This window comes from Ixodes scapularis, unplaced genomic scaffold, assembly GCF_016920785.2.
Source record: "Ixodes scapularis isolate PalLabHiFi unplaced genomic scaffold, ASM1692078v2 PGA_scaffold2__306_contigs__length_199485367, whole genome shotgun sequence".
Taxonomy (NCBI): Eukaryota; Metazoa; Arthropoda; class Arachnida; order Ixodida; family Ixodidae; genus Ixodes; species Ixodes scapularis.
The window spans coordinates 117101798-117173886 of record NW_024609857.1 but is presented as its reverse complement, the minus strand read 5'-3'; the positions used below and the strand labels follow the sequence as shown (position 1 = coordinate 117173886).

General features: G+C 46.8%; 1 protein-coding gene across 1 annotated transcript; it reads right to left on the bottom strand.

Moving 5' to 3' along the window:
• Positions 1 to 20595: 20595 nt before the first annotated feature.
• Positions 20596 to 71265, bottom strand: LOC8025869 (chloride intracellular channel exc-4). Its single transcript, XM_002399671.4, has 5 exons — positions 70919 to 71265; positions 57551 to 57652; positions 49320 to 49523; positions 26499 to 26673; positions 20596 to 22123 (listed from the first exon to the last, which is right to left on the bottom strand). Exons 1-5 carry the CDS (start codon positions 70991 to 70993, stop codon positions 21888 to 21890), a joined length of 792 nt encoding a protein of 263 aa, XP_002399714.3. The 5' UTR covers positions 70994 to 71265; the 3' UTR covers positions 20596 to 21887.
• Between the last annotated feature and the right edge of the window lie 824 nt (positions 71266 to 72089).

The window sequence follows — 72089 nt, the reverse complement described above, 5'->3', positions numbered from 1 at the left end:
AACTTCAGTTCGTCATAGGCGAACCGACACTTTGACGGCTTCAGGGTGAGTCCGGCGGTCCGTATGGCTTGGAGAACTGCTCGGAGTCGTCGTAAGTGCTCGTCGAAGTCGCTGGAAAACACTACGACATCATCGAGGTAGACGAGACAGCTTTGCCACTTCAGTCCTGCCAGTACGGTGTCCATGACACGCTGGAAAGTTGCTGGAGCCGTGCATAGTCCGAAGGGCATCACCTTGAACTCGTACAGCCCATCTGGCGTGACGAAAGCTGTCTTCTCTCGGTCCCGTTCGTCGACTTCGATCTGCCAGTAGCCGCTCTTCAGGTCCATGGATGAAAAGTATCGGGAGTGGCGCAGCCGGTCTAACGTGTCGTCGATGCGGGGGAGTGGGTAGACGTCTTTCTTCGTCACTGCGTTCAGCTGCCGGTAGTCCACGCAGAACCTAAGCGTTCCGTCCTTCTTCTTAACCAGTACAACTGGAGAGGCCCACGGACTGCTTGAGGGTTGGATTATGTCGTCATTCAGCATCTCTTGCACTTGCTCCTGGATCACCTCCCTTTCTTTAACGGAGACTCTGTACGGCGATCGATGCACAGGGCGCGCGTCGTCCTCGGTAACGATGCGGTGTTTCGCAATGGTGGTTTGGCGCACCCTCGACGACGTCGCGAAGCAGTCACTGTATTCGGCGAGAAGGTCACTTAGCTGCCGTCGTTTCGGGCCTGGAAGCTTGCGGTCAATGTCGAGCTGCGCTGGCGCCGTAATGTGTTGCTGAGGTGGGAATGATTCTTCAGCAATCGCGGTGATTTCGGCGGAGTTCCGAATTTCCTCGACGTGGCCTACAGCGGCACCTTTCGTGAGGTGTTGCGCTTCTTGTCGAAAGTTTGACACGAAGACCACGGTGCGCCCATCCTGAAGTTCAACCACTCCTCTTGCGACGCCTATTCCTCTTTCTAGGAGTAATTGAAGGTTGCCTTCAAGAACAACTTCGCCGCAGGTAGCTACATCGGCCACTACGGGTACGACAACACTTGATCGCGGCGGCAGGTTCACGTGGTCGGCAGCGACTCGGACGGCGGCTGACGCTGTTTGAGGTTTTTCTGAAGACGGAACGGGCTTGCGCAGCGTCAATCTGTTCTCACCAAGGTCGATGACGGCGCCGTATTCACACAGAAAGTCCATGCCGAGAATAACGTCTCTGGAACAGTCTTGTAGAACGATGAACTTCACAGGGCACGTTTCACCGCGGATCTCGACGCGAGCAGTGCATCTCCCGATGGGTGTGATGAGGTGCCCACCGGCGGTTCGTATTTGAGGCCCATCCCACGGCGTCGTGACTTTTCGAAGGCGGCGGGAGAGCCTCCCACTCAAGACTGAGTAGTCTGCTCCGGTGTCCACGAGTGCAGATGCGTCGTGGCCGTCAATGATGAGGTTTAGGCTATTGGACACCACTGCAGCGGCGTCGTTTTGGTCTCTGGTAGCGTTCGAGTGGGGGCCCCCCGACGTTCGTGGAGGATCTTGGCGTCGGTCGTCTTCGGCAACTCCACCTCCAGGGGTTGCCGCGCCTAGTTTCCCCGGCGAGGAGCGAGGGGGGACAGGCTTTCACGTCGTGGTCGGTGCATCGGCGAAGCTGGACGTCGCGGTGACGGCGACCGGAACTCTCGGCGGGACGCAGGCTCGGGGGACTGAGGTCGTCGCAGGTACTCGTCGATCTCGATAGGGCGTTCGCCATGACGGGGGCGCGGGTCGTTCGGGTGGAATCCGCGTAGCCCGAGTCGTCGGTATGGGCATCGGCGGTAGGTGTGGTCCGCTTCCCCGCAATGGAAGCACAGAGGGCGTCGGTCGGGCGTTCGCCACACGTCGGTCTTGCGGGGTGCGCGAGGCCCCAGGCAGGCGTACTGGACCTGGTTGTCGTGGCGTCGGTCGTGCTGCGGCGCAGGAGACTGACGTCGGGGCGGCGTGACATAGGTGCGACGAGGAGGCGGCGGCCGTCGGGCCACTGCGGCGTAACTCAACGTCGGTGGTTCCGGAGCGGTGCTGACGAGAACGCGGGCTGCAGCGCTTGCTGGACTTCTTCCCTGACAATCTCGGCGATTGAGGGCGAAGCTGGGCTTGCGGCGGCAGGTAGAAGTTTCTTGATCTCTTCCCGGACGACGTCTCGGATCATCTCGCGGATGTCCGTGGTGTTGCAGCCGGAAGGCGAAAAGGAACCGACGCCGGGAACTCGGTGATAGTGAGTGGCTCGTGCTTGAAGGGCACGTTCGATGTTGGTGGCCTCCGTCATGAAGCCTTCGACGGTGGTAGGCGGGCTCCGCACAAGACCACCGAAAATGTTTTCCTTGACGCCACGCATCAAGACTCTGAGCTTCTTTGCTTCGGATGCTTCGGGATCGGCGCGGTTGCTCAGTCGCAGGACATCTTCCACGAAGCTAACGACGCTCTCGTTAGGGCCTTGAATCCTCGCTTGAAGAAGCTCTTCCGCGCGTTCTCTTCGTTGTTGGTTCGTGAACGTTCTTCGCAACTCGGCCTTGAGTTGCGCCCAGGAAGTGATCGAAGCTTCGTGGTTCTCGAACCAGTTCCGGGCGGTGGCTTCCAAGGCGAAATAAGCGTTTTGCAGACACTGTTCCGGTGTCCACCCGTTATGACGGGACACTCGTTCGTACTGTTGGACCCAGTCGTCAATGTCTTCGTGGCTTTCGCCGTGGAAGGGAGCCGGTGTCCGAGGAGCGACGGGTAGGTAGACGACGGCAGGAGCGGCGGGGGCCTGCGACTGGTTGTCCATCGTCGTCTTCTTCGGCTTGGGTTTGTCCAGGAGCAAACCGTACTCCGGATCCTCTCCCTTGGTGCGGCGGCTGGTGCGAGTTTCAGGTTCCGCGCTGAGTGGTCTTCTCAGCGAGCTTGGTGTCGGGCTTGCACTGCGGGTCCTGGGAGGGGAACGCTGCACGGGCATGCGGTACCCCGCACCTCCACCAAAATGTCACGGGTGGTGACCAATAAACAATAAATAAACAGAAAGAAATAAACGTTTAATGTGGCGAACTTCTGCCAAAAATAAAATTGTACAAAAGATAATAACGGAGCGTCGCGGGCGTCGAAGTCGGCGTAGCAGCAGAGTCGAACGCTGGGCGAAAACTGACTGCAGATCAGCACGCGGAGTCCCTTATGTACGCGCTTTGGGTTCTGGAACAATCAGCCTAGATTGTTCGGCGACTGGAACATTCAGAACTCGATCTGGCGAGAATGTTCTCGAACTCACGAGAACGCAATGAAAGAACAAATAAAAGAGCATTCCACTGACTGGAATCGAACCCAGACTTTCTGCACGACAGTCAAGCACGGTAACCACTCGGCCACGCGCGCGGTCGCTCGCTGACGAGCGTGGCAATATGGTCCATATCGACTTTTAGATAAAATCTGCGAAATAAAAGACACTGTCGAATCGATCTAAGTATACATGTTCAAACAAACGAAGCAATCAATAAGCCGTTGATCAGTGAATGAGCAAATTTTGTGGCATTGCTGGCAATCCAGGCGCGCGCAAGACAAAAGCTGGTGTGCACTAGGGTCCCTTCATGTGCGCTTCGCGTAGGGTGATGCCAACTGCCTGTTTCCCTTTCCCCCGCCGCCATTTTGTTCCTCATTGTTTCCCCGTGCGTTTCCCGTGCGCCGGAAAGTGGCCTTTGTGTCCATCGGTCCCCCCATCCGAGGGGGCAATCGGCTCTCGCGTCGCGATCGTTGATTCAGAGCTCTGCCTACCCCTATGACATGTACGCGTGTGTTCATAAACGGCTCCTCTCGACTGCACGGCGGTCAAATGAACCAAAATGAACAGCTAACAGCCATTTCCACCCTATTGAAAATTCTCATTTGTATGAGAAATTTCTGTGTCCAATAAACACATATGAATCATACAAGATGTATAAGAACATATAAGAACCGTATAAGAACCATATAAGAGCTATATAAGAACTATATAAGATATATGAGAACATAGAAGCACCATATAAGAAACTAGTGGGAAGTTTCTTATAAGTTTCTTATATGGTTCTTATATATCTTATATAATTCTTATATGGTTCTCATATATTTCTTATATGGTTCTTATATGTTCTTATATGTTCTTATATATCTTGTATGATTCATATGTGTTTATTGGACACAAGAAATTTCTCATACAAATGATTTTTTTTACTAGGGCACACCATTTCGAGCAGCAGCTCAGCGGTAAATCCAAATCTCTGTATGCCCGTTGTTCAAGAGCCGTAAACATCGTACAACGCGCCCGTCGTCCCACTCCTTCCCGACAACAGTTTCGTGGCTTCGTTGTCATCGTGCCCGTGGCCACCCAACTTTTGAGAACCCGCCAGATTGGGCGAAAGTTGTCTTTTTTGAAATTGGACACCCCTCGATGGGGCGGGGCGCCGGGGACACTGTCACTCGGCTCATTTTGGACAGCGGAGCGCGTTGCTTCTATACATACTGCGCAACCTAAAGGCGACCGGGAACTCATAGAACTGCAGAGTGGTACGCGCAGCCGCCTTCCCTCTCCGTAGTTTTATCACGTCCTATTTGCCTCTAGGTGGCGCAGCATGTATCGCAGACCTAGAGTTCCTGTTGTCGTGAGTGGCATTGCGAGCGACCGCCGACTGCAGCGCCGCGACGCGCCTACGCACGGAGTACTCTCGCCCCGGGGGGCCAGCGGACGGAAGAACGGCGCAACCATGCGAAGACACGGCTGTATGTCGCTGACCACACGTATTGCCTTTAACCCGTAATAAACCGTTCTTGTTATACCCGAACAACGGCTACGACATGGTGGCAGCAGCGGGATCCGTCCACAACACGGAGTCAGCGAGCAACCGCTCCAGGTAGGCAGTACGAGCCGCACGAAGCGTCCAAGCAGTTGCGCGGGAAAAAACGTTAGGCCTCGTTGTCAAAGCACGTCCTCGGACAAAGGACCACGCCAACCGGCACGAGCATGACAACGTCCCAGCAAACAACGCCTCTCAACCCGTTCGTGGTCGAGTTACCGGAAAAACTTGACTTCCGACGACCGGAAGATTGGAAACGATGGTCCACAAGGTGGGAACGATATCGAGTGATCTCGGGCTTGAAAAAAAAAAAAAGTGAAAGCCGTTTACAACTCCCTCTAACGCCGAATTGGAGCGCAGCTCTTGAGGAGGAGGAGCGAAGGGTACTGAGGGGAGGGTAGACCCCTCCTCCTCCTCCTCATTCTCCTCCTCCTCCCCTCATTCTTTAATATGCTCCGGGGGCGTCACCTGACCTCGGGGGGGAGGGGGAGGGGGGTCACGTGACCTCGGGGGGTCACGTGACCTTGGGAGGGACACGTGACCTTGGGGGTCACGAGACCTTGGGGTTCACGTGACCTGGTGGGTCGCGTGACCTCGGGGGTCACGTGTCCTTGGGGGGTCACGTGACCTTGGTTACGCCGACGCCGCTCAAGCCGGAAACGGGCGCCTAAGAGCTGCGCTCTAAAAACAAGACAACGAGACACAAGTGAACACACTGGTGTACGCCATGGGCCGGGAGGCCGAGGACATCTTGGCCTCGCTGAAACTAACAGACGCCGAGGAGCAAGACTACGGAGCGGTGACAGAAGCGTTTGGAAAACACTTCGTGCCAAGGACGAACGTGATATACGAGCGGGCGAAATTTAAGAGCCGTAAGCAAGAGCCACACGAAACTGTTGACGCCTTTGTTACGGATCTTTACAAGGCGGCCGAAACCTGCGAATACGGGAACCTGAAAGAAGAATTGATCAGATATCGTCTCGTCGTCGGACTGATCGACGTTAAGCTGAGTGAAAGACTTCAGCTGGACTCGGAACTGACATTGGAGACCGCCATCACGAAGGCGTGCAATTCCGAGGTGGTCAAGCAGCAACAGAGAGAGATTCGCGGAGGTGAACAAGCGACCCCGGCCGTCGACGAGGTCAGAAAGAATCGCCGCAAGGAAACAAGAAAACCGCCCATCCAAGCTTCCTATCAGCACAAGAACAAGACAGAAGCAGGACACTGCAGGTGGTGCGGTGGCGCACGCGACCACACGAAAGTGCATTGCCCGGCTTCAAACAAGACATGCAACCACTGTGGAAAAAAGGGCCACTACGCATCAGTGTGCCTGTCACGAAAGGACAAGCATGAAACACTGACACGTGTCTCGGAGCGCAGCAGGGGCGTCGACGAAGTTTACCTCGATGAGGTCGAAACCCAGTCAATCTCGGAACCATGGAAAGTTACTGTCAAGGTCAACGGCTCGCCTCTCACGTTCAAAGTCTACACGGGTGCAGATGTAACAGCTATATCACTCAACGACTACAACAAGAAGACCATGGGACCCCTGAAGACCTCAGCGCAGACACTGACTGGCCCAGGTCAAACGCCTATAGCGACAGCGGGGTACTTCGAAGCCACAATTAACCGGCGTGACACAAGCACACAAGACAAGGTCTTTGTCATCAAAGGACTCAAAGAGGCATTGCTAAGCCGACCAGCTTGGGGAGACATGTACGAAACCAAGCGATATCTCCGATCTTCTGGCACACTATCCCAAGTTGACGTCTGGACTCGGACTAATGAAGACCGAATACCACATCAAAGTGAAGGATGATGCCAAGCCCTATGCCGTTACATACCCAAGGCGAGTTCCTCTTCCACTGCTCTCACAAGTAAAGAACGAATTGGAAAGGATGAAAGAAGTGGGAGTCATCAAGAAGGTGGAAAAAGCAACGGAGTGGTGCTAAACGATGGTTGTTGCCAAGAAAAAGAACAGTGAACTGAGAATTTGCGTGGACTACGGTCAACTGAACCAACAGATAGACCGCGAGCGCATGTTGATGCCGACAGTTGATGAGTGTCTCGCAAGGCTAGCCGGTGCAACAGTGTTCAGCCGCCTACACTCTTAGAAAAAAGGGTATGGATAGTCCTCCCTTAGGGGAGGAACGGTCTTGTAACCTATGTTCCTTTAGAAAGGGAGAAACTTTCGTCCCTGAAGCAGGGGAGCAAAGTTCCTCCGTCGCCTGCATCTCAATATGGCGGCCCCGAATCGAGCAAATCGAGCCCAATAAGGCTTGGCGAGGACGCTACGTCTCTTGTACGGGACGAGAGCAGCAGCAGCAAATGAAAGCGTAACACCAGCTTACCGCAAACTGTGTTTATTTTCGAAGCCAGATTCCCCCCACAGGTACAGAAACTTGCGTTTCGAAAGCAGTTACTCAGTCTCCTCGTCGACAGCACTGCGATGTTAAACGAAGACAACCGACACCCAGTTACTTCGTGCACTTTGCGTCTTACCTTTGGTGTTCCTCGAGTCACAATTCCTTCGTCAACCGCGCATCACGGAGAAGGGCAAACTCAACCCGCGAAACCAAAAGCCGCTCTCGAAAGAACAAACTCGAAGCCGCTGTTTATCGCGTAGCGTGAAAGAAGGTTAAATCGCTAGCCACCAGATGGCGGGGTCAAGCAGAGTAATTGCAAGTAGCTAGGCTAGGTGGCGCTAGGTACCGCCAAATTCCTGGTGTACAAAAAAATAATTTGCTTTTCTCAGCTACTACTACGCTTGGAGATCCTCTACAGTACACGCATTACGCTTATTACAACCTCATGTGAACATACATTGAGCACATACACGGCACACACAAATATCAATACAACCTGAACACCACACTAACCCGAACACTACACCTGTGCTCTGCGTTTCCGTCTTTTATACTGGTCGTTTTGAACGTACGGAACTTTTCGGTGACTCCCTAAGCAATAAAAAATATTCCTAGCACGTTGATATTTTCCCAGCAATGTCATACCTTATTTTGAATGGCTGGGATGAATCTCTTATTAAAAAGTAAACGCTCGATCATGCCGTAGTTATTTGAAAGCCAATAAATCAAGCCGCTCCAATGCAGTTCGAAGCCATGAGTTTGTTTCCCCACACGGCACGTCGTAGCCTGTATTTCTATTGGTTTTTCTATTTGTGCTGTTCGCGCAAAGCTGCAATTGCCGTGTTGAATTAATCTCTGTAGAGCGGATATTCACTCAGCTGGAAGTGATGCTTCACAGACTGAGAAATCGTTTTTCGATCAACTTGAATGCAGTCAAAGTCGCGACTTGCGGCAGGTGTTAAGTGTACGGAGCTACGCCGCGGCGAGCTCCCAGCGCGCCACGGAGGGCAGTTTCTCCAGGAACCGTAGTATATTTAAACAGGAAAATAAAGGGTAGCTTTTTTTTTTCGGGTTTACCTGCTATTGTTTTTTAATGCCGAAATTCCAGGCTGTAAATATACGTACTTTCCGTCACGATTTCGTACCGTTCAGTCCTTGCCCCAGAGCGCAATCGCTCTCGGGGACGAGACAATTCCGACAGTCACGTTGGCCACTGTACGATAGGAGCTTCTATAGAAGCTACTGTTCAGACCAGCGTTCCAACATAGCTATCCGCACGTTGATCGATTGCACGTAATCCTTCAAGTGTCATTAAACCTTTTAATGTAAAGCGGAATGTCAATCTGCGACACCCCGCCCCCTCCGATCACGGCCCGTCCAGCGGCATCAATGCCCAACAGTTTACGATCTCATTTTGTTGTTACACCACTGATACGCGAACACACGGTCACATCGGCGATAATTCCAGTGTTCTGTTCACAACACACAACACTGCCATCACGATGCTGCAGCTATGTTGCTGATACGCATAAACACAGAACCACGTTGAACGCCGGTTGCACTCGGAATCGGAAAACAGAACCGAGCTCAGGGGGGAAGGCACCCAGGCAGCCGGCAGCAAAACCTGCCTGTCTTGGACGCAGTTCCTGCGGTTTCCATAACGTCGAAAACGTCGACACAGTTCCGCGTGGTTTCGCTACTGTAGTGACTGTAGTGCTCACTGATCTCTATGACAATTGCTGGATCGCGCTTCCCCGCTTGTTCGCTGCAGCGCAAGTGAAGCCACCGGACTTCACTCGCTTGGGATACGATTTTCCGTTTCCGCTAGCCTTTGCTGCGGTTTTCCAGCGTGCTGTGGACCCGTTTTCTACTCGTTCGTCGTCATTCGCCGAAGAAGTTTTTTGAAGACTCTGTGTATTGTTGAGACTTGCCGTTGTGAACACGTGGAAAATTTTACGAAAGTGCAGTGTCGCAGGAAAAAGGCACAACGCGTTGAAAGGAAGGGCTGGCGGCGTGTTCAAAGCTTCCTTGGCACGCCGAAGTGCCGTGTCTCTGTGCCTTCGCACGCTTGGATACCGACCAAGAACCGACGCCGTGTGTATGTGTCTAGCGAGTGCAATGTGCGTGAAGCTGTTCGTCCCTCTGGATCAGCCTCTTTTCCCCTCGCGGTTTAGGAACGAGCTTAATCCAGCGTCCACTAGCGACGGAAGATGGGGGGAAGGCACGTCTTTTTTTCGTCCTTAGACGATTTACACAATACCGTGCACAACAGCTCCTCATCACTGATCAGTGCTGGCTTATTATCAACCTACTTAATTGCACTTGACGTTTGAGCGCGGCTCGCCTAATTGTAATTGGTCAGCAGATTGCACACGACCATATCGGCCGCGCTTCAAATATTTTCATTCTCGCCGTCTTGTACTTTTGCTTTCGAAAACCCCCCTGGCTCCACAACGTTGCCCTATTCGTGCTCCCACGGAATCTATTAGAGTAGATTTGGGACATAGCCATGGTTAATATATAGTACATAAGAACACGAACAGATCTCTCCCTTTTATTGATAGCAACTCACCGGAACAGCTGGACGATCCAGAACTCCGTGGCCGATATATATATAAATGATCTAAAGGCTTCTACGCGCGACACACGTTCAGAACTTTGGCGCGGCGTCAATTCTTGACCGGTATCCAAGCGAGCGAAGGCACAAAGATGCATCACTCGGCGTGCCAAGGAAGCTTTGATCACGCCGCGACACCGGCGCCACTTGTTTTCGACGAGTTGTACCTTTTGATACGGCTTCACGCACATTGCACTCGCAAAACACATCCACACGGCGTCGATTCTTGGTCGGTATCCAAGCGTGCGAAGGCACAGAGACACGGCACTTCGGCGTGCCAAGGAAGCTTTGAACACGCCGCCAGCCCTTCCTTTCGACGCGTTGTGCCTTTTTCCTGCGACACTGCACTTTCGTAAAATTTTCCACGTGTTCACGACGGCAAGTCTCAACAATACACAGAGTCTTCAAAAAACTTCTTCGGCGAATGACGACGAACGAGTAGAAAACGTGTCCACAGCACGCTGGAAAACCGCAGCAAAGGCTAGCAAAAACGGCAAATCGTATCCCAAGCGAGTGAAGTCCGGTGGCTTCACTTGCGGGAGCGGCAAGCGCGATCCAGCAATTGTCATTGAGATCAGTGGTAGTGCTGTAGTTCCGTGCCGCGCGAGTCCCGCAATCCGGAGACGGCTATTCCCCAGTGTACGTGGCACTGCTGGCACTGCTCCGGAACTTCGCTGTTTCTAGCGGCTTCGTTCTTTATTCTTTATTCTTTATTCAATGATTACCCCGCAGTGCCCGAGGGCGTTACAGCAGGGGGGGGTTACAAGGATGAAAAGAACACGTCTTCATTGAAACAGCACACTTGCTCTTCAGACAGCCGAGTCCACTGTGCAATTGTTCGTACAAAAAAGGAGTTTGCAAACATGCATGTCCTAGCGCGGTACTCTCTAATTTTAAGACTATGATCATTACGACTAGAAACATAATAGGGTTCTTTTAAGTAAGTCTCGCTATTTATTCCCGTTTTATTTTTAACTATTGAGTATAAAAATTTTAGTCGCAGTTTTTCCCGACGTACGGAAAGTGGTTCCCAGTTTAACATTTTTTTCATTTCTGTACAACTTTCTTTCCTCCCGTATCGTCCAAGAACAAACCTAGCCGCCCTGTTTTGTATTTTCTCCAGCTTATCTATCAACGTTTTTTGGGCTGGATCCCAGACAGCACATGCATACTCTAAAATGGGTCTAACACATGTTAAATAAGCAGTTGTCTTTAAGTTAGGTTGTGAGCATTTTAAGTTACGTTGGATAAAATTCATTGCCCTGCCAGCTTTTAAGACTACTTCCTCTATGTGGGCATTCCATGAACAGTCAGATGACAATATGACACCCAAGTATTTGTAAGTAAGTTCCTTGGTTATAGGGTTATTATTTATAAAATACTGAGATTCACTTTGTTTCCTTTTCTTTGTAAAACAAAGGTTAACACACTTTTTGTGATTTAAATTCATTTTCCACGTAGAGCACCAACTTTGAATACGATCAAGGTCTGCTTGCAACTGGGCGACATCATCTGAACTCTTAATCTTTCTATACACTACACAATCATCAGCAAAAAGTCGAATACAAGAGGAAATTCCAACAGAAATATCATTAATATAAATTAAAAACAAAAGTGGACCCAGGACAGAGCCCTGTGGAACTCCTGATGTTACATCAACGTAATCAGATTTCTTGCCATTCAGTACTACACATTGACGACGCTGGAACAAGTAATTTTCTATCCATCTAAGCACAGCCGAGTCTAGATTTAACATTCTTACGCTCGTGTGCTCGTGTGATAAAATTAGTGATAAAAACGTCAATGCAACCGAAATGTTCTGCACGTTTACACTAGAAGACGGAATTACAGACGGCCTTCGCTGCCGCTGAAGCTCAATGAACTCAGCAGCTATTTATTAAACAACGTGCGCGACCTGCTGGAAAAACGAAACCGAAAGACGATGAGTCGGGAGGGCGAAAGCTTTCTCCCGTCTGCCTGGAGAAGGAGAAAAACGTTTCGTTCCTCCCCTTTTCTCGTGTCCGCTTGGGGGCGCGTCGGTTGAAGGGAGGAAGACGCGCCGTTGCTACTTTTTTCCTCCATTTTTTCTCAGAGTGTAGATGCTCGAGCCGGGTACTGGCAGGTGCCTCTCGCAGAAGACTCACGCGAGTACACAACTTTCATCACACCTGTTGGACGGTTCCAGTTCCTCAGACTGCCTTTCGGAATATTGACAGCACCTGAGTTCTACCAACGAGAGATGCTCCGCGTGCTGGAGGGGCTGGACGGTCTGGCGTGCTTGCAGGACGACATCATAGTTTCCGAACGGACAATGGAGGAACACGACAAGAATCTACACAAGGTGTTGAGCCGACTGCAACAATCAGGAGTGACCCTCAACGTCAACAAATGCACCTTTCGACAAAGCAAGGTCAAGTTCCTAGGACACGTGGTATCTGCAGAAGGAGTAAGTGCTGATCCAAGCAAGCTGGAAGCCATCACTCAACTTGAACCACCGTCAGACGTGTCCGAAGTGAGGTCCTTCCTGGGTTCGACAAATCACTTGGCGAAGTTCCTTCCCGGTCTGGCAAAGATGACAAAGCCACTTAGGGACCTGATGCACCAAAATGCAGAGTGGCTTTGGGGTCCGGTTCAACAACAGAGCTTCGACCGGATCAAACAGGCACTCTGCGCAACACCAGTTCTCGTCCACTACGACTCCCAGCAGCCGCATACACTCTCAGTCGATGCTTCATCTCAGGGCGGTACCCAGAAAAAAATTTCGGGGGGGGGGGGGGACAACGGCGGCCATTTTGAAAGTGTCTATTGTCTTATTTTCGCCTATGAATCATGTGCATCGGTGGCATATAATGGAGAGTTACAGCAAACCGGAGAACCGGTCCCGGTTTGGTACCCGGTAGCCGACCGGCGCCACTGCGCGTGCGCAGAGGTGGAGATTAAAATCGGCTGGCTGCCAGTGCACCGACCAGGGCCGTACCCAGAAAAAAATTTCGGGGGGGGGGGGTCAGAACCCCCTAACCCCCCCCCCCCCCCCCCTGGTTACGGCCCTGCTTCATCTTACGGGCTGGGAGCCGTTCTTCTGCAGCAGGCAGGTGACAGGCTGTCACCAGTGGCGTATGCATCACGCTCACTTTTTGAAACAAAGCAACGATACGCCCAAATTGAAAAGGAGGCGTTAGCCATCACATGGGCATGTGAACACTTCCGCAAGTACCTCCTGGGATTCACATTTCATGTAGAAACGGATCACAAGCCTCTTGTGCCGCTGCTCACAACCAAACGACTAGACAAGCTCAGTCCTCGTCTCCAACGCTTTCGAATGCGCTTGCTAGAGTACGACTATACGGTGTCGCACACTCCTGGAAACAAGTTGTACACTGCTGATTTACTGTCCCGAAAGCCGCAACCAGAGCCAGCCAAGGACGAAGAAAGAGACCTTGAGAGCGCAGTGCAAGAGTACGAGGAGTTGACACTTGAACAGCTGCCGGCGTCAAACCAAATGTTGGACAGAATCAAGGCAGGCATCCAAGCAGACCCTACGCTCGCCAGAGTGGCTACTATGTGTACCTCGTCATGGCCGACCGTACCTGGACTTGCACCGGAACTAAAGCGCTATGCAGAGGTGGCGAGTGAACTTTCTATTGTCAACGGTCTATTTAAGGGTGACAGACTCGTCATCCCACCAAACCTGAGGCTTGAGGTGCTGGAAAGACTTCATGCCGGCCACATGGGCACGAGCAGATGTCGCGCAAGAGCAAGGCAGTCGGTGTGGTGGCCTAGCATCGGAACGCAGGTACAACTTACAAGACTTTGTTGAAAGATGCTCTGTCTGCCTACAACATCGAAAGCCACCAACTGAGCCACTGCTGCTGACTCCTTTGCCTGAAAACCCATGGCACACTATCGGCATTGACCTCTTCAAACTGGAAGGGAGAGACTACATTGTGGTTGTGGACTACTACTCCAGGTTCCTGGAGGTGGAGCAACTAAAGGGCACTACAACAAGAGACATCGCTCGAGTCTTGGAACCAATCTTCGCACGATTTGGAGCGCCAAGAACTGTGCGGACAGACAATGGCCCACAGTTTGCTTCAGCCGAATTCAGGAACCAGGGGGGCTATGTTCGACAAATGTTTCGTTTCTCCTAAAAAGAAACGGAAGTGACGGAACTGACAGTATCGCGTCTGATTGGCTAGAGGCTCAAATGACGATAGAGGAAACTTTCGTCATTTGAGCCTCAAACCAATCAGAAGCGATATCGTCGCTTCAGTCACTTCCGTTTCTTTTTAGGAGAAACGAAACATTTGTCGAACATAGCCCCCTTGGTGGAACGTTGGGGGGCAGACCATGTAACCTCAAGTCCATACTACGCCCAGAGCAACGGCGTGGCAGGGCGTGCGGTCCAAACAGCGAAACAACTCCTGAAGAAGTCGAAGGACATAAACCTGGCTCTCCTATCGCGCAGAGCTACGCCTGGAGTCGAAGGTTTTTCACCCAGCGAACTGCTAATGGGTCGCCGCCTGAATACGCCTGTGCCAACCACAACCAAGATGCTCGCACCTAAGTGGGACGACGGCGACTTCAGGCGGAGGAATGAAGCGTACAGGGCACGAGTGAAGCAGACCTACAACGTGCGCCACAGAGTGAGAAGTCGTGAACGCCTGCCGCCAAAGACAGTGGTGCACATACTGAGTGGTCCGGCATCCTGCGGTACAGTGACACGGCCAGCAGCCCAACCAAGGTCCTACATCGTAAGCACATCGACAGGACTAACACGACGCACCGGGAGTCACATGCAGCCAACGGCGGTCACTAGGAGCGGACGACCAAGCAGACCACCGGACAGGTTGGACTTGTAGCTCGGCTCCCTACTCCTAAGAAAGGGGGGTGTCGTGAGTGGCATTGCGAGCGACCGCCGACTGCAGCGCCGCGACGCGCCTACGCACGGAGTACTCTCGCCCCGGGGGGCCAGCGGACGGAAGAACGGCGCAACCATACGAAGACACGGCTGTATGTCGCTGACCACACGTATTGCCTTTAACCCGTAATAAACCGTTCTTGTTATACCCGAGCAACGGCTACGACACTATTTGCCTCTAGGTGGCGCTGCATGTATCGTAGACCTACGGTAGCAGAGTTGCGCATTCAGCCTCGGCGGGTGGCCGTAGAGCCACTGTAGCCGTAGCGCCGGCTTTCCCGCACGCCCTGGATGCTTTGCTCCTCACGTGACTAAATTTGGCGAATACATGCCTTGCACGTGACGTCATATGGCACTGTACCAGCCGCCATTGCTCCGTACCAGGTTCCTGTACGGAGCCTTTTGCGGCATACATTTGGCACCATCGAATCTGCTCTTCTCGGCAAGTCTTGACCAGAAAAACAAATTCAATGGTGTCAAATGTAGGCTGCAGAATTTACGGGTACAGGAGAACGGTACGGAGCAATGGCGGCTGATGTGACGTCAATGCAAGCCATGCGCGCATGGAAGACAGAAAAAGAGAAGGAGGGCGAAAGCAGGGGAACATGCGTCGGGGCGCGAGCAAAGTCGGCGGAGCGACCGTAAAGGTGGCTTTCTTGCAGGGCTCCGGATGCTTTGCCCCTCACGTGATGGATCTCGGCGAATAGCGGCGTGGCGGCAAGGGTAAAACAAATGCGCAACTCTGCTCCCCCTTCGGGGGAGCATATCGAGGAACTCTACGTAGGCCCGCCACTACGCTGTTCGCATTTTATTCCTACTCGATAGTACACTTGTGAAAGGAGCTGTCCTGTAGTTAGCGAATTTGTTCTTTTCACCTTTTCTGAAAACCGGAGCGATTTTTGCTAATTCCCGTCCACGGGTATTTGCCCATTATTCAGGGGCTCATAAAAAATACAGCACAAAAAAAAAGTAGAACATGAATATTTATTAAACTTAAGCAGGCGTCGTTGAAATGTTATCTCGGCTAGGAGAATCACCACGATCGGCAGACAAATGGCCGCAACTTATGGGACAGAGATCAGAGTTTACGCGAAAATGCTATCTGCTCAGATGGCATTTTACGGAGAGTTGTGTTCTCGACCTTAATATTTGCTCAGTTTTTTTTTTTTTTTTTTTTTTTATGCAGAACGCGACGATTGGCTCTATCCGTGTTCTGCAGGAAGGTTGACACAGCGGCCTTGTTCATAAGAAGTGCGACTCGAGCAAACACGATATTACAAGGACAATGTACAAACTTTTCTCTCCACTGCCTATACCATTTTAACCGTTTTTGTTTTGTAGATGTTCTACTCAACTTACTGAACTGAAATCGATTAGCAATTCTAAAAAAAAAAAAAAGAAAGCCGTTTACAACTCCCTGTAACGCCGAATTAGAGCTTACCTCTTGAGGAGGAGGAGGAAAGGATACTGAGGGTCACGTGTTCTCGAGGGGGTGGGGTCACGTTACCTCACGGTTACGCCCATGGCGACGGCGACGGCGCTCAAGCCGGAAACGGGCGCCTCAGAGCTACGCTCTAAAACACAGATAGATTTTGACAGCCATATCTATACCCTTTCTATAAAATACTCGGCAGTTTTTCGCGAAAAAAAACACAATTTTGAACAGTAATTTTCGGTTTCTCTCAATATATTCTCGGCAACATGTGCACGCCAATCGCCTTGCGCACATACGCAGACATTATAAGTACACACGCCACCGGAGCACTCATAACACAAAATTTAGCACTGTTTGACTGCTCCATCAATATATAAAACATACACTTGAAGGGTGTAGTATTTAATTTTTTTTTCATTTAAGTCACTCGCCACACTACCTAGATGGCGCCACTGTTCCACCATTGCGCCCGTGTTATCAGGGTTGCGTCCCCGTGGCGCTCAACCCCACGTTGTTGACCGTTAAATAAACAGTCTCTCTCTTCGTCCGGGGCTCCCGCGCCCGGCCCGCCGGTCACCTCTTCGGCATGTAAGACCCCTCGTTTTCCGCAGGCCCACGCAGGCACTGCTCTTCTTTATTTTCTCGGGTGTCCGCATTTTCTTTTAATTACTACATTTTGGCCACGAAGATTTTCTTTTAATTACTACATTTTGGCCACGAGGATTTTCTTTTAATTACTACAAAGGGCAATCATTTCAACGAGAACCAAACCCAGGGGATAAAAAGGTCATAACTTTTCTTGGCAATGCAGTGGAAGGTACGTCCCGCGTCCCCTCTCCCATTTTGAGTGTACGCAGGCTCTCCTCCTCTCCCCGGAAATGGGGGAGGAGGAGAGCCTGCGTACACTCGATATGGGAGAGGGGACGCGGGACGTACCTTCCACTACATTGCCAAGAAAAGTTGTAGCAGAGTATAGACCTTTCCAGCGGCAGTCTCGAACGAAGCGATTTACAGCGCGCGTCCCTGGTTTTGAGAGTGGACGTCAGTGTTGCCCGACTGCGCTGAGCTGTGGAGTTTCTCGTCAGTAGGCTGTGGCAGCCTGCGTAGGCGCAATTCCGGACGCTGGTGGAGGCTAAATTGCCGCTTTTTCTTTCTTATTTTGTGTTGTGTGGCGAACATAATTTATAGAGGTATTTAAGAAAGCAGTGCTCTATTTTTTGGAACAAAAACAAAGAAATGAAAGCTGTTTTGGTGAGTCCGTGCGCGACAGAACGAATACAACTGGAATGGTTGTTTCATTTTATGTTCATCGTTTGACGGCACCGTACACTCAGCCGTGTCAATCTATATAGGTCAAAATATTTGACCACATAGGATATCCGAACTGCATGGATATTCCCCGCCCACAACATGAAATTCAATGAGTCTCATCAATCGAACAACATATATTGTACGTACCCCACGGTGCCGCGTTATCCGAACAGGATCTGAGAAAGGTCTCAAATAACACAGCATATCCAATATACAGTGTCGACGATAATCACTTCACGAGAATCGGACGGAATCCGGCGCGTTTTGGGGAACATGTAGAAGAGAGCACCTTTTTTGCACAGCTTCAAAGCAAATGAACGAACGTGTCTATTCTGTCCCCACACCCCGGACCCGACCCTATCAGCTATATTTCGCGAAGACCCGGAACACAGCCGGGAAGGCTTTTTGGAGATTATCTCAACGGAAATAATCCTCCAAGAACGTCGAACTGCCTGCGTCGCGGGCTGCTTGACGTTCGCTCTCTTCGTTCGTTTCCTGCGAAGGCCGAGCAGCCTACAAGCCCTGGTATTTTCTGGTTCTCACAGTGGAAGATAACATACAAAGGGTAAGCATCCTAAACAGGCGAATAAAGTAAAAACTTACAAGAAAAGCAGGCGAACTCCGAATGCAAAATGCAGGTGGGGAGTCACGCTGACCGGGTTTCCACAGCTCAGGCGGGTGCCAGAAATTTCTGGCTGATAAGGGTCGCTCGATTCGCAAAATGGCGGCGGCCAGAGCGCTCTTTTTGCAAAGGTCTATAGTATGTTGACTTTTTCTCGCCAATATTTTTATACGAAATGGTATCTAAAGCGCGAGATAGATGTACGACGAAACCGTCCGATCCGACGTCCGATCAGGCAATACGACGTTCGGAGGCGAGGGTTTTCAACGCTCTCCGGTGCTACGAAAACCCTCGCCCCCGAAGGTCATTCCGGCAGTTCGCACGTCGGATCGGACGGTATCGGGGGGGGGGGGGGGGGGGGAACTGGAGCCTTCCCCCCCCCTCCCCTTCGCCCCCTTTTTCCTTTTCAGACGTCACCGGTAGAGTAGAAGGCTCCTCGACCTTTGTGTCGGCTTCTGTGCTTTTTGCTCAGAGCTTCTTCAGTCACGGAAACAAAACCTCCAAAACAATTACAAACTAAAAAATTGCCAAGGTGCAGGCGAGCTGGTATATGTTGATCACAATGCAAAATCCTGAGAGTGGGAATTACATTTGAAAGAAAAAGTGTAAGATGACAGAAAAAAGGGGACAGGACAACGTCTCAAACTCAGCCCAGTTGAGTTTGAGACGTTGTACTGAGCCGAGCTTTCAGTCGAGTTGAGTTTGAGACGTTGTCCTGAGCCGAGTTTGAGGCGTTGTCTTGTCCCCTTCTTTCTGTCTCCTTACACTTTTTCTTTCAAATTTCATTCCCAGTCTCAGGATTTTGCATCATGTACAAACTAAACTTACTATATGCCAGCGTCACTCGGGCTGCGTTCGATTGGATTACTAATAGCGTGCAAGGGGATAGGGACGCAGTTTGCCACGTAGATTTAAGGTTTTTCGGAGCCTCAACCACGTGCCTGCCCCTGGTCGTTTCGAACTGGATGAGTATCGTTAAACAGTCCGTTCGTGTGATCACTACTGCGTGATCACACAATGAACGTGCAGTTAAAGATACCCTGGGCTGGCGGTCACAATTACTGATCTATGGTCACACGTCACTCTACACTGGCAAATATTGCAGCACATCCGGGACACTCGTCTCATTTAATTGCCTGACCAACTTCGCGCAGGCTAAATATCACACCCGGACTTTTCTAAACCCGATTTCATGAAAACCAGCGAGGCGTGAAAACATTATTTGAAACTGAAACTGTGGAGGAACATGAAAACCGGACTTCGAACTTTGCGCTCTTGGACTTGAAAGAAATTCGAAACCTTCGAAGTTCCTTTTCAGATTTAGCCCTAAAAGGGAATCGAAACCTTCAAACGTTATGTAGAAATTCGAAATCTTCGAATTTATCAAACTTTATGTCTATAAAAATTTGAAACGTTCGAATTTCAGATCGAAACAAATTCTATATCTTCGAATTTTTCGAACTTCAGATTCAAAGAAATTCAAAATCTTCAAACTTTAGATCCTAAAAAAATCAAAACTTTCTCTCGGATTTCACGTTAGGAAAGTTCGAAATCTTTGAATTCCTCGAACCTCAAGTAAAAAAAATATTTGAAATAATCGAACCCAAACTTTTAGAAACCCTGAAAGCTTCAAACTTTTCGAATTCAAAACTCCACAGTGTTTTAAAGTTGCTAACTTTTCAAATTCGAACCTCGGTACAGTCGGAAATATCGAAATCTTTCGAGTTTGAAAATATTGAAACCTTTCGAATTCGAACCTAGGGTGGTTCGCGGCATCCCTAGTCTTGCAACCTTTCCAATTTTTCAATGTGGCAGCGTAGCGTCGCCTCAAACATAAAAAGAATTTTTATGTTTGAGGCGACGCTACGCCGCCACATTTTTTCTTCCTCCTGCTTTTATGTTTTTTTTTTTTTTACTTTTTGTTCTTCTCTTTTGCTTACTTGATAATCGAACCACCACATATTTTGCTTTGCTTTGTTTGGCTTAGTTTTTACTCCTTCCTTCGTTTTGGCACTTGCTTCCGTCGGTTCGTCTGCGACGCTATGCCGAGACATTTTGAGGGCTGTCTAGAACTTTGTTGTTGCTTTCTTCCACTGTCGTCTGCGATAACCTCCTATTTTCGCCTTCGATTTCCAATTTGAAATCTTCATATGTGTATTTTTATATTTATTAAATATATTAACAAACAGCTAAAAAAAAAAAAGTTTTTTTTTTTTTTTAAGTTTTATCGTATTGCTTTCGCTTTTTTTTGTTGTGGATGCAACGGCAGCGACCACCACTCACTTTCAATGCTCGTACCGATGCCCTGCGCGTGAGATACCCGAGCTGGGGCTCTAAGCCGGACACTTGGCGAAAAAGTCGGCGAGATTTCTAACAGCCGCTTTTGGTCAGCGCCAAAACCAATCATGCCGCTGACCAATCGCGGCAGTAAGAAATCTCGCAGGAAATATAAACAAAATATTCAAGCACACTACACAATTTGATCTGGTCCCCGTGCATCGTGAGGACAGAGACCACACTGACAAACTAGAGCGTTTTATTCAGGCAAAGACAATACAAAAAACTCGAAGGCCAATTCCATCTGGATATTTTTTAGCAAGAAGGGGGGGACAAACTACAAAATTGCCAAATATTAATAAACTGAATACCTGGAAGAATACAACGACGTTGGGCACCTACGTCTAAAATGTCATCAACTCATTCCACGCAAGCACACAACATAATGTCACAACTCTGTCTTTTTATTATGTACGTGCGCCAACAACAAAACAAGGGTTCTGATTTCCAAATCTGGCAGTAACAAAGAAGGCGCGGGAAAACAGTCTACCGGCCCTGGGAGGGTGGGCAGCTGCAAGTGCTGCCTCTTTCCCTGGGCACAACATTTGGCAAACTCTCCCAGGAGGAGAGGCATGCAGAAGCAGACGCGACAACCGGGATCAAGCTCCCGAATTCAGAGGCACTGCGGGGAAGGCACTGGCCGACCTGCCAACAGAGCCGACACCTGTGAGGGTCCTTGTCTGGACAGTTTGGGAGGCCCCGCACTTCGTTTAGTTCCGCAGCAATCTGGGGTAACACGCAACGTCCGACAAACAACTTTATGTACATTGTATCTACAGCTATCTTGAAAAACATTTGCTGACTGCCAGGGATAGTGAGTTCTAACCAATGTCCCAGTGTTGAGAGGAAAAGCGAATGGAGGAAAACGAGGGTCCATCAGAATGGCTTCAACCGTAGCAGAGAAAGTGGCGAGGTCGAAGGGAGCACGAGCGTTTGCACGGCGAACTGGAAGGAAAATGGTGCGTTGCAGCTGAAAAATGCTCGGAAGAAGGCAAATTGTGCTTTGGCAGTTTCGCGGCAGAGCGCCTCGGCGATCGAGGCGCCCGGGGAGATTAAGAGCAGAGGGCCGCCGCAGAGGTGTTACGGCCTTTCGGCTCCCTTAGTTTGCCGTTCCCTTTCGTTTCGAGGAAACTCGGGCTTCCTGATTGGCCAAGAACTAGACTATCACGGTCTAACATAGAGCTCTATATAATCGCAATAGAAAAAAAAACTAACAAAAACAAATGGGAACAAAAAGGACATTGTCTGCAGACGTCGTCATGCCACACCTGAAACCGTTTCCCATACGAACAGTTTTCCGATAGGAACGGTGTCCGTTACAAACGGCTTCCGTTACGAATGGCTCACGGTACGCCAAGAATGTTTCCGGGACGCAAATTAAAAATAAGAAAAAAAAACAAAAGGGGGCGGAAAAGTATATATTATGAGCCTGCAGCAGTAGCCGGCAGGTCGGGGCGTCCCTCTGGTGGGCCCCTCAGTGGCAGTTGTTCTGGTCCCCGGCGACGGCGGTAGGCAGGGAGGTGGTGAAGGTGGGCGTCTCGAGCTCCTCGTGCTTGTTCACCTTGGTGCCCTGCTGCAGCTTGTAGTGGTTGATGATGTCCTGATCGGCGGGGCAGGACTGGGTGAAGGCGTCCAGCTGGTACATGTGCCCCATGTAGTTCCACATCGACGTCAGGCTGCGCGGGATCTCGAAGTCCGCAAAGTACTTGCCTGCAAGAACGCAAAGACAGCCTTAAATGCTCGCACTTGTGCCTCGGTTCGTAACCCAGTAACCCGACGACAGATTCCTACGTCGCATGACACTGCGAGGGACGGTCGAGGAAATTGTATCATTTCCAAACCACAACTCGCAGAAATAAGCGTCTTTCTCGTGACCATGGCATCCACAATGTACGCTTTCACCCGATGTGGGTTGCAGTCAGTCCATCGAAGAATTGAGAGGGCGCGGATGCTCCCATATCCTCTCCCATGCTGTTTCTTTTCACATTCAGCATTCCTACCATTACACTTACACTTTCCTTGCTTTTTCACAATTTGAGCAGATTCGGCCTGCAAAAAGAAGTCTGCATGCAAACCAATAGACTCAAACAAATATTCTGCAGTGCCTATCTCCATGTTTAAGATGAAACTTGATTTTCAAAGTAAGTGTACCGCAAATTTTTACAAAAATTAACATAGAACACATGTGATACGAGAATTAATGCTGTAGATTGCAGTCACAGTTAGCTCACATTTTATGGTGCTGGTAATCTACTTCAAAAAAGTTAACATGAGTATCATTCGACAAAGAAAATCATTTTCAAAGTGTCTAGTGAAAACCAACCTTATTCAGATTTGCACACCATCCGTTGGATGTTGCACCAACCTTTTTACTTTCGTAACCTCAAACAAACAAACTGTTTGAAGCGATGGGCAGAGCACCGCCATAGGAAAGCAATGCTGCACTACTGCTGTGTCTCGCTGCACAAACAACGAATAAGTAAGAAGCCAACTGAAGTAAATATATGGGTTGCATTTGTTTTTCTTTTCAATCTGAAGTTTTTACGGCAAATCTTGGAATAATTGTAGCGTTCTTGCTGGGACTATCCGAATGGCAAAATGGGCCTGCGCCGCCTGCTTCTACTGCGGGCCTTTTTAAATTCTCTCGTTGCATGAAGCTCCCCATCACTGTATTAATGACTGGTCATGGCTGCTTCCTAAACTGTGCCGGTCGCGTCCACAGCAACCAAAGCGGCGGCAGCAATAAAGACACCGGAACAACTGCGGCTCATGATCCTTTCAAGAGGCTGCTTCTTGCGTTGCTTATCACGCTGCGTACGGCAAACAGTTTTCCCGGCTTTTGATTCCTAATGTCTTTTCGGTCATTCTGAACGGAATCAATTCAACTTTTTGAACCAGGCTTGTTAACATAATTCATTTTAAAGTATCCAATGCCTCCACCAAATACCAGAAAGACAACATTGTATGAACTAGCACGGCGAATACTAGGCAGGCAGAGTGAGGACAGTGGAAAAGCCTCAAAGATGGCGCAGAGGCTTGATAGTTTGCGCGGCCAACGAGAGATGGCGATAATAATAAGTAAAGTCTATTACGACTTCTTTAAAGGTAATTGCTCGCGGCGCACTTACACCAACAGCACACATATCTGCTTGCATAGTGCCACTGTACGGGCAAAGTGCTGGCTGTTCCAACTGCCCAAGCATCACCACTTTATCACCCTGCCACCATTTTTTGTTACGGGCACTTTGTATGGACACTCCCCTCCCTGGCCTATGTATAAGCTGCTATTAGACTGTTTATTTCCAGCAACACAATAAGCCCTTTGCAACCCCTTGGTTGTACTTGCATAGAATTCATGTCCAAGAGTTTGGTATTTGGCGGCACCTTGCGCCAGCTTGCTAACAGCTGTGGTAGCGGTAAAAGACATGTGGGCTGAATGTCTTTCACCACCGTTACAGGCAAGGTGGTGCAAGCTGCCGCTCAACATGTGCAGTCAGATGCATGTACCTACCGTATTCACTCGCATAATGAACGCACCCCGCCAAAGGGTACCAACATTTTTTTTTCCCCCTCACGTAATGGACACAACTCCAATTTTCGGCTATGTGAGTCTCGAATTGTGTCCCATTTAGCTAGCCACCAAGCCAATTTTCTTTTGCCGCCAAGCGGTCACGCAAAGTAAAGCCAAGCCAAGCTGCTCTCATAATGGCTGCAAGTGCGTAGTGGCGGAAGTGATCAACCACGAAATTGAGCACCGCGCACGTTTGACGAAGCTTGGATAGAGGAATCGACCAGCCCCGGACATTCTTTACCTATTAGATGCATTGATGTCAACAAACACACTGCCGTCTATGGTCTGCTTTCGGACAGTGAAATCGTGAAAGTGGTTAGGCCTAAGAACGGTCGCGTTGCTCTCCGCGCCGGTCGAGCTTCGTAGGGCACTTTTCCTTCGGCAAAAGGCATGCCGAAAGTGCACCAAAGAGGTTCGCGATTTATAAAGCATGGTTACTGTGCCACGCCCCTGACCAGCTGTGGGTGCACCTCCACCAGTGGAGACATGCCCCAGTACCTTGCCGTGTCATACTGGCACCTAATATGACATTTCCACGAAGTGTATAAATGCAAGAATTTTACCTTACGTAATGAATGCACCCCCCAAATATTTCGGCTGAAAAAAAAAAAAAGAGTTCATTATGCGAGTAAATACAGTCTTTGCAAGCACACCAGACTTTTGATTCGTAATAGTTTTTAAATTTCATTCCCCACCATTCGAACACAAGGGCTGACATACGAAAGAGTAGACTGACTGAAAAATTGAAACTCTAACCAAGTTTGAATAAAACCAAAATACCCTACATTTCGGGACCAGCTTGGTTTCTTGGTCACGGGTGACTATGGGTAGGGCAAATCTGAAGACGACGAAGGAGATACGCCCAACTCATAGTCACCAGTGACCAAAAGACTGAGCTGGTACCGAAACGTAGGGTATCTTGGTTTGAGTCAAACTTGGTTAGTTTAAATTTTTTCACTCAGTCTATTTATTTCCTAACCAGACAAACCTCTGTCGAATATGTTTACGTACAAAAGAGTAAGTAAGAAATAACAGGAGGTCGGTTGTAGCAGTCCTTTGCTTTGTGGATGTTTAGTCTAAGCTGCGATCATTATAAAATCCATTATGCTTAATGTTGTAGGAACGACCCAGCACTGCCCTCTGTCCCACCCCATTTGGAACGCTAGCACAGTAGTAAAGTGGTAAGCTAAGCGAGTTGGTAAACATTGAACATGATGAAAAATCGCGCACAAAAAGACAAGGACAAACGAGGAAGGAACACAGTACACAGACAAGTGCGTACTCACAACTCTGGTATATTAGGTGAAGAAAGGAAAGATGAAGCAAGATCCATTCATGACAGGGGACACCGGCACGAGGGGGAATACAGGTCAGTCAGAGTCAAATGTTTGCAAAAAGGCCAACGTCTTTTTCACAGAACGCAACCGACGGCTGACTAACGCAGCGATCGGCCAGACTTAAGATGGTATACGCCTCGAGCACCTTGTGCGTTTGTCTTCCTTTAAAGCGTCCAACGCCTTTTGCGTCCTTGTTTTCTTTTTGTGTGATTTTTCCTCATGTTCAACCCTAGCACAGCCTCTCAACTAGAAGCGTGTCAACACTTCCGGTTTCAACCGGAAGCGCACGAATTTGACAGGCTGAGCAAGCGTCTCAATGTTTTTCACTTTACGGATATTTAGCCAGAAAAATGGATGAGCAATCATTTGGAGTGCGTGTCCATTCAAGATTTCACAGCGGTGTGGAACCAAGCAGCACAGAAGCCAGTAATTCAAAACATCCCTGAAATGGTCCAAGAATACAACTACGTACTGTCACCAATGCCTTCACTAAAAAAAAAAAAAAAAAAATTACAAATTTTTTTATTATTTATTATAACCATTTAGCATTACTCATCAGGTAACCCCCTCCATTTTTTCCCCTTCCCTCTTTAAAAGGAAACTGAACTCCCCCAAGAGCAATAAATGGGGCACATGCCGCACAATAGACTTTGCCCAAAAGCCAAGTTTTAGCAGAATATTTACTACACTGCAAGACACCATCTATAGTTAGAAGCAATTCCAAAACTAGCTTTCATTTCGACGTCAACGTCTCAAAATAAGAGTTTGTTTCAAGACTGCTCCCAATTCGAAATATGCCTCCTGCCATAAATACTTCCCTTTTTTTTTTTTAAAGGGGAAGGGGGGGAGGGGGGGGGGGGGGGGGTTCGACATGCTATTTGGGTAGTTTGCGAGTTCAGTGTCCCTTCCACGTCCGCTCTCTATGTCCAATAACACAAAAAAAGAAAAGTGACCCCTCTCGGAAGACAACCCATACCCTCAAACTTGCCACCCGATTATAAAATGTTATTTCCTGAGCTTCAGATAGAGGTTCAGGAAGCTCGAGAGACATCGCGTTGCTCCGTCTGGAGGACGGAAAAGCGTTTCCTGCGATTTCAGATAAGGCCCCAGATAACTGGCAACAAAAATCCACTCCCAAGTGGCTCGAGCCGAGCGAGCGAGCAAAAGAGGGACGCACCGGCCACGCGGATGTGCTGCAGGCGAGGCATGAGCTCGCAGTCGAAGCAGCACATGGTGTCCCCAGTGAGGAAGCGCTCCCCTCCCCGCTGCAGGTGGGCGTCGATGTTGCTCAGCTGGTGCAGCAGGCTCTTCTTGCTCTGCTCGTCCCTCCGGGTCAGCATCAGCTTGAACTTCTGCAGGGGGCAAAAGACGGGCGAAAAGCGTTCCCATTATGTCGCACAAAGAAGCGCCCGACTTGGACCCACCGCCTCTCAGGAACGAGACGTGAATTGGTATGTGTCAATCTAAGTGCCTCCGTGGTCTTAGTGACACCTTTGGAAAGTGTGCACTCTCGAGTAGCTGCTGTGCCGATTGTACACTCCACCATATTTTGGGCAAGTGCTTTGAGCGTGCATCGGACACTAGCGCTGCAACAGTGTTCGGTGCGTACTCAGGTCCAAATGTATTAGACTTGAAGAATGCGTCGGCGCCGGACATGAGCTTGGGTCCAATCACAAGCCTAGTGTAGAAGCGATGCCCAGAATATGATGGCCACCACTGTTGCTTGACATACTTTTGAGAAGGGTCTACTAGAGATCGGCACAGGCTCGGGCCAACAAATGAGAACCTTACTTGGGCCAACTTAACACAGACCGCGTCGGACCAGGTATGAGGCTTTGCAACCAAAAAATCTGACCTTTCCCAGTGGCTTGAATTGAACAGCATTGCGTGATCCCTATACCGTATTTTCCGGTGTATAAGTCGCAGTTTTTTTTTAAATTTCTGGCGGTGCGTCTTATACAGCGGTGCGACTTCTATGCGTCGACGGTGGAATCTCGTCCGTCGACGTCGACGGTGGAATTCGACGGACAAGATTCCACCGATGTTGACGCTGGAATCTCTTGCACCTCAAACGCTGACGCGCAACTCTTTTGAAACAAAAAAAAAAATCGGGAAACGCCACCCTCGACGTACAACTTTTCCCAGTTCCGGCAAGCCGAGCGTTTTGGAGTGTTCACAGATCCAGAAAGAGTGCGGTGTGCGGTCACAGTCGGGTATTTGCCGTCGGGGGCCACGCAGTTCCCGGCGTCCCGGCATTTCCGGCATCAACTTCCGGTCGCCATATCTGTTTTCCTTTCTTTGTGCCCTGCCATCCGAAACGTGCGACGTGCCTACTGTGTCTTCACCTGTGTCGAGCACCGCAGCAACATGGCACCGTCCAGGACGCGAAAAAGCTACACAGCAAAGTTCAAGCTTAGCGTTGTTGCATACGCCACCGAAAATGGAAACCGGGCTGCCCGGCGAGAATTCAACGTGAGTGAAAAAATCGTCAGGGACTGGCGGAAAGCTGGGAACTTGCTGCATTCAATGAAAGGAACCAAGAAAGCTGATCGTGGTAAAAAGGCGCGCTGGCCGCAGCTTGAGGAGCGTCTTCGTACGTGGATTTTGGAACAGCGAGCCAAAGGCCGGGGACTTTCGACAGTGCAAGTGCGCCTGAAAGCCGTGACAATTGCGAAAGACATGAACGTGGTCAACTTTACAGGCGGCCCGTCTTGGTGTTTTCGTTTCATGAGACGCAACCACCTTTCCATCAGGGCCCGAACAACAATGTGCCAAGAACTGCCGGATGACTTTCAGAAGAAGCTCGACAGCTTTCGGGAATTTGTGCTGAAGGAAATTCAGGAGCACGATGTAGCTGCTTGGAACATTGTGAACATAGAAGAAGTTCCATTGACATTTGACATCCCTATGGGAAGGAGCGTGAACGAAAAAGGCGAGAAGACCGTTACAGTCCGGACGACCGGCCATGAGAAGTCCCATTTTACTGTGGTACTGGCTTGCTGCGCCAACGGGACGAAACTCCCGCCAATGCTAATATTCAAAAGAAAAACAGTCCCAAAGAATCCGTTTCCGCCCGGAGTCATCGTACAGTGCAACATCAAAGGGTGGATGGATGAAGAAATGATGGGTGTGTGGCTAGACAGATGCTTTTCCCAGTGACCCGGTGGATTTTTTTCACACACGCAAGGGACTTTTGGTAATGGACAGCATGAGGGCCCATTTAACAGATTTTATTAAGAAAAAGATCAAATCCACAAACTGCGTTCCAACGATAATCCCAGGTGGTATGACCAAGATGCTTCAGCCATTAGAAATCTCCGTCAACCGAAGTTTCAAAGCTGTTCTGAGACGAATATGGGAGTCGTGGATGACTGACAGAGACCATAGCTTCACCAAAACGGGACGCGTGAGACACGCATCTTTTGGCGAGGTGGCCAAATGGGTCGAAGAGGCTTGGAATTCTGTTTTCATGGACATGGTGGTAGCCGGCTTCAAGAAAGCTGGCCTCATTGCGTCAGTGCCTAGGAGCGACGCCGACGAAGCAAGCATCAGCAATGAGTCGGAGGACGACGCTGAAGACACATCAACCACGCTAGACCCCGAGATCGCTGAACTATTCCTTACCGATTCGGAGGAAGAGGACTTTGATGGTTTTGTTTAACCCTAACGAACGGAATAGATACAATAAACTGGAGCACAGTTGACTTCGCATAGTTCGACCGCAGGTGGGTCTGTTCTTAATTTTTTTTTTTAACATGCATCTACTCGCGTCTCATTTTCGATAGTAGGTATATTGTACTCCTACATCGTAACGGGTCCGAATCCGTCAGGCGTAGCCCTTGGTTACCGAGGTTTGGCTTTCCCTCAATTTGCGCCCGGCAACATCGATGGCTTGTACACGCGAGTGCCGGCGTATCGAATTGCATTTGCCGCGCCAGTTATTTTTCTCGTTTGATTCATTGCCAAAATTGGCTCCCGCTTCCGTATGTGTCGCGATCACAATACACGTAACACGGGATTAGCAATGCCGCACCGACTACAAAAAGTGCAACTTATACAAAGGTGCGACTTGTATACCAACTTTTTCATGAAAACAACCATTTTTAGGGGGGTGTGACTTATACAAAGGTGCGACGTATAGACCGGAAAATACGGTACTCAGTTTACCCCCAAGCTCACGGTGCGGTGAAAGCTACGAGCTTGTTGGACTTGTACAACAATCTTTCGGAATGCATACCTGCCAACCTAGCAACATGAAAATTCGGGAGGCCGCAACACGGGGGTGTGGTCGAAACTTTTTTTTTTTTTTAGTTTGACAAGAAATCTTGTGAAGAGGCACTCTGCGCGAATCACACAGTCTTCGCAGTTGTTTTGGAGTAAACTGCCGGTGGTGCCCTGCCCTTCTACGGCATGAGCATGGTTCTGATGCTTTCGTGAAGCGATGTGTATCTTGATGTCAAGCTTACCGCCGTGCAAAACGCTCACACATCACAGGCGCACATGGTACAGAATTCATACTCGTCAGCTTTCCACTAAGCGACAAAGCACGGAAACTCAGTCGCATATCTTAGAAATACTTGTAAGTACTTCTTCGTGGCTTTTGAAAGTGCCATCGATCGTTCCAACAGATCAGTGGTTCCAACTAAACTCGGGGAAACACGAAGAGTAGTTCGGCGTTCCGCACCTCACTCGACGACCTGACAAAGCCAACTGAAGCCTAGCGCACCCATGGTCATATAAGCCGTGTTCCAAAATGCGCTCTAACTTCAAGAGTAGAGGTCTCGTACCTTGGCGTTTGAAAATCTACCCTCGTTTTACGCTACTGCTCCGAGTTGTCACGTGGTAACCCGCCGGAGTAATCTAAACCTACTCTCGAGTAACTCGCAATGACACACGCATGATAATTATAGTAATAAGGCGTCACAAAAAAATTAAAAAAATTACGGCGGACATTTTCTGGGAGATTTGAGGTCGCGTCTGTACAATCGGGAGATGTGATCAAAATTTGGGAAGCTCCCTGAAAATTCGGGAGAGTTGGCAGGTATGGCAATGCGATCGTGCTCTCACTCACGCCCAAGTGCAGACAGCGGGTCATGCGACGAAAGAGAGGCTGTTAATTGGTCTGGCGACAGTGCAGCTCCCACTGCACTGTCAGCTCAAGGGCAAGTGGAGTATTTGCAACTTCCACCCGCTGCTTGCTCTCTCGTGGGTGAACAAAGAACCAGCAGAGCAGGGATGGCGGCGAAGACGGTGGAAGAGATTGTTGTGCTTGGTGCTGCCCTTATCGGAGGGATATGAATGTCGTGTTCGTGAATCGTGCAATTTGAACGAAAAAAAATGTGAACGTGTTAAAACAGGAAATGTGTTTTGCTTCACAACAGCGTAGCACGAGGAAACCGAGATGCCCAATTTTATTAGGGACTTTCCCTGGATTGCATACGCTGCAGGTTTCGGGTCCTGCGGTCTCCGACTCAATCTGTGCGCAATGTGACGGCAAAAGCTCCCGTTAGTAGTGGGAAGCTCATGTATGCAACCTACGAAAAGTCCATTTTTCTCGTAAGTAGAGAAGAAGTGCTCGCTCAGCGGTGTGTCGAGCGATGGACATCGAGAATGGGTTTACGTTTTACACCCTGAAAGGCAGTGACAGGAACGTGACCGTTTGCTCCAAGCTTTCAAAAGGCAGACTATGTGTACATGCTTTCAAGTAATTACAAAGGCAAGTAAAGAAATGGTCGCAGCATTTTTATATGCGTCTGTGTTAGTCAGCCGTTCATGACTAGTGCTCAGAACAAGCAATTGGGGCGAGGCGAGTCGCAATGCTGCGAGTAACACGGTATGCAGGTGTAGTATACTGCATATTTGAATATTTATTTTTGATAGATTATTAAACAAAACCCCCAAACAAACCGATGGCATTAGTATGCTGTTTTAGCATAGCATTATTGCAGGCTGCCGTGGGCACAGCAAGGTTTGCGGCACACACTAAAAATCCTTCCTCATAGGCGCAGCGCAAGCTTCTGATTGCGATTGCTGTGCCGTACGGTAGCCTGTGGTCATGCTATACATACAAAAACTGCCTATCACTAACCCTGGCACAGGTTGGTCGCATGTTGAAACATGTGCACAGTGACCTTCCGGAGCTGGAAGGTCACCCTGCACGGCTCGCTTTTTACATCACCAGTTGCCAGGCATGGCGAAAACACCACAATATCTTCATCACCCTCAAAAATTTTTTCACACGCACAATGATGTGGCCAGGCCCAAAACATGCTTGCCCTCCACAAAGCTTCGCAAGATCTGGGAAGTTCCCGCAACTTTTAAAAATCAACGTGTTCATTTTCCTAACGCATGTCATCATCTCCGTCACTTGTGATATGCTCCTGCCCTGACCACTTCGCATTTGTATACAAATAAAAGTAATTTAAACGCAACGGCCATCATCAGCGAGCAGGCGCACGAAAAATTTAGGGAAATCTATCCCCATCTCTTCCGCCATCTTGGAACTACTGCCCCACTATATATAGGATATTGGAGTTGCGAATACCGTAATTACTCGCATAATGAATGCACTTTTTTTTTTTTCCGGAAAATTGACACATTTTTAGGGAAATTCATTATGCGGGGTAAAATTTTTGCATTTACATACTTCGTGCAAATGTCATATTAGGTGCCAATATGACAAGGCAAGGTACTGTGGCACGTTTCCACTGATGGAGGCGCACCCACAGCTGGATGGGGGCGCGTCACAGTAAGCATGTGTAATAGATTGTAATGATGTGTAATTGATCTGTAATAGAAGCTCCTTAGTGTCTAGCCTTGTCCATCCGTCCGGCGCCTGTGCTGACATTGATCGCACTGCCTCTGGGATCGGCCCACTTTAAAAAAAAACGTATGCCCGCACGGGGGTTCGAACTCAGGACCGCTTGCTTACGAGGCAGAAGTCTTAACCACTACTGAACACTCCAATGTTGCAAGTAGCCGCTCAGCGTCTATACACGAGAGGGCGCTGTGGTCAAATGCGTATATAATCGCGTTAAACTTTGCATGCATTGGCTCAGCGTTTATACACGAGAGGGCACTGCGGTCAAACGCTCAGCTGCGTATATAACCACAATCCATACCACACATTCTCTTTCTGACATAGAACGTTGACTTAAGCGGTGGAGATGCGTTCCCACAACTTCTAGCGGATCCAAGCTGATCTGCTAGAAGAACCACTGGCTCTGCATTTCACCGACCATAAAGCAGTAATAATGAAGTCGAAACGCAACCCGGAACTCAGCACTACCTATGAGCAATAAAAAAAATCAACACCATAAGCACTACCTATGAACAATTAAATTAGTATCATCAGCACCACCAGAGCTTCGCCCCAATCAACATCATTCACCGTGGGGAGATGCGGCCTCTTTTTTAGGGCACTTTCGGCGTGCCTTTCGCCCAAGGAAAAGCGCCCTACGAAGCTCACTCAGCATGAAGGCGTAACCGCTTTCACGACTTCACTGTCCGAAAGCGGACCACAGACAAAGGCGTGTTTTGTTGACAATGCATCCAATAGGCAAAGAATGTCCGGGCTGGGCAATTTCTCGACCATCGCTGCTGCAATCAGCGTCGGACACAAGAAGGCTCTGACGAAGCATGTGATGCCGCACAACTCATCATCTTGAAACTGCATGCTCCAAAACAGAAAGTAAACGAAGAAGCTGAAGTGCGAGACGCCGAAAAGGCAAAGTCTGCAAGTGTGTGCGAAAAGATGGTGAAGTTCATCCGGCTGCACCGTGCGCTGCTAGGTACAATAAGTCAAATATGTCACCTATACTTCAAATATTTCAGCCGTCCTAGACGGGCGAATCCGGGAGTACCGCGATTACATCAAATTTACCCGCAAAACTAGTCATTGTTCACAAAACCTTTTTTTCATAAATACTGTAATAACCAAAGATATGCGCCACCCCTATTTTTGGCATGATTTGCTATTTTTGTTTCAAAAACACCAAAAGATAGCATATTTTCAGTAATTGCAGGGTCCTGGCCAATGGCAACCTCGGCAGAAATGCTGTTGCTTGGTGGCCATGTCGTCACAACCATAGAAATGAGGTTCATCAAACGAGCCACGCAAAGACGCACTCCTCAAGCTAGCACGTCCACGAAAGCTGGAAGATTCAATGAGTAAGCAAGTGCTGCAAGAGCTGTAACTCATGCTGGAACACCATGTTAACACTGACACTAGTATATAAGCGAGAGGGCAGTCTTAATTAAGTGCGGAAGGAGGCAAAGAAAGGAAACACAAAAATGCAGCCAAGTTTGGAATGGTCCGGCTTTCTACACCCTACGATAAAGCACTTTGGTACAGCCTTCGTTGGTTCTTGAAAATGTCTCTTTGGAGCCAACATCGTGCGGCAAGCTAGCTGAGTTTGAGCGAAGGTTTCGTTAATGGTTCTCTCTTTGAAAGGTCATGTTACACAATGCTTTGCCATCACGAGTTAGTTCAGGTCACTGCAAAAGGGTAAGGAAAGCTAAAAAAAAATAAAAGATGGAGCTTTTTTCTTTTTTAAATATTTATGTGCAATTTTGCCCCATTTATAGAAATCTGCCGCAATTTCTACATTAAAAACAAAACTACAATAATGGCTAGGCGCATTGTTCTGATTAAGTCGTAAAGTGTATTTAAAAATGTTTATCAAAGAAAGATGCACAAAGACAAGGGGAAGTTCCCCTTGGTGAGTGTGTTTTAGGAGGAGGTGATCTGGGTCAAATCTCTGGATTCCCCCACTATTAGTTTCCTAAGAGAAATTTGCATCCGCACGTTGGCCGGGCCACCTGCAACGTGCGTCACGTCACACAAGAGTCTTTTTGTGTCGCTCAGACAAAGGCAAGCTCTAGTTTTACCGACAGACGCTAATAAGGGTGGTAATTCCCCGACTTTTCCAGACCTGCCGAATTCCCTGTCAATTACCGGTTCTTTAGGTTGATAGACACCCTGGAAATCCTGCAAAAGCTCGACTTTCAGGGTTGGGTTCATAATGTGCGCTTCAAACCAGAAAGAACTCAAATCTTCGTTGAACTGCTTGTCACGCAACTTGTCGAAAGCTGGAGTGCTATTGTTGAACAAACTTTGTCTCTACGCGACAAAAAACTGAGTACAGTTGTTGACGAATTTTTCAGACTCGGAGGGGACCCCGAAATTGCCAGAATAATCAAGAGGTAAGAAAAATCTATTTCAACCAAATCATCAAATTTACACAGATATTTCACTGCGCATTGGTCACTTTCCACTTGCTTGATGTCAAGTTCTTGTGCAACTTCCGCTTTATATTGGCCACTTTTCACTTGTTTGTTTATCTGTTTGATTACGGTGCTGCGATTTGTCGGTGGCTTCGTTGGCACAAACAGCGAAGTTGAAGTTGGTGCCATATGGCACTATTTGGACACAAAGCTTAGTCCACCAAGCTCGCTTCAGTACTAAGCCTGTCGGCAAAGAACCTTTGCGCTCAAAGATCACAAGTACGGCGACAGCCGCTCTTCTCGCGGCCGCACCCGAAAAGCACGGACGAAGAGAATTGAGAGATTTACCGTATTTAGTCGAGCAATAGGCGCACTATTTATGAACAAGCTCCTTGCATCTGCTTTACCGCAGAGCACATATACAGCCAATCATTGCGTTGTGCAAAAGTAACATAGCGAATAACTAGATCCAGAACATGATTCACCATACAAATGCAATCTTCACAGATGGTATCTTCGCGCGAAGACGTTATCTCTATCCTGTAAACCACTGGAATCATGCTGCCGATCGCGGTGATTGGCAAGCCACATGCTCCGCGGGAAAGCAAACCCTCAGGTTTTTCTCATAAACAGTGCGGCTATTACTCGATCGAGTAAATATGGTATAAGAATGGGCAGATGGCGTCCATGTTGGCTATAGCTGAACAGGAAAACCCGACCATATCCTCAGCCCAGCTTGTTTATTGCATAGGACGTGGTATCGAGGCTACAGAGCAAAATCAAAACCAAAATAGCAGCGACTAAACTCGCAGCACTATCGCAGCGGCTGTTTTATGGCTGCAAACTGAGAAAATCACGCAAATTATGTCCAACATATGTTGGGTGATTTCAGATAAGATCGACCAAAGGATGGCTAGTCGACATTTTCAAATCAACTGATGTTTTTATATGTTATTGTCTAGTGTCTGGTATGAACGAATCCAAACTTAGTTTTGACTAGAAAAAATACTTGGGGACAGGAAAAATCGTAAGGCATGAGGTGGTGGACAGTTGCATTAACGCGCACTGATGGAGGGGGCCCGTTTGAGAGTGAATAACTAAAGCGATAACATTAGGAGAACTCTAATACGTTTTAGGCGCAAACTATGGGTATAGCTTGCTTGTAATATAAAGTAATCATATTTATTTAAAATTTATTTATTTTTCTAAAAATTGACAAACATGCCTGCTCGAACGACAAATGGCAAACTTTGGAGGTCTGTATCTCATGAAATAATTTAATCATTGATATAATTTGCAGATATTATTCTACTAATATATAGCTAATATTTAAAAAATAACTAAGGTTTCTGTGTGATACAATAGTTAGGATATATTTAGTCAAACATGGAAAAAAAATCAAACAAAGAAAAATTCCGATGCGAATAAAAAAAAAACACCACCCTCGATTTTTTTTAAATTTAGGTAACCTGTTATACTCTATTTCGGCATTCATTTCCATTAAAAACATGTTGCATCATTTTATTGAGAAAGAAGATACAACTCCCCAAAGTAGGGTCCTTTTTCAAAGCCTACACTTAGCAGTGTTTTATACAAGAACTGACTCTGAGTTCCAGTTTCATGAAACCAACACACATCTTTTATATATTTTTATTCAGATGAGGCCAATGATAACTAAAGAAATCGTTCACACACTTAAATTAAGGAGAAACTACTGTGTACAAAGAGGTATCATATTACGGACTAGTGATCCGAGAAAAGATCATGCAGCTATCGGCCACTAGGAACTTTGTTTACTTTATTCTCCTGCGACACTATATGCTATTCCCTCTTCCGCTCTACCTTCATCTCTCTCTCTCTCTCTCTGTCATACATATCCCTGATATATATCCAGAACAAAAACATGTTCAAGCATTCCCTTTCTGCGTGGTAGTGTTCTGTGGCTAGCAAAAATCATTTCCTCGCTAAGCTCACGATTATGGCAAAGTAGTTGCCGGAAATTGCAGACGACACTCATCGCTAGTTCTGGCAAAACGGCCGATACAATCTTTTTTTCGCATTTCCCCGCTCGCTGTCAAGGACAAGGGGGTTCGCTTCAACCAGCAAAACATGGCCGCCGACGCCTGTTTACTGAGCGAGCCAGCGAGTGAGATGCCTGTCGCCATCTCACTCGCTGGCGTCACGGGCGATAATATCAGGCACAAAGGGGCACACCAACCGGCAGCATTATCCCCAAATACTCGAGCCTCGCGTAAATACATAGAGTGTAAACGCTGTCGCCATGTTATCGTAGTAAGACCGCCCCCCCCCCCCCCTCCCCCAACGGGGGACTGCAGTACGCGACGGCGTACTAACACAACGGCGACGATATCGACATCGCGGGCTCCGAATTTTCCCATAGTTCTACTCCACGGGCATTTCTCGAAATGCTTCATATTGTGTACGCCCGCCTGGAAGGATTTCAGGTGCGTAGTTAAGATAAGGCGGTTCTCCGCGGCAAAAGAAAGCAATTTCACAAAAGCTTAAAAGCGGCGGCGACGCGTGTGCGGTGAACGCTTGTAGTTTTGGTGTAGACAGCGTGTGTCTGTTCTCGTTGTTGACACCAGCCGGCGATAAGGCACTGCAGGCGGTAGCTCAGTACAGCAAGGGCTAATCCGAGTGACCATCAACGTAACCCCACCGCCAACCCCTCGCGAACCGGTCGCCGACATGGCTCAGGCTGTGTCATGAACCACGTGGTAGAAGCTCGGGTGCTTTCATATCAGCGCGTGGAGGGACGACAGTGCGATTCCGGAAAGTCTTTTTCGAAGGCCGCTGACCACAATTTTTTGTCTGGAGACTTTCCCTCTTTCTTCCTTTGACGTGGATCAAGCTTTGCCGACAGCCTCAGTTGTGACCTCTCTTTTCAAATGTACGTTTGCAGTGAGTGAGCTCCTCAGCCTCGGACTTGTCACTTGTGCACCCAGTAGTTCTTTCACTTGGCAATTATATGGCATCAGTTGGGGTTTAATTTCGATTATTTATGTATACATTATGAAGACGTCCTGGAGCTCCGAACGAGTGTTTTGTGCAGATTACTTTTGCAAACACAAAAAGACTATACCAAAGCAGCGGAATTTTCGAAGTGTTGGCGAGTTGGACCTAAACTCGTTGAAGCAAATTCTTCCGCCTGACTGTTCCACCAAAGTGAGTGCGACGGACTACCTGTGCTACCGTTGCTTCATGCACATCACTAAGGAGATCTCGATGCGAAGCTCAGAGCAGTGTCCTGACATATTTGTGCCAGCTGAAGAAGCAATTGAAGATCTAAATCGCAGCATACTACCTACAGATGTGTCGCCGCTGAGACAACCAAGCGTCGTAAGAAGTCGGGACAGGCCTGCCTATGTCAAGAGAAAGCAGACAGAACTGGAGCAGGTTGCTGTCAAGAATATACGCTCAAGGCTACGTATTGCGTACGACAGGGACGCACCATCGGGGTCGTCCGAACCAACATGCTCCACATGCACTGAGTGGGTGGACAACTTTCGGCAGGCCTTTGAAACCGCCACCTCTCTCCGGGAACGTTGTCAACTGCTTACACTCCTGCCGTCAACACTGACGAAGAATGAGGTTCAAAAGATGATTCCACAGGCCTCAATGTACCTGATCAGTAAATCCCGAAAACTCAAGGAAAAGCATGGCGTGTGGTATGAGCCGGATCCTTACACGAGGTGCAAGGTGAGCCCTGAGAACCTGTCTGCTGCCCTAGAGTACTTCACGAAAGACGAGCTACAATGTTCGCGCCAAAGTCCCAACCAGAAGGACGTCATCTCTGTCATGCTCAACGGAGAGAAAACGTTCGTGCCAAAGCGCTTCATGACACGTTCAATACGAGAGGCCTTCCGTATATACAAAGACAAGCATCCCGATTCCGGCGTTGGGCTAACGAAATTTTATTCGTTGCGCCCTAGATGGGTCCAATGTATTCCACACCAGAAAGTGTGCGTTTGTGTGCGCTGCGCCAATTATTATCTTTGTATTGCCGCTCTAGAGAACGTTACAGGCTCAACATTCAACACTGGTGAAATGAACTCGGCATTTCTGTGCGACCCAGCAACAGAACTGTGCCTTCAAGGAGACTGTGATCACTGCCCAAAAGGCCAGTTTCTTACACTCCAGGAACTTGATATCCCGGAGGATGAAGAGATTGAGCTTGCAACATGGGAGTCCGGCGACCTTGTGAAAAAAACTTTGGAACCTGAGACTTTCCTAAAATCTAAAAGTCATCCAAGTGACGGTTGGAAGTTGGGTACTTCACAACCATATCCGGCAAACGCAAGGTAAAGCGATCTACAATGAAAAACAGTGCATGCAACGCGGGAGCATTGTCTTTCATTTTGACTTTGCTGAAAACTGGACCATCGTGCTTCCTGACGAAGTGCAAGCATATCACTGGAAAAAAAAAAACAAGTTTCGATATTTACATGTCGTTGTGACGACAAGAAAATGTACAAACAGCTTTGCCATCATCAGTGAGGACCTGTGTCACGACGCCGCTCACGCTTGCTTGGCTCTAGAAAAAGTTAAGGAGTGGGTTGAAGACAACGTTGCGGTATACTCGTACGTGACGTACGTAAGTGACGGCGCCGCCAGTCATTTCAAGAATCGCTACCAGCTTCACCAATTTGCAAAGGACGATTGCCCACAAGCCCAGTGGTTATTTTCTGCATCTGGACATGGGAAAAATGCATGTGACGGAGTTGGCGGACTCGTGAAGCACCAGGCCACGCTGAACAACCTGAGAGAACGTTCAGTAAGCGCAATTCAGACGGCCAGGACAATGGTGAGCGTTCTATCAAAGAAACTGAAAGGCGTGCATCTTGTATATCTGGACGAAAATGAGGTTGTTCGGTATCGTGAACAAAAAAAAGAAGAGTGGCTGACGGTGCGCGCCTTCCCTGGCATTCAGTCTTGGCACACGTGGCGGCTCAGCAAGTCATCAACAGAAGGGACCTGTGACGTATATGTAGCACGGACAGTCGGATCTGCTTGGAAGCAACTTTATTAAATGGGTACAGCGAGGAAAACCTTAGCGTAAAGTGCCGAATTTGATTTCCCAAGGACTGCTCATTTTGAATGCAGGGACATCTTATTTATCACATTTTTCTTCACGGGGTATTTAACCTACTGTTTTTGTTGGTGGTTACTAATAATTTTTATCTGATCACTATAAAAAAAATCCCAAAATGTTATCCTCGAGCAGGATAAAATATATCGGCTTGCCACGATTCATTCATACACCGAGAGCATCGAAGCTGCTCCAGTTAGGCACTATGGCATCCGTCACCTTAAATTGTTTGTAATCGTAAATACACAGCCAACCTAAATATCTTACTATTATATCTTTGTTTTTGTGTGTGGAAGTAAAGTTATTTATTTTACTCTAGATGTAAAATATACCGGAAGGTACAACTTCACACTGCATCATCTTTTCTCAAATCATTAGTCTCTAATATGATACCACTTTGTACGCTTATGTAAAATGCTGTATATAGTTTCTCCTCCCTTTTACTGTGTGACCGATCGCTCTTTTTATCAATGACCTCATCTGAATAAATGTATATAAAAGATTTGTGCAAGTTTCATGAACTGGAACTCAGAGTCACTTCTTGTATAGGACACTGCTAAGTGTAGGCTTTGAAAAAGGACCCTACTTTGGGGAGTTGTTTCTTCTTTCACAGTGCAATGATGCAACATGTTTTTAATAGAAATGAATGCCGAAATAGAGTATAACAGGGTACCCAAATTTTAAAAAAATCGAAGGTGGTGTTTTTTTTTTATTTGCATTGGAATTTTTCTTTGTTTGATTTTTTTCCCATGTTTGCCTAAATATATTGTAACTATTGTGTCACTCAGATACCTTATTTATTTTTTCAATAATAGCCATATATTAGTAAAATAATGTCTGCAAGTTATGTAATAATGATTAAATTATTTCATGAGATACAGATTTCCAAAGTTTGCCATTTGTCGTTCGAGCAGGCATGTTTGGCAATTTTTAGAAAACTAAATAAATTTTAAATAAATATTATTACTTTATATTACAAGCAAGTTGTACCCATAGTTTGTTTGTAAAAAGTTTTAAAATTCTCCTAATTTTATTGTTTTAATTATTCACTTTCAAACTTGCCCCCTCCATCAGTGCGCGTTATTGCAACTGTCCACCTCTCCCTGCCTTACGATTTTTCTTGTCTCCAAATTTTTTTTCTGGTCAAAACTAAGTGTGGATTCGTTTATACCAGACACTAGACAATGTCATATAAAAACATCAGTTGATTTAAAGATGTCGACCAGCCACCCTTTGGTCGATCTTATCTGAAATCACCCTGTTATAAATTAACTTATAGGGTAAGTGACTGTACAGCGAAAATGTCCGAATAATTGAACGTGTACGAAAAATCGGTCGGCAACTGTACGCGGCATTGTGACCTGCCTGTTCAGGCGAGCACACTGTGTACTTCGACAATATAATTGCGTAATTCAACACGATTTATTTTTTAAGAAGCTGCACTAAGATGGATCATAAGAAGGCTATATGAAAAACAAATCCTCTATGGTGAAAACAAAGTATTGCTGCCAAAGAGAGAGAAGGCTCCGATCGATACCCTGCTTATTCTGATCTTATCGAGGTGCAATGCAGCAGGAACGACTTCGAAATCTCTGCTTCTTGACGGGTTTACTGCAATTTGATTGTGGAACGTCACCACAGTGTCCGCTCAGTGACAACAATAACAAACTCTCAACAATTGCCATTTTCATTTCTTCGAACACTTCTGATATTTTCATATCAGTTATTTCCGGTGAAAACCAAAGTTGAGACACAAGATTCTGAAGGCAATTTTTGGCATTTCTCGGTTACTACCCAAAACACAGAGCCAGAGTTTAACTAAGCCTCCCAACATTTTCGTACAAATATAAACTCTAAAGGAACCAATTTTGTTCTCAATGTATACTGGCTGTGGATATTTATCTCAGGATCTTAGATTTGGGTAAACAGAGCAGCCCTAAACAATACAACAAGCAGAAGTAAAAGTTATGTCATTCCCGACTTTGAAACATTAGAACTTGACATCCCCATGAAAAAAATAGCACAAAAAACGAGAAGTGGGTGAGGGTGGCAGCACAAAATAATAGCGTTCCCTATTTATGTTTCTCAATTCCAGCCTTTCCCAGGTTTGCCTCAGCTATTCTAAAAATATTTCCTAATTCGAACGAAAGAATTATTAAAGACTTCAATACCAACAGCAATGGTATACCATCCTGAATTGTGAGTTTAAGAAAAAGATGTTTAAGCATTTGAACTTTCTAGGTACACTGCATGCCAGTGCACTGTACTTTCTAGGTACACTGTACAACTGTGCACTGTACACTTTACACTACATAACAGACAGCATGGACACACCATTGGTGCTGTATCGCACCTTATGCATTTATTTTGTATTGCCAAGAGAGAACTCAAGTGAGCTTCCACAGCACTCCTTCCACATCAAACTTCCAGTAATCAACTGGAAACAAACAAGTTCTACTGCCAAAACAGTGAACTTGTGCCCACAGCTGGCATCACATTTTCAGTAATGATAATACAAACATACTAAAATTTGAAAAAAAAAAAAAGAGAAAAAATATTAGAACCAAATAAAACATTTATAACTTGGCAAAAAAAAAAATTATTTGATGAGGGTAATGCTTGAGTACCTAGATCAACAAAATCTATTGGCGCATTGAGCCATTTTTGAGGAAAATAACCAACCTTGAAAAAAAAAAAATAATGGCAAAGCACTTTTAAAGGGAAGCAAGTTGAAACACTTCTTTCAGGAAATGAGATAAAGGTTGATCCTAGCGTAGTTTTATCCCACGAATCTGAATATCACAATAGTTTTTCCCAAATATGTAACTAAATGCGAGAAAACACGAAAACCTCCTACCAGCTGATTCGGCACAAGAGAATCTTTCGGACTTTAAGCGGGTGTCGCTCATATGAGCGGCGCATGCAATTGCAAGCTTGCCAGATATTTCCCCCACAATGGCACCAGTCGTGACATCTTTCTCCAACCTTTTTTAAAATAGCAACGATGTGCTTGCATAGCTTTGATAGGCGCCGAAGATGCGCGAGAGCGGAGATTCTGAGGCCCCCTTTAATGGTGTCTTATTCCAGGAAGGAGTACGACGTCATCACCAGTACTTGGAAAATAATTTTCTGCAGCTTCTGAGCATCAAACTGAAAAATAATCTAGATATTCAAGATCCTGGAGGCCAAATGAAGACGATTAAACTGTTCCTCAAATACAGAACCGCTTCAATTTCACTTTAAGCTGATGATCTGAATATGCACTCAACCACACACATCAATAACCGAATGGCAGCATGGCCGCCAGATGCACACTTTTGGATACTTTCCGCTTAAAGGGGTACGGAAACAAACATTGAAATATACAAATTTCGTTCGGAAATAATTCAAGCACGACGGATAATAACCGTAAATGATAATCGCACATTTGTATTTTGAACAACTGGCTATATTTTTCGTTCCAAACAGTGCACGAAAAGAAGCGAACGGCGAGTGTGATGACAGTGCTATGGAAGCTACATGCTTGTTGGACCCGCCACTGGGCTGGGATAAATGAATTTAGATTGGGATTTTACTATAGCACATCATTTAGTGGGCCAGAAAAAGAAGGTATAAAGTCAAAAGCCCGATTTTCTATACGAAATTTTGAAAACACAGGACAATTTCATACCTTCTTCCCTTCGAAAACTCTCCACCTTTTCACCGCGATATACCTACCTGCGATACCCAAAGTGCGTCACCCGGCCCAAACGCACGTCATCAGAGACCGGACCTCACTTATCTGTCACCCCAAAGCTGACAGTATTGTGGAAGCTATGCGCTTGCCGGACCAATCAGTCACCTCCCTTTCATCGCCTGACCTCATTCTCTGTGTGTGGGTAAGCACTAGGGAGCGTGATCACGTGGCAAAAGTGTGGCTGGCCCACCGAGCACGTAGCTTCCACACCACTGTCAGCTTAGGGGTGAACAGGGTGGAGGAAGCAATTTTTGTCCTAGGTTTGGGCGATGGGCTAATCTTCTAGGAGGACAATGGCTGTCCGGGTACACAAACAAGGGTCCGAGCAAGAGGGGAGTCTCTCCTTTCCCTCTTGAACTGTTTGGTACAATGCACAATTTGCGAGTTAAGAAAAGCTAAAAAGTTGTTTTATGACTGCTTTAAACTGTTGGGTGTACTTCCAAAAAGCGGCACTGCTCCGATGTTTGGTGCAGCTATGTAACCAATCTTGCTACATCATGACCTACGTACCCAGATTCCTAATGTTGCTAGATTACCTCTCAACTGCACCTCACAGGCATCCATCCACCAGGTACATACTGGAAGATTGTTTAATGAGGTCTAAGTTTAGTTTTCTTGAGCCTTTCAACAGAAGGCTGGTGTTATTGAGGTTATGCTGCAACATGCAACACATTTAAGCTAGAAAATGCTGGAATTTCGTTTCCATGCCCAGTGATGTGATTGGCCTAAGCAGTTTCGGAGCACCTTTCAGAGCAGCCAAAACAGTGTTTTGAAGGAGCATAAGTGGCCTTTGGAGCAGACAAACCAGTGTTTTGGAGCAGTAAATGTGGTTTTTGGAGCAGCCAAAAATTCGAAGCAGCAAAAGTGGCTTTTGGAGCAGATATTCTTAGAAAAATAAAAATATTTGTTTTAAGAGCTGGACAAATGAAGGGCACTTTGCTCACCACAATAAACAAATTATGGTCAAGTTAGACCACCTGGGAGTCATTCAACATGCAAACTGCAATGCCAATAACATGGCCCATTTTGCAATGCTTCAGTTAAATGATACATAATTATGCAGCTGCTATAGATAAATAAGAACCAAACTGCACATATTAAAATTTACTTGAAAATGACCAGCTTAGTAAATATCGCAGCATTGAGTCAACTAGTTTTATACTATAATAAATTGAAGCAGTGTCCGACTGATGGAACACGTAACTACTGCAGAGCAACGCGAAATTGTACACAAGAAAAAGGCACATTAGGACTAGCGGGTGCTTTTCTTTTTGCTTTCATGAACTTTCTGCAAGGCTGCCGCAAGCCTCGCTTTGCCTTCGGCAAGTAATGAATGCCAACTTTCAGTGCCTCCAAAGAGAGAAAGAGACACAAATTAAGCAAACGTAAAGAAATCTATTGCAAGCGTCAAGGCTGGTGCCTGTGTCGTACAATCATGTTCGCATACATGTGAGGGCAACTTCGGCGCTTTGTAGTTGAACATGCTTCGTCGCGCCAGCAGAGACAACTGCTCGACCGAAACCGAAACCATGCCACTCCACTCTGCTGTGTGCTTGCCAGGCCGGTAGGCGAGGTACAAGCTAAACACACAGAAAAAAAGACTGAGCGCATTGGTACAAGACACTGTGAGCCAAGGTCAGAAAGTTCTTGGAGCGCTTTCTGCAACAACTGAACTCGTGACAAACAAGTGCGTTGTGCGAGTTCAGCGTGCAGAGATTGCATTGTCGGCGTTAGCTCACTTCTCTTCACCAACTTTTTTCACGGCAGATTTTTTGCACACCGGGGGTAAAAGCCCATGGAAAGAAACCTTGGTAATCAATACTTTGACACAGCAAAAAAGACGCGAGACGAGACCCACGAGACGACAAGAGCGCGAAACGAGAGACAGCGGGAAAACACATGCAAGACCGGATGGACAATTGATGCAGGGTACCTTGTGTCGGGCAGCTGCTTGCGCCACCTAGCTCACGCGAGCTCAATTATGTTACTCAGTTTAGTTTCGGTTTTGAAAAGCGACCGAAATTGGTCCCTTGAAGCAGGCTTGGCGCAGATTACCCATATTTTGGCAAAATGTAGCAGGACGTATCAGGGTTAGCACCTTGGCGCAGTTTGGCACAATTGGCGCAGCAATCACATCCCTGCATACCCCTTTAAGGCTTGGATTGGATTAGGGCCTGCAGTTTTCCCATTTGTTACTATATCTAGTAGCTCTAACTGGATCCAGCCTAGTGTCACACCCTCAATCCAATCCAACCCAAGGCTTGGACTGGATTTGTCGGCTGTTCCCTTTGCATCGGGTAGCACACTCTACATTGCGTGAGCAGAGGCCGTGCTCCACTTTAAGTAGAATTTATTGTCGATTTTTGTGCCTCCAAGTCCTCAAGTCTTTGCTCGGGGCACTCAATGGCGTTTCCGTCTCAGTTTTCCTGACTGGGCTCACTTTTTGACAATATCCCTGTCAATTCCCCGATTTTTCCCGGTAATTAAAATTTCCCTGACAACTCCCGTTTTTTTCAGTCGCTAGATACCCTGTCAGTCCTTTCCCCAGAGTGCAATCACTCTCTGGGAGGAGACAACCCACAGTCACATTGGCCACTGTTCGATGGGAGCTTACGGTTCAGAGCAGCGTTCCAACATGACTATCCGGATGTCGATTGGTTGCACCTAATCCCTAAAGGGGTCTTAAAGGGACACTCAAGCGGTTTTTGGAGAAGCTACTTTTTGGTGCGATGGTGTTAAGGAAGTGTCAGTGAATGAGTATCTTCAGTTTTAGAAGGCAGAAACGCCTATTAATCACGCGGGAATAAAATATGTGCGGACTCTTTTCTGTACTTGCGAGGACCAATGAAATTATCGTATGTTTGAAAATTTTGGCGGTCTTTTTAAAGTTTCGCTAAAAAACAATTTTCAGTTCATTTAAATATGTTGTGCATGATAATTTCACAAGACATAAAATATTTCTAGTTTAGAATACGCGATAGCGCAATTATCGTTTCACAAACAAGGGACTACGTTTTCTATTTGCCTTCCTCCGCGGGGGGTGAATTTCCCGTTCCCCAGGGATGCGCGGAAGCGCACGTATCTCCGCGCGTTGCAGGCCGGCCGGCTCCTTCTATCCGCAAACGTGGCGTCGGTGGTGATCGTCGGAATGGACGGCCTGGTGAAAGCTCATCGTTCCGCGTAAAAGCGCTATCCTTGACTGTGAATTTTCGTCGTGTTTGGCTATGATAACCCAGCACGTACTAGAAGGGAACATCCACCTACTCGTGCGGCGATGTCGTGGCGGCACTCTCAAGATAGCAGAAACGCCCGCGCCGTCGTGTTTGTTTACTTCGACTACAGTGGTGCTTTCTAAGCATTTGTGTCCTCGAACATCGCCCGGATTTCTGATTTGGCGCATTTCATGCGTGTGCTCAAGTTCAAGGTATTACTGGCGCGTACCGTATAAAGGATACGAATTTTCACGCGTTTTCATCACCGGAGAAAAATGATTAGGGTTAGCAATCCTGAACGCTCGCAACGTCTATCTGATCACGAAATCATATTTCTACGTTGCTATATCGCTGCTAAGATTACATTGTCTTTTATAATCGTAGAAAAGGCGTGTGGCGATATTTGTTCTATTGCAATGTCGTGTATTAGAGTCGTGATCGTCCAAGACGGCGCTGCATCTTTTTATTTTATTTTTTTCATTCGCTGTACCCTGCAAGCCTATCAAGAAAAAATAATAAAGCTTTAGACTAGAAAACTGTCTGTCTATATTCTGTTACGGCATTGAGTAGCAGTGCGTCCCCTTTTTTAGAGCGGCCGCTGACACAGCTGACGGCGGCGTACAGAAGCGGTCGCCATGCTGACGACCCGCTGCGCTTGTTGTAGTGGTTACAGGTGTGTGTACGCGCGGCGGAGTGCGGTCGTTCCGGTTGCAACGGACGCAGCCGTAGGTACGCGCTCGTTGCACATGTCTGAACCAGCCTTCCCCCCGTTCTCCCGAGGCGAAAGTCAACGTGGCGACATCGTTTGACATCACGTACCAGAGGTAACGCTGCGATGTCAAACGTTGGTTTGGTTACGACTTGCCCCAACCGCGAATCGAAGAACGCCCGAAAAGGTCTGCGTTTCGTCGTCCTCGGAACCCGAACATGACTCCGAAGCGCTGCTATCGTCCACATCGCACGTCGGAGTGGCGTCATAGGAAATCATCCCCAGGTCGGCTGTCCGCCGAAGAACTTCAACCTCTAACGGCGTCAGGCACGTCAGGTCCTCGAGCGTAGAGAACTCCGCCATGATCGAAGCTCGAATGACAAAGAGGTTCGGCCGATGCGGCTACCTCGGGATCACTGCGCGACGGAACGTCGTCCAACGCCGTTGGCCCGAGATCCTTTTGATAAGCGTGCGACGACCAATGAGAGTGGTTTCGTTTTCGGATGGATCCGAGGTTTGGCGGCCTTCAATTACATTTTTATTAAAGAAATAATCACCGTATGACTATACTTTTTGGTTTTTAGGGATACTTAAGGCGTCTAAATTCAGCTGTCATTATCAAAACACGAACTCAAAAACCACTTGACTGCCCCTTTAAACTCTTTAATGTAAAGCGGAATGTCAACCTGCGACACCCCGCCCCGTGTCTACCGGGTGTCTGAAAAGTGCTCTCTCACCAAAAATTGAACTGGTACATGTTGTCATATGCTTGGCCTCCACTCAAACGTAGCACTAGCAGTCCAGATTAGATGTCAAAGTTTCGAGGCCTGCCATTTATCAGATTTAAGTTATAAGCGATTGTTGGAAATTTTCAGCTAATATTTTCGGCATGATTTGCTACTTTTTCTGAAATACCGAAACGTAGCCCATTTCTAGTAATTGCAGGGCCCTGGCCAATGGTGACCTCAGCAAAACCTGTGTTACTTAACCCTGGCGCGAGATAAGCGAACGTTGCTGACTGGCCCCTTACTTTCATCAGAATTGCTATCGATTTTAGGTGGGCTATCTCTGGGGGAATTATGGTATGCCATATATTATCCAGTGTTTATTTAAAGGAAATTAGGCAAATGTTTTTGCTATCATTTATTTTGTAAAAATATGTGTATTTTGGCATTTTGTTTCGCATGGATGCTAAAAATAAGGATTATTAAAAAAAAAACTAATGAAAAACTATTTTAGTTAAAGGTACAATTTGTATACATCCTTGTGAGGCTTCGGGCTCATCATGCAACAGCATGCGCAAACCACGGACGCGTTCGAGCAAGAGTCAAAGTGTGAGTATTCATTAACGTAATCATCCGGTGCATAGCATTTTCTTTGCATCCTCCTATCCTTCTCAGTCTGGTGAAGAAAAATAATTGTTCTCAAGCAAGATGTTTCTGCAACGAAGAAGTCAAGTTCATCTTGATACTTCTGCAAGATCCACCCGATAATGACCGTCAATGTAGTTTTGCACACTACCGTCCCACTCTGACCTTAACAGAACGAAGACATTGTGACCATCTGTGGTGACCAACCAACTGACCTGACTTCCATGCCACTGACCCCCAAGGTCAGTGATTCCACTGATTCGGGACTGCTGGCAGGCTGCTCGATTCTAGCAGGAGCAAGTGCCCGACAAGAGTCTAGGAAGTTAAGGTTCGAACTATAAACTAAAAACTAATTCCCAGATACAATTTCCTTGTTTTAACCAGTTTTGTATTTTAGACAATGGCCGACACTTATTGGTGTTTCTCGTTAAAACCGGAAAGCCACTGGCCTACTTCTTACCTTTGAATTCGATAACGGCAAGCTCTGAAACTTCGTCGTCTGGTGTGGACCGCCAGCATTACATCTGAGTAGACACTGATCGTTCCGCGATGCGTAGTTCATTTTTGCGGTAGATATAAAGATATAACAACACGCACTGACACCCTGTACTACGAAGGAAGAAGGGTGGTACGCACGCTGTAGAGGTTCTCTATGACTGTGGCAGTGTCCTTGTCCTGCACAAACAGGTTGTGGCCCCCCGGAATGTTCTTCATGATGTAGCGCTCAATCTTCTCGTTCTCCAGGATGGCACTGCCCCGGTCGATCAGGATCGGCGGTGGCGTCGAGTCGAAGTTGGAGCGGAAGTCCGGTGGGGGCTTCAGCATGTCCACTGTCGTGACCTGCACCCAGCACGGACCACTTTGTCAAGGGGGAGCTCCGGAGGTTTTTTATCTACCCAAATTACAGTATTTTTCATGGCGCTTAGACCACACGTAAGAATTATCATACACAGCACATCTTGATAAATGCCCATTGTATTAGCTCAGAAATGTGGTATCACACATGACTCAACATTGATATACTCCCTTATTCATAAAATCCTTGTAGAGTCTGCACCTGTATAGTTCACATCGGGTAAAATTTCAACTTTTTAACATGTATAGTCCATGGACTATAGTCTGGAAAATATGATTACTACATTTTCAGACTACCCAGGGCTTTTACTTTCCAGCACATTATTCATCACCCTAAATTCAGGCTAGCTGTTGAGAAAACGGCAAATGAAGGCAATGCCTAAACATTCATATTTCCCCATGCGTACTAGTGGCATGATGTCGCGCATTACAAAACTTGCAGGTCGAGCAGGCAGTCTAAGAAAACAACATCATGTGCATTGCTTCTGTTCTGCCCGGAGTGAGCTTCCACATCATTCATTTCACACCATCAAACTTCTTGTAACCCATCGAGAACAAGTTATACTTCCCAATCACAACAGCCGTTGTCACTTCTTCCATGTAGCCTGCACAGCCTTTCGTTTAAAAATGGTGGACCGAAATTTAATGATTAAGTAACTTCACAAAAAATTACATCGACCAATTATCTCATTCACTAGTCCAGTCATGTCTATTGATAAGTTCCATCAATTTCGAAGCAAATCCACCACCATCTAAATTTAGCCATAGAACTGGCAGACAAGTCTGACTCATCAGGAGGTTCAAACATTCTCAACACCCACATTAAATCAAACCAGTTGTTGAACTCCGCACTGGAGTAGGGTTCCTTCGCATATCACCTGCAAGGGAGGGGCACAGGCTCCGCATGTCAAACTACTTTAAAAATGTATGAGGCTGTCATTCGCACTGAAATGCTTTAGAAAATTTCTCATCATGTTCAATACACATTTCTTGCACAACTGTGGGTATCAAAACACATTTAAAATCCTTGCCAGCTAAAGTTAAAAAAAGATGTCTCTACGTGCGTGACGAATTCTTGGTAGATTTGTCTGGATTAACAGTCGCATAAAAATAAATCTACCGTATTTACTGGAGTAATAGCCGCACTGTTTATGAAAAAAAAACAGAGGGTTTGCTTTTCCACAGAGCAAACGGATTGCCAATCGCCGCGACCGACAGCATGATTCCAGCTGTTTACAGGACAGAGATAATGTCTTTGCATGAAGATACCATCTGTGAAGGTTGCATCTGTGTGGAGACTTGTGTTCTTGATCTAGTTATTCGCTATGTGATTTATGCACAATGCGATGATTGGCTGTATATGTGCTTTACGAGAAAGTAGACACAAGGGCCTTGTTCATAAATAGTGCAGCTAATACTCGAGTAAATACAATATATGCCTTTCATCGCATCTTAGGGCACACAGGAATTGCAGAACCTGCAGTTAGCAGACGAACTGTGCCAAACGTCCACAGCATCAAAGTTACATAAATTAGGACACGGTTTCTAATGCTCTCTATTATATGTCTATGGGAAGTTCCACAACAGAAGTGATCTAGCAATGCTGGTCCAGGGTTCTCCCCACAATGTGTGGCAGTGGCTTTGCCGCCCACCGCTTCGACTGACCGCCCATTGCTCTGACTGACCACCCGCCGCTCGATTATGCAACAGGATGACTGCGATTTTGCCTACGCACATGGCTCTAGACCATCGTACTCAGCAGGCCTGCACACCGCAACCTTATCGTGTGTTATCGCATCGCCGACTACCTCCACTCTTTCAAAGAAGGAGAGCAGAGCCGCAGAGCGCTGCCGGCAATGAGAGGGGTGCTCGGCCGAGGAACACAAAATAAGCAGACGCAAAGAACGCGCAGCAGTAACTCTTCGCAGGCGGTGAGTGGCAGAGAGCGGAAAACCGAGAGGAATTTTCTTTCCCTGCTCAATTATTGGTCGCGCCGTGGCTTGATTCATCTTCGCCTCTTGCCTCGCTTCCCGACTTTCCTCAGACACTTTTTTTTTCATATGGCATTTTGAATTTTGCTTTATCACCACGGTAAGGCACCACCATAGCCTCCTCTATACTACCAAAGCCTGGCAGTTCGACGAGGTAGCCACAGAGTGCCCGGTCGCAGATTTGGAGCGCAAGGATTTGGTAGCATAGAGCATCGAAGCGCCATTTCTCGGGGAACCTGGACGTCAGCGCACCACTTTAGCAGTGGCGAGAACCCAAAACACACTTGTTCACTCGGAAGAAGTGTGTTTAGGCATCTCGCCACAGCGGGGTACCAGTCACGTGGCTCTCCTCTCATTTGTTGTCTGCCGCTCCACCTTTTCCATTTCAGCGGTCGCTTCTCGTGGCGATCTGCTAGACTTTGTCAGTACTAGGAGGCTATGGCCGCACTCACAGGGGCGCAAAGAAAAAGAGCCTATGCAAAATGCGTTCTGTCGGCAAGCAGATACTGCCGCATTCCAAACTACCCCCTTACCCCCCCACCACTCCCATCGTGGTTACGTCCACCCCTACAAAATTCCTGGGGAGAACCGTGTGCTGGTCTGAACATTCTCAATGCGTCCGTGAGCACAGATGAATGCTCCTAATTGTTCCTTTTGTAGCGGTGATGGAGTCACCGCAATAGCCCTAGCTCTCGCACTTCTTGGTTGTTTTGGCGTTCTTCTGGAGAATTGGTGGTTAAATGTTTCATTGACGTTTCAAGCAGCGGTGTTAAGGTGGGCTTTCGTCATTCTTTTTGTTAACCGGAAGTTTGCTCGGGCATCTAAGACTAGAACATCGCCTGGTGGCATTTGCAAAGAAAAGGGTCTATAGCCAAGGTAGCGGGTGCTAGAATATACAATAAAAATTAAAATATTTTGGTTTAGTGTATAGCCTAGTAAATGTCAAAACAGTAAGAAATCTAAATTTACCATGTTGCCCATTATGCAACTTTGAAAATACACTTTGATCAATGTTACTCAATGTCGTGGGTGAAAATAAACCATCAATATGCTGCCTTTTACTTTTTTTTTTCTTCTTAAAGGTATTGTTTATTTAAGGATTCATTATTGGCCCTCATCAGGACAGACAGCATATAAAGATTTAAGTAAGAATAGGATATACTCTTTCATCCTGTGCACAGTTGCCTATATTAGTATTGACAAATATACAAAAAGAAAAGGAAAAGCCAGTCTGTTTCACAGAAGTAGAAGCAGCCGTCACGGTCACGGAAGTCATTGTGTTTGCTTTATGCTATGTTGTATTTTCTGAGTCTGCGTCGCCCTTAAAGCAAGTGGATTATCTTGAAGGGCTACCCCGCCAATGTCGCACGGAGGAAAGCACTAGCTCTAGTGCAATGTCCTTCGGCCGACATTTGCAGATTACGTTACGGAGATCTGGCTTCCCTTCCCACAAGGTTGCCTCAATTTTTCTTTTGTTTTTATTTACAGATACAAGAGTTTCTACATCTATGCTCAACATCAATAATGAGAAGACCAACTATGATTGCAAGAAGCCCATTCTACAAATTTGTGTGACAAAAAAAAAAAAAAAAAAGGTTTGAAACAATCTGCTGAGCACCAACACGACTGAATATGCAAATCGTGTTTAGTTATAGGCAGCATTAACTCAGTTACACATACACCTTGCTCATGAAAAACTTGACAGAATCTCCATACTGGTTGACCCAATCATAAGCAGTGCACATCACGGGATAAGCGCAGTGGTTGGCTGAACATTCCTGTTGCCGGCATTAAAAATCTAGGGGATTGGCCCATTTACCCTAAAACTAAATCAATTAATGTTATTGCCTCAGGGTCACATTTAAATTTTCTGCACCAAATGTAGTTTTTGAGTACTGTGCCACTCGTGACAAACTGCTTCGAAACATGTTTCCTTCGGTTCGCAAGAAAACTAGACCATAACAAATGCTTGCTCTGATTTGGGTTTAACACTTAAAGGGTAACTGCAAAGAAAAAGTGTATTTTTAAACAGCCTAATTGGGACAAGCATGTCACAAAACAATTTTTCCAACAAAAACAAAATATTTTACAGCAATATTTATTGTGCAGGACTGATATTAGTTTGCAGTTATTTCGTCCGTTTTAAATTGCGCGCCACAAAGTTGGTATTATAAGTCACGGAGTGGCGGCTATACGTCACGTATTCCAGCCACTCCGCGCGCGTCGAAAGAGCGGGAGTTTTAAATGTGAAGAGGTTGTGACTCCGACTAAATTACGTCCTGTGGCGTAAATATTGCTAAGAAAAATTTGTTTTTTCGCGGAAGATCTGTTTTGTGACATTCTTGTCCCAATAAGGTTGATTAAAAAAAACACTTTTTTTCTTTGCAGTTACCCTTTAATACACCGTGAAACATTATCTCAGGTGCACTTTTGTAGCGAAAATGGACAACTTCCCATGCATTTTCTCCAAAGAACCACTACCTTGCATTTTATCAATTCCCAGTTCCTGAACAACCGGAGCTTCAAGCTGTCACTGAACGCTTATCTTCAAATGAAGGTCATATCTGAAGTGCTACCAGTGCTAAAACAGCCTTTGGCTGTGCAGATACGGGGTGTAGTAGATTAGTGAGACAAGTTGAGCACTCAGCGCAGAGCAATCTCGGGCATACCTGCACTTACTGCCTCCTATGGGTGCATTTACCTTTCAGTGTGGCAGGATATGGAGGTGACCAGGCTGCAGTGGTGCGAAACTATCGATAATCGACTATCGAAAAACTATCGATAGTACTATTGAGAGTCAACTATTGAAAAGCTATGGATAGTAATATAGAAAGTCAACTATCGCAAAATTATTGTTAATCGACTATCGAAAAACTATCCACAGTCGACTATTGGAAAACTATCGATAGTCAATGATCGTAAACCTATTGATAGTACTGTCGACGGTTTACTATCAATGGTTTTGCGACACTAGTAGTTTGCGTCCCTCCCGCACCTCTTTCTCGCTTTATTTTTTTCAAAGGGGACACCAACTAGCCAAAGCACTTACCATCCCAACTTTGGTTCAGCTTTCAGTGATGACAAAGACGGGAGTTTGGGCGAAGAGAGGAGGAAGGAAGGTGAGCGGTGGTGCAGCAACTGTGTTCGCTCTAGTGGTGCAAAGCTATCGATAGTAGTATCGATAGTATCAATAGTGGCCAGAAATCTAACTATCGATAGTAAAAACCTATTGATAGTACTATCGATAGTTGACTATCAAAAAACTATCGATAGGAATATTGATTGTCGACTATCAATAGTTCTGCGGCACTATCGATAGTTTTGCATCACTACCGACCTCGGTGGTGTGAAAGAGTCGCTAATTACTCTATGGAGAGGGTGGATATCTGAGGCAGCTAACCACTGCCTATACACCTTTCCAAAAAAAACGCTCCTAGGCTGCCGCCATGTTGCTGATGCGGTGGCGCGACTCTCGCGCCCCCTATCAGCTGGACATTTTCTGCCACTCTCTTGGACTGTGGAAACCCACTCAGAGCGATTCTCTACCTATGTTTTGCGGTTTTGTATTCAACGTTGTCTGGCCCCTCTTGAAAGTTTCCACTTAATATTTGTGATGCATGCTGTGCACCCTTTCTGTGTTATCTTCCACTGAGAGAACAAGGGCTGGTAAGTGCCTGCCATTCAAGCGTTTTTGCTCGAAACTCACGGAAAATGAAGGAAAGGGAAGGACGTCGAACAGCCCTCAACGCGATTTTGCGAATGATGACAACTGTTATCTCCCCTCCCACAGTCCTAGCCAAAAATAGTTGTTCAGGTTGGAGTCAGTTGCGCCCGTTCCTTTGCCTTGGTGCTGGTGTGAAAAAGAAAGCTCCCCCAGCCCTTCCCCCTAAAACGAAGTCACCTTGGATTCCGTCTGATTGTCAAGATGTGAATGTCGCCGACCGTGACTGTGTTATTTGAGATCTTTTTCCAATAAACTCTTTTCAGATAAAGCTTCGTAGTGTGGTACACACAATATATTGTTAGAATGTTAACACTTGCTAAATCGTATGTCCGTGTCATGTCCATCGGTAAACACGTTATTTGTGAGCGTGAAAAATGTACGCCTCTCGACTATCTTCTGTTGTAAATTATTTTCGACAGCTAAGCGCTTTGTCGTTTGACACGCGGCTAATCAAGCAACGCTTTCAAAACTTACTGTAAAAAAGAAAATTAACATTCTAGTTGTTTTTGCTCTGTTGTGCATGTACCCAACAAAAAAAAAATATATATTTTTTTTTAAATGTGGTACAATGTTTTCTTAATGTTCTTGGGAGAATACAGAACCATGAAACACAAAATGCAGCAGGAAAAGGCGAAAATTTAGCTGCCAGGAGCATTTGAAACTGCGCCTACACAGGCTGCGCCTATCGAAATCACAGTCCACTCTGTTAGGGTTAGCAGGGAAAACGGTGAGAGTCTAGCCTCAAACTTAGTGATGGGGCTCGAAAATGGTTTGTTGCCTCTGGGGTCAAGTGTTTCTTGGGAGGGTGTATACACTCTGTATACACCCTCCCGTTCACTCTGTCAAGGAACCACACATGTGCTCATCCGCCATGTTTATTGCAGAGGACTTAACCTCGCTGCCGCTGCTGGCCACCTACGAACTGAAACACCTACAATATCATATTGTAAAAATGGTGTACCCAGCTCCATTTTACCTAAGTATGATGTTCCAAAACTTGGCAGAGAGGTAAACTGCCAGAAAATGTCTCAGTACTGAACTTGAACAAGCAACCCCTGACCTGCTGTAGCTATAGTCTGTTACAGCTTACAATGAATCATAAAGTAAGAAGCCAATTCAACGCCAAGCGAGCACCATGTGACCTCCGGTTGGGATGCAGTGACTCGCAAGGTGCGCAGTCACGTGACGTCTTTACGGCACTGGACCGGCCGGGGTGGCTCGTAGCATCCATATTGTAAGGCGGAACCAAGTCAGGGCCGTACCCAGAAAAAAATTTCGGGGGGGGGGGGGGGGGGGGGGGGGGGGTTTCGGGGACAACGGCGGCCATTTTGAAAGTGTCTATTGTCTTATTTTCGCCTATGAATCATGTGCATCGGTGGCATATAATGGAGAGTTACAGCAAACCGGAGAACCGGTCCCGGTTTGGTACCCGGTAGCCGACCGGCGCCACTGCGCGTGCGCAGAGGTGGAGATTAAAATCGGCTGGCTGCCAGTGCACCGACCAGGGCCGTACCCAGAAAAAAATTTCGGGGGGGGGGGTCAGAACCCCCATTCTCCCCCCTGGTTACGGCCCTGAACCAAGTACAGGTGTTTCTTCGTTGAAACCAAACTGTGCAGAAGACACGCGTTTGCAGGCTTTTCATTGTTTTGGAGTACACATCTCTCATATGCAAAACCAGCAGATGGCACAGCTAGCAAAACAGATTCATGATGGACACCGCAACAAGAAAACCGGAAGAAATAAAAGCATACTTTTTGTAAGGCAGCGATAAGTTCAATATGGGAGTTAAAATATGTGAAGAGGATTCTTCTGTCTATGAGGATCAGCAGCAGCCTCCTAGGTTAACAAACAACTGTAGGATGCCGTCTATTTTTTTGTATCCCAGTCATTCTTTCATGTGAACCGCAATCCAAGAAAGGCCGACGCTAGCAGCATGCATGCAAGTATTTAGAACTGGCAAAATTTCAATATTTTTCATTACTGCATCCTAAGTATTGAGTGCTTTTTAAAATAAACAATAACTTGAAGAGTTTGTAAGCCTTGAAAGCTCAAGGCCTGGTAGCACCTCACTCTGACTGTAGCTTCATCTCTTTCATTCAAACACGCAAAACCTGTGCAGACAGCAAGCGGACCAACATGATGAGAAGGTTGACTTGCCCATTTTTCTTTTTCCACATTCACCATCAATCCCAGCAACAGATTGCAAAGTGTTGTACTATACAGTGTAAATCAGCTTTTTTTTCTAGGTCAGTCTTTGAACCTGAAAGGGCAGCAGAGTCCTTGATGGGGTGCTCACCTTGAGTGAGATGGTCTTCAGCTCAGCAAGGAGGTACAGGTCCATAAAGTACTCCTGGCAGAAGAGGCAGGCACCTTTCCTCCGGCCATCGATGGTCGACGCCTGCAACACGCGTGCCTTCCATTACCACCACACAAACCACATGGCCGTCCCAGCGGCTCGCAGTCATCATAATGACAGCGATGGGCCGATGTAATTATGATTTCTGGTCAGCTCAAGAATGTAAATTGGGCGATACAGTTAGCGCTCACCAGCGGTTTTCAGTTTTTTGTGCGTCTCCCTCTCGTATGCAATGCTATGATTAGGCTGTAGACTTTCCGGTTTTAACTGAAAAGCACCGATGAGCATCCGTCGGTGTCAAGAATACAAAATCAGTTTAAGACAAAAATTACTAATAAACATACAAAAAAAAAAAAGAACTAATTAGAACAGAAAATTGATTCCTGGAAAATTTTGCTCCAGTTACGGATATTTTTATTGAAACCCTCCGTTCCTCCTTATATTTGAACTCCTAGTTTTTCATGAGTTTTTCGCCGATTATTACCTGTTTCAGTGTCAGTTTAAAACAAATAAACAAAATACACCTTTTTTTAAAAAAGTGAAGACTGAAAAACATTACCTTATTTCCCTTAAAAAAAATTTATGCTCAAGCGATGATCAAAATCATTAGTGCAGTAGAATGCACGTGTCCTTAATGGAGTTCGAAGTTATGACAGCTCTTTGCCAGCATGCTGCACAAGCATACCCACACCACATTGCTATTCAAAGTGGACAGTCAACATTTCAGCATGTTAGAGGTGCAAAACAAACATTTGGTTCCATGACACACTGAAGTGCCCAAGGGTTGAGGTTGATGACAAATGCAAGAATGGAGTCATAAGATTATTAAAGTTTTACAAAAGCGGCTGAGGTTTTATGAGACTAAACCACTTTCTTTTTGTTTCACTGCTGCAGAGTTTACTTCATTTTCAACCGGAGAGGCCGGTGACACTGCCTCATTCGAAAGCCTCTGTGCCTTTTCTTGAAGCTCCTTCAAAGAAGTCGCTGTATGTTTTCTTTCCAAGTCATTCCTGTTGGCCTTAGCTCTTCCTCCCTTTATTTTCTCCAATTCCTATTTCCAAGAGTGTTTGCTCCATACACCACCTGAAGCATCTTCTTCGTCAAACCAGAGTAAGGAACCCCACCCGGCAGATCACACTGTTTCACAGACCACTCATTGGCCAATCAAAGACTGCTCTTTCAGTTCTTAAAGCACGCATTTAAGGTTCAAGAGACACAGAAACAGCATCGGCACGCCGGCTGGGTCACCTGAAATGTGTATCGCACTACACACGCGTCTTTTACTGTGACTCAGGAAAAGAAAGCTAAATTTTTTCGACCGACGGTGATAAAGGTGAAAATTCCCCCGCCTTTTTCGGACCAACCAAACTCCCCTACAATTTCTGGTTTTCCGGGTGGTAGACAATCAGTCGTTTGACCACACTAACAAAAAGGAATGAAAAAAAAAAAAAAAAAGATATCAGGGTATCTAGCAAATTATTATTGTGAAATTCCCCGACTTTTCCAGGTTTTCCCTGACAATTGCAGGTGGAATTCCATGACCACTGTTTAGGCGATTCGATATATAACACAATTACCACAGAAGCATTTGAGCCTTGAGCACTGTGAGGATCATTTTGCACGGGCTCAATCCAACTTGCATATTCCGAAATATTTGGGTTCGTCCAGTCCGGATTAAATAAGCACTTTCTTGCCGCCAACATCGTTGTCGAAGAGGCCACTTCCAGAAAGGAAAGACTGAAAACACGACGCTCAACCACCCACTTCAATAACCGAATGGCAGCATGGCCGCCAAATGCACACTTTCGGATACTTTCGGCTTAAGGCTTGGATAGGATTGGGGTTTGCAGCCTTTTCATTTGCAACTACATCTAGTAGCTCTAACTGGATCTAGCCTAGTGTCGCGCATTCAATCCAATCCAATCCAAAGCGTGGACTGGATTTGTCGGCTGTTCCCTCTGCATCGGGCAGCACACTTTAGATCGGGTGAGCAGAGCCAGCGCTCCGCTCTAAGCAGAATTTATTGCTTATTCTTCTGCCCCCAAGTCTTCAAATCTTTGCTCAGGGCACTCAATGTTGTTTCCGGCTCATCTTCCCTGTCTCGGCTCACTTTTACACAATATCCCTGACAATTCCCCAATCTTTCCCGGTAATTGAAATTTCCCTGACAATTCGTGGTTTTCTTGGTCGCTAGACAGGCTGCATATTGTTATTTTTTTGTTAATCTACCAATGTGTCACACAAACTCTCATCTTTTTTGGGCTGACTAAATCCTCCCACAATTGGTTGTTTCCTACGGCATTTAAAAGTATGTTTATCACAGAGGAAAAGCGAAGAATATAGTGAAAAAATTACAATTAGCATAGTGAAAACTGTTACTGAGGCTTGAGAGGGAAAATGTTGTATCTATACCTTGCAGATGTACATCAAATCACAAAATACACAAAAACTTCAGGCATTTAAAAAAGAAAAACTGCATGTGCTTCGATTGCACAAGGAGGCCAGGTATTCCCCAGATTGGAGGAACATATCTGCAAGATTTTCACTGAGAATTGTTTCAGGCTAGATAGCTTCCACAGTTGTTCTGCAGGAAACTAAGTAAGCTGCCACCCTTTTGAGTAAACAAGCTTCGAGATTAACAAAGGAAATAAATTCCTTTAATCTGCATTACGACGCCTTTGAGACACATGACTGCAAAAAGGTTAGAGATGTCCTCAAATATTTTAGTCATGATGAACAAAGCCAAAAGACAGAAGTCTAAAAAATGAAATCCATGGATAAATTTAAATTGGGAACATTTATACTATCTACAGGGGTGGAACATATTAAATGTGCTTGGGAGCAGCCACGGGAGCAGCTGAAACAGCTGTTTCGGAGCAGGTTGGGAGCAGCTAAAACTGCATTCTAGAGCAGGCTAGGGGCAGCTCAGATCAAATTTCATTGCACTTCAGCTTGTGTCTTAGACGAGCACGAGAGCAATTTCAATTGTGCTTAGCAGCACAGATGAACATGAGGGGTTAGGAAGCGTGGGTAGATGGGATATCTGTGTAACAGATTCGAAAAATTGAAACTTTGTGAGCCTTCATGAGAACCAAAAAGCAAGTACCATAGGTTTCTGAAGATAGTGCCCTTGATAATTTCTGATTGGCTTTCAGTTGGTCAAAATTTAAACCAGCACTGCTTATCGCATAACCCACACGTGCTCGACATAGAAATTATATGTGCAAACCACGTGACGTGCATAAGCAACGGACGTGCGGTTGCGCGGAGGCACAGGGCAACAAATTTTGAGTTTATCCTACTGTGTAACTCAATGTCGAAGCAGCAGACTACGATTAACGGAGTTATCGTATTCGAAGCGATGAGCAGAAGCAAAGTTAAAGTATGCCGAGCAGATCTAGCACTCGCGTGAGAGCTGCTGGCCGGCAAGGTTTCGGACCGGACCATGTTTCAGTTCTTTTAAATCTCGATTTATATTGCGGGAATGCGGTTCCAATTTCTAACGATGAAGTACTAAAAGGAATATTTTGCTAATGTGTCTTCAACTGACTGACGTCCGGATCCCGGGCCGCAGAGCCTCAGGCAATCCGACGCTTAACGACTTGACCCCACCTCGGCCGACTTGCTTAACCGCTTATGGATGAAGAATAACAATCCAGTCGCAGATGGTGTAGTGCTTAGAATCCGACCGCCGAGTTTTTGCGTGCGCTTGCGACTCGGATACACAGAGAGAATAAACATAACAAAGGATTGCAAGGCCGAGCAAGCTAAACGCGCTCATTGTTGCCAATCAAGTCGATAAAAACCGAAACCAAGGCAAAAAACAATTTTTTTGGCACATGTTGTGCGATTTGGCGCATAATGGCGCGAGGCATTGGCTGCGGCGCAGATTCCGCAAAATGGCGCAGGATGGCGCAGACAAATGTGTCTGGCGCAAAATGGCGCAAATGGCGCAGCCGTTCCACCCCTGTATCTAGTGTTTGTTCAGATCTATTTACTGAAGGGCCTCCAACACCCTTAAAAGATAATTCAACGCTCTCCTCCAAGCACTCTATAATTTTATTCGAAGCATCCAAATTATTTGAAGGAAAACAATGCCAGGAACTCTGAAAACGGTCCTCTGTTTTCGGACAAAACTCGACATATCACGGTATTTGCATCCAGGACACATTTATAAAAATTGGGGTAAACTCTGCTTCTATCCAGAAATGCACCTGCCTCAAAGTTGTATGGGTCGATCTGCGGGGGTTATTGATACAACAAGCATCCATCCAAGAATAAGATGAGGCAAGCCTTATCTCTCTATAGCTTGTGTTGTCTCGGTCCGAACGACCTCCAAAGAAGAGGCGCCTACTTGAGAAGGACAGAAGACCAACAGGCTGTTATCTGGCTGCAATAAGAAGTTGGTCGCCTGCTTTTGCAGTCAACCAGCAGCGTTTTCAGGATCCACTGCTAACTATAGTCATTGGCAGGCAGGTCAAGAGTAAAGTGGAAGCTCCTTTCACCTCTTTCCCCTTTAGCAGAGAGAACACTGGAGAGAAGGTTGCCTTGTCTCCAGCTTTCGCTTTGCCAACGGGGAGAGAGGTGGGAAGAGCTTCCCCTTTACTCTTGACCTGTAGATGACTATAGAGCACTGCAGGTATGGTGCCTGGAACGAGCCTCCGACCGGTGTTCATTGAAACCTCATTTCTGTTCCATCAGTTTTTTCCCTACATCACACTGGCAGATGACTGCTCTGATATACGCCACTCTTCAGCTCGACAACCCACAGTAACTAAAGCTGACACGCGTCGGGACACCACGACAATGGCGACACTTCTGCCTGCTCGTCTATTTTGCTGAAACTCCTTTGCCCTCCCGCCAGGATCACAACGTCCGACAGTATGACACACAACCTCGTGACATACTTCGGGACCACTTTCGATGCATGTACGGTTATTGGGACGATAAACACACTGCTCAAAGACACGTTTCAAGCGCCGAATACTGTAGCCAGGCCAGAGTGTGCTTTTATCTGCGACTCCATCTTGTTTAAAAGCACTAAACAAACACCAAACAACCCAAGAGGAACACAGCCCATTCTCCAAATACCCATTCTTCACGGGCAGTTGGTCGTCACATCAGAACGTCCAATGTAGATCTGTATAGGTCACTTCAAAATTCTTATCCAGACAAACAATGTAAAACAGAAAATGCTAAGCAAGCAATTTAAAAACAAAATCATCTCATCCAGCAAAAAAAGAAAAAAGTTCGAAATAAATAAAAATTTACTGCAAGGTAGAAAAAATATAAGAAAACTAATTGTTACGACATCAAAGACAACAAACAACCTTGGTGAATGGGCAGGCGTGAATGATTTTTCGGGGATGGCACGCAACCAACATTCGCTCTTCTCTTATTTATTACTGATTAAACAGTTTGCCTAAGCCAGCCTCCTGATGTAGCAACAGCAGCTACATAATGCAAAGATCCTAAGCAAAAGATCCTCCAGCAAACAAGGTCAGCTTACAAGCGCTTGCACTTCCTGTGCATCCCCAAAAGGGAACACACCCAGTTCCTATTCTGCTTCACCAGTAGGAAAAAAAAAGCCACTTTTATGCCCGCTAGCACACATCCTTTTCATGTTTCTTCGAACTGTAAGGGTAAAGAGTAGGGGTGTGCAAATATTCGAGTTTCTAATTCGAATCAGATAGTGGTTCACTGAATAATTCAATTTGACTTTCGGCCTCCTAGTATTAAGAGTTTTTGAATAATTCAATGAATCGAATATCAGTACTGCTTCAGCAGTACTGATGTACCAGACTGGGCTTATTCAAGAACACTGCCTATGTGATGACAGCCACCAGAGGCCTCCACGGGATCTAAATCTAGCCTGCATTCAGAAGGTTCCAGTGACTGACCATTTTGACGGAAAGTAGTTCCTTTCCCGTGTTTCCGACACGAAACTGCAGCCCTCCAGCTCCTTCGACGCACTCAACGAAAACCATCCATGTTGTCCTTTTCAACTCAAGTATTTGTGCACTACAAGCCTATTAAGGCCCGTTCACACTCTTGCGACCGAGTACGACTGAGAGAGACGAGATCTCTTACAACTTCTTAAATGTTTCTAGAATGAGGGAACACACTGACATTGTGGCGCCATCTATGCAGTGACCCTAGAACTGTATTTCACAAAAGCGAAGGTTTTGCGGGATTTCCGAGGTCAAATGTGCGTAATACCCATAAAAAGGCTCGTTTATAACATTGACAAAAGTTTTTCGAGCCAAAAAAGAAAGGATATTGCGCGAGAAATAAAAAAAAATATGCCGGACCGCCGAGTTTACACTGCTTCCTAATAGATGGCGCCAGTGTGTTCTCTGGTTTAAGAAGTTTTAAGGAACCCAGGTTTAAGAGGTCGCAAGCAGTCGCAAGAGTGTGAACGGGCCTTTACCGGTTGTTTCGTTCAGAAGATGACAATTAATAGGGTGTTTTAGTAGATCATTCTGATAACTCTGATACTCAGCGGACGCTCTGCACTAACATTTTATCATTATCAAGTATCATTACCGGAGGTATCAGAACAATCTATTAAAACTCTCCAAATACCAACATCCGACTAACAATATCAAGTGAGACCGCCCACCAGTCTTGGGTAGCAATGCGTTACTGTAACTTAGTTAGACTTTTGGTAACCTTCAACTGCAATGCATTATTTTTTGAAAATGTAACTTGTACCTGTTGTTCGTTACTTCATGAAGTAGTAACGTTGAAAGTATGTTACTTCTGTTATTACTTCTACCAGTTCCTTCAGGATTAAGAAATAACTGAACAAGTAGAATCTAGCCATTCTTTACATTTTCCAAAGGAGGATTTTGCGACATTTCGAGGGTCATGTGTGCCCTGCAGCCACTTGTGAATACATTGTTTCTCACCAGTCACGGTGCGACTCTGTCCACATGTGATGTGATGCAAAAAACATCGTTACCTTTACACATGCACTTTTTCTTTGTTACTAGACACCTACATGTTAATCTCTTGAAGTACCATCTTCGATGCCGTTTTTTATCGATTCTGGGCAATCACTTCTTGAACACATCAGTCGTGAAACAACACATTGACCAATCTCAATTTTTTGTTTTAAGAAAAAGTAATGAAAATGCAATACATGGTTGTCCTTTTGAACTCAAGTATTTGTGCACTTTTAAAAGTAACGAACTGCAACGAGTTACCTCTTTGTTCAAATAACTGTAACGGCAGCTTTGCTACTTCCTTTTTAATTAAGTAACTGTAACTGCCATTAATTAAGTTATAAAAGGAACTCAAGACTGCCGCCAACCCATTGCTTCCCGTGGCATCGAGCTGCCGCAGCTAGATGTCCCAAAACGTCGCCCGATTCGGGCAAAGTGAGTCGCTGCCAACAAAGTATTTATTCGTGTTAGCCCCTCTTTGCTCCACGTGCCCTGGGGTAGTAAAACAACGGAGTTGTTTCTTTTTAGTTTCTGTGCATTGCAAGTTTTTATGTTCTATTCAATATTCAACTCTCTGGCAGCAATTTGATTCGAGCTGAAATTTCACTGTTTGCTTCCTTCTAGTAAACAGGTTTATATTATATTCTCAACGTCTTACTAAGTGTGAGTGCCGCGTCACTGTCCAGGCCGAGCGAGCCAGAGAAAAAGACGGCTTAGAACTTCCCAAACATTCTGAGTTACGTATCGTTCTCGCACGTGACCGAGGCAAAGAAAGTGGGAGAGGCCCTCAAGCCACAGGACGTCTACCAAAATGACGTCAAAATGTCCTGACTATTTCATTAAAATTCTTTGCTTGGGACCTATAGCTGCAGGACGTGTCCCGAAGTGTCGTCTTTACACGAGCACACTGATATATACGACAGTTGCCGGCCTCGCGGCACCACCGTACGCCGCCACCGTAGCGTCACCGTGGTATGTGCTGTGTTGTTTCTGCCTCCTTGCATCCCTCGCTCTTGTCTCGACACCCGTCGCCCAGGTATCCACAATTCTAAGGCTTCTTCAGTTCAAACTTCCAGAGGCTCTTGCCGGAGCAGCAGAAATTAACTCAACCATCAATCAGTGAACAGGCAGCAGGAATAGTTCACTTAGAGGTGAGGTGGGAAGCTCGAGACAAGCTTCGCATCGCTAAGTCGTTCGGCAAAAGTGCCGCTTCGTCTCAGTGCACGCATTTCAAGAGGAGGCAGTTCGGGCTGAATCTCCAATGTTCCCCCAAGACTAGTTTCTGAGCAGAGATTTGTATCGGCACGTCGCCTGTGTGTGTGTCACATGCAAGCACGTCTTTTGCCGTCGTTCAGAGAAACAAAAGCCCCATTTCTCAAACCAATGTGGATTGGGGTGGGAATTCCCCGACTTTTCCAGGCTCGCCAAAAACCCTGTATTTCCCCAGTTTTCCCTGGTTGGTAGACACCCAGGTAGCCACTCCTCAGATGGTGAGTTTCTTGTAAAGCAACGCCGAAGTTTAGGTTGCAAATATTGTTTTCTAATCTTGAGCCCTAGAGTCTCAACATTTGGAAAAGTTCAAAATCTAGGCGCCCATTGAAGTCAGAAACAAACTGAGCAGAGGTAGGAGCTCTTCTGAGCTAGTGCTGTAACGGCCGGAACTGCAATAAAGGAGTCAACTTTTCGAGCAGAAAAAAAACTGCATCCAAGAGCAGGGTGGGTGAAACTTGCGAGCTTCAAAGCTTCATCTATTTAATATGTTTCGAGCGGACAAATTTTCTGGAGTTAGAAGTGAAAAAGTAAGCTGCCCAGAAAGTGGCTAATGAGAAAGGGCTGGAGTTTTAAAGCACAGATGCGAATTTGAAATTTCTTTGCTAAATTGAGTTTGGCAAAAAAAAGGCAACAAGTAAGAACAACTGACAGGTCGAAGTCCAGTTTTGCCGTTTGCTTCTGCAACTGAAAATGCTCAAAATGCCAGATCTTTACGTTGTTCCTACCAAAGCAAAGAAGACAGGCAGCGCCCAGACTAAATGAAAAAAACAAAGCTGGATAGAGAATCGCACTTCTTTGCTGCATAATGCGTAGAAGAAGCAAAAAGCAAAAATAAGACGGACATTTCTTTTCTCTAGTCCCCGCAAGCACAGTTCGGCTGCACAGGAGAGGACCGGAGTTAATGACTTTGCAAGGGTGTGTGCGCGTCTTGAGCTTGGGTTAGGCTCGGTCATGCCCCTGTCGGGCAACGTCCTAAGAAATATGTTGCGGAAAGCGTCCAAGCATTCTGAAATCTCACAAAAGTTTGGAAGAGAGCCTTCAATGGTTCTGAATCCTCCTACATTAAATAATTACAAAAAACTCGGAAAGTCCCTGGGCAAAAAGGAATACTGTCAACAACTCAATGTTTTCAAATTTCGTGACTCGAATGTTAAAGTGGTCCTGCAATCATATTTAAGCGTCTATCTTTTTTGCGGTTTCCGGCCAAGCCAGTGGGCACGAAGAGAGTAACTAAATATTGGTGCGTCATATTTTACTCGACGACGCAAAAACCTTTCCGACAGCCGAAAGCGCGCGATATGTGAAGTCTTTGGTCTTGGGCTTATACAGTTCAGAGCCGCTAAAAGCTTGTTTTAGTCGAAATACAAAATATAAATGGCGCAGAAAGTTTCAATTATATATGGAAGTAGTTTTTGTTCAGTATTTTAGATCAGAAAAGAAACACATTCAGTTTATAAAGTATGGAAACAAGAAATGACCCATTGACATACACGCCACCAAGCAATGGAACAGGTGGCGCATACTAGAAGGGGGTGGCACCGACGAGTGATGAGCGTAGAAGGGTCCCATATGTATGCGGCGGCGCTGCGATCCTATAAGGGCTTGAGGATCCAACCAGTTCCGAAGGCCTTCGGCAAGCAGGTTTGGCTTGCAGTTTGGCTATTTGGCGGTATGGCAGTGCAAAGTGGCTACCGTTCTGAACTGATCTTTACCCTGTGTTGGCTGTCGTTTGTGGCTAATGGAGTGTCATGCCGAACTAGTGTCTAATCACGCAGCAAATGCAATGCGGGCCGCCCTGGCTGCCCGCTTCATACAGCCCATCCAGAACATGCTTTAGTGGCGCCTCTTGAGCCGTGGACGCAGAGTGCGGCAGCCGTGAGCGCTCACTGAGCTCACTACCCCTCCTGTAGTTCACGGCCACTCAAGCGACCAAGGATGTCATGAAGAAGGTTATTTTTAGCTTGTTTTTGTCATTTTAATCTGCCTATAACTTTTAAGATAAAGTGAAATTCGAGAAAAGAAAAGTTTCATAAAGTTACTACAATCAGTGCGCTCAGGTTCGGTGCAAATTAAAAACCAGTAAAAAAAGTCCTTGCAGGGCCCCTTTAAGAAAAGATTAGCACATGAACATAAGCCCCCATAGCAAGCGAATACACAGCATACACCTCTCAATCGCGAAGTTGTTCATCTGCAAAACATTCCCAAAATAGCTTTCCATACATCCGCTAATGGGCTGTTGTACGAGACAAAGCAGATTGTGTGCCCCTGCGGTCAGTCTCACCATGCATGTCACTTGCATTGCAAGCGACAGCGACTGGTGCGACATCACTACGTTTTCACAAATCTTTGCCTCTCGGTCATGCAGTTCTGCCAATGATGGGTACACATTTCTGTCGATTACTTCCATCAAGCTCCATTCAGCACCATTAATATGAATGTCGTGCTCTCGGACACAACCCTCGCATCACTCGTGCCTGCACCTACTCTGCCAGCCCAAGTTTGCAGTGGTATTTGGAGAGGTGCAGCACCACACATTGTGCATCTTCAACCATGATGTTAAACTTGTTCTTCCCTTAGTGGTCTTTGGCTCACGCTACAATGCTGACAAGGTCATTCATCCTTACAAGGAGCCTAAAGCGCACTCTTAGAAGGCAACTGTACCCTGTTTCACCCTATGATGGTCTATAGCAGATGGTATACAAGCCATCCTAGTCAATCCAGGGGTGTGAAACTATTACGTGACTATCCATGTTTGGAAGTACAGCCTCAGGACACCGCCATCTTGCTCATTTGCCTTGTTGAAGCGTTGTAATTGGATTATGACGCGCCCAAGCACACTCCAAGTGAGGAAGATGGCAGCGCCCTGAGGCCATACTTGCAAACAAGTGTATGCATTGAAAAACTTCTCCTGAAGGTCATGTGAGATTCGCACAACAATGAATTGGCTCTGATGGCTCCTAGCGTCCTTTGCCATCCAAACAGTATGGTGCCGGATGCCACTCCCTTTTTGGCATCGTTGGAAGCATTTAGCGTTTCCGCTATGGTACGGCTAGAGAAACTAAATGAGCTGCGCTTAGAGCATCGGCACTTCGTACCCGGGCATTGTTGTGGATTTGCCATTTTGGCTCATATGCAGAGCAGACACTACTGCCGATCGTCATGATTCAAAAAAGTGTGACTTCCTCAGCATTAGATTTCGTGTTGGGAAGGTCACGCAATATTACTTTGCTCTGTCACAAACTGTTTAAACATTTGTGGAGGGCGGAAAAGCGTTTTCTGTTATTTCAGATAAAGCTTCAGATAACCGGCAACCATGATTTTAAAACACAATATGGCCAAGTGTCGTTACTCTGAAGCGTAGCTTATTTAGTGGACTAGGTACGGCCACTGTTCGATATGCATTAGCAGATTGCAAAGCCCTTATGAGCCTCCCATTATTGGAGGAAGATGTACAGGTAGCTGGGCTTAAACCCTCCTCACTCCCTGCAAAAGTGATGGCAACCTGTCCCCACTTTTTTTAGCACCTGGTGGTCAGGCCACACATGAACACTCGGAGTGCCAACCTTACGACGCTGTCAGTTAACGTCTTGTTAATTGCGCAGACTTTCAGAGGGCGTTTGGCCAAACGCCAATTGAAATGCCCCTGTGGCAAGATTATCTGGCATCTCAATGCTGTCCTTCCAGACTGCCCTGGGGTACCACAGCTTCAGTCCCATGATGTGTTCTACCCACACAAGGAAGAGTAGCAGTTCTGTTTTTGTATCTCAAAGCTCCATTTCTAGACCTGAAACCCATTGACAGGGGGTCTCTTGAAACAGCAGTGGTTGTCCGCTACCGTTCAGTGAATTTTACGTCAGAGAAGAGCTGTCTCTCTACAATGCATGTCTTCTGTGGAGTAACTGTGCAGATTCTCAAAACAAAAAACCCGAGTGATAAAGTTACTAGGATTACTAGGAAAGGTTTAGCCAGGAGGTGCCGAGCGAGACACCTTCGTCTATCTGCACCGAAACCCTTGTGGATTTCGAGTTGAATGTGCCTCATCTTCCGTAGGTCACGGACGGAACTTCAAAAAGGTATAACGAAACACGTTGGGCTAGTTGATGCACCATGCTCTTGTAAGCACAAACAGCGACGAACACGGATAAGTGCTCCGAGTCCCTTCGTCGCGTCCGTCGTCGTTTGGGGCTCACAAGTTTCCCGAGAAGCCCCACAAAGCAGCGCTCCAAGCAGTTTGACCCACAGGCACCATAAACGTAACGCCAACAGGCCGCTTTTAAAACTCTGGCTTACAACTGAGTTCACGGTCAGAGACGGTGCGTGCAGACAATAAAAAAAAAAAGCGCGCAGAATCCCGTAGCTTCCGAGTTCTGAGCAGGCGCAGCCTTCGAAGCTCGGGGCAGTCACCGGCCGCGGGCCCAGCGGCGGCAAACCGAGAGCAAGTGAAAAGGCTCGCCGATAGCGCTCGAGGGAAACCAGTCTGGCCCTGCTTTCTTTCCGCCTTACTGAAATAGAAAGTGTGCCGTGACACACAAACGCCGCACCGACACGTATCGCAGTAGGGCATTCCGCAAAAGCGTGGACGTTTTGTCGCGGCACGGCCGCCAATGCGACGGAGATGGGGCAGAAATATTTTTGAGACGGCCGTTGACGACGCGTTGCGAAACGCCCCAACAAGGCCACACATTCCGCGAACCACGGCCGCCGGGGCTCCGCTCCCGTGCAGCGCGTGTCCCGAACCAACCGAGCTCGGCGCAGCCTGCCGGCTCCGGGCGAAACTCGGGGTAGGCATCGAACGAGGATCGGCACATTCCTAGCGGGGCACTCCCGCCGAGAACCACCCAGATAAAAGCGGATGTCCGACATTTACCATACGTGGGCGACGTCGACGGCTCCGCCCGTCCCGAGACTCCGTACTCCCCAACCCAGCCTTGCGATCCCCGAGCGTGGGTTCGGCTTCGGGGTTACGGGTTCGGCGGCCAAAAAGGACGACGCTCGTCGCGTTCATCGACAGCTGCGGGCCGACCAGCGATTAGGCCTAACGGCTGCCGGCGGCGCTAGCCCCGCGGCCCGCAGTTGGGCGTACACGTACCTTTATGATCAGCTCGATTTCGGGTATGTCCTGGATCTCGTTAATCTCGTCGTGGTGGTTGTTGTCGTCGGCCATCGTTCAGCGGTTCTGTCGAGCCGAGGGCTGCGTTATCCGGAAAGCTGGCGCACGCTCGCGTATCAACACCGCCCAAAAGCCGTACACAACACCGCACCCCGCTTCTGACCCGCTCTTCCAGCAGCAGCAGGCGGACGCACGGGGAAACGCACACACAGCTATCCGAGGCGCGGAAAAGCCTTGCGCGCATGCGTGGCCAACGAGTCCACGCATGCGCCTTGCGGCCTGCCGCGGTGTGAGCGGAAGTGGTGGCCGAGCTAGTGCGCGGCTCTGCCAACGCGCTCAGTTTCCGTTCGACATCCTATGGCGTGACGATAGGGAGCGCTACGAACAGAGAGCGCTCAGTTTCTGCAAGAGCTTTCTCAAGGGATTATTATCATCATTCTTGTCCAGCACGCTTGCACCTTCGCATTAATTGTGGAAATCATTAGTCTCCTCACGAGGGTATCCGCGCGCCCAACAGCCCGCAGTGGACTAGCGTCGCTCACTGGCGAAACAACGCAACGGTTGAAAGTTCCTCTGCTGCGATGGGCAGCAACCGTGCTTTGCGGTAAATAGCACGAACAAGGCAACCAAAATATTGTCTGATTTTTTTTTTTTTTTTTTATTGGGAAAAGTATGCGCTCCACAGCAGTAGTTGAGGTGGGCTACGTCACGGTGCTTTGCAGTATCGTGCACTTTCCTCTAAAAAAGCAACGCAGACTTCTCAACCTTGGAAAGAGTTCCCGTTTCCAGGGTTGGAAAGGAACGCGTTCTCGTTACACTTCTAAGATTGAAACGTGCATCTACATTTACGTTACGTTTGCATATCTTAATGAAATGTTGTGCTTGACATTCGGTAGCGAGCGAGTGAAAATATCCTCATCAAACTACGTGTCGAATCGCCGCGGTCACATTTATTCCAGTTGTTTGTTTGTCTTGAAATCGTGCGGTTGAAATAGTTGAAAATAAAAAGCCCAAAATGCCTACTAAAGTCGGGTAAAATTCCAAATAAATAGACGAAAAAAAGAAAAGCAACTTCGTTTGTCTTGCAGTTTTTTTCGAAAACGCAATGACTTCTTGTTCCACCTCATCGTTGTTCCACCTTCACCAATGA

Coding starts and splice junctions, on each gene's coding strand:
- LOC8025869 (XM_002399671.4), bottom strand. CDS start 70,993: ATGGCCGACGACAACAACCACCACGACGAGATTAACGAGATCCAGGAC. Junction 57,653..70,918: donor AAATCGAGCTGATCATAAAG/GTACGTGTACGC, acceptor CGCGTGTTGCAG/GCGTCGACCATCGATGGCCG. Junction 49,524..57,550: donor TGAAGACCATCTCACTCAAG/GTGAGCACCCCA, acceptor TGCTGGGTGCAG/GTCACGACAGTGGACATGCT.